The sequence below is a fragment of the Arachis hypogaea genome, chromosome 2, assembly GCF_003086295.3.
Source record: "Arachis hypogaea cultivar Tifrunner chromosome 2, arahy.Tifrunner.gnm2.J5K5, whole genome shotgun sequence".
Taxonomy (NCBI): domain Eukaryota; kingdom Viridiplantae; phylum Streptophyta; class Magnoliopsida; order Fabales; family Fabaceae; genus Arachis; species Arachis hypogaea.
The window spans coordinates 49,066,926-49,139,014 of record NC_092037.1 but is presented as its reverse complement, the minus strand read 5'-3'; the positions used below and the strand labels follow the sequence as shown (position 1 = coordinate 49,139,014).

The following is a 72,089-nucleotide window of genomic DNA, read 5'->3' as shown; positions in this document are numbered from 1 at the left end:
GGCTCAAGTCAATTCATCCACTTGACTTTCCTTTATTTAGTAAGGGTTAACTAAGTGGTAGTAATGAACAATTCTCATCACAATTGAGAAGGATAACTAGGATAGGACTTCTAATTTTCATACCTTGCCAAGAGCCTTTTATAGTTGTTAGTTTATTTTCATTGCATTTACTTTTCATGCTTCATATCAAAACCCCAAAATAACTCACAACCAATAACAAGACACTCTATTGTAATTCCTAGGGAGAACGACCCGAGGTTTGAATACTTCGGTTTATAAAATTAGGGGTTTGTTACTTGTGACAAACAATCTTTTGTATGAAAGGATTATTGTTGGTTTAGAAACTATACTTGCAACGAGATTTCATTTGTGAAATTCTATACCATCAAAAATCTAATCATCAAAATGGCGCCGTTGCCGGGGAATTGCAATGGTGTTATGTTATTGGTTATTGTATATATGTGAATATTGTGAATAGCTTGCTTTTTAGATTGCTTGTTAGTTTTTGCTAGTCTTAGTATTTTGTTTCATTATTTCTTATTAGTTTTTGTTTCTTATTTTCTCTTGCTACCATGAATTCTCATTTTGGCTATGAGTGTGATTACAACTATGTTGTAGGTGATGAGAACTTCAATGAAGAGATGCATCAAGGATGGGACAACCAAAGGTGGGAGGAGCCATATGCATATGATCAATCTTCATGGCAACAACCTCCACCAATGCACTATGAAGAAGAGCCATTCTATGATGTATACCAATCCAATGGCTATGGTGAATCTCCTTGTGACTTTCAAGAACCACCACCATATGCCTATGAATCATCTCCTCAACATGATCATCAACTATACTCACAAGCCTCTTTTCACCAAATACCTCCATATGACTCTAATCCTTATCCACTACACCAACCACCTTTTAAACCATATGAGCCATACATGGAACCACAATTCCAAGATTACTACTCCCAAGAACCACCTCAATACACACCACCACCTTACCAAGAAGAACCACCTTCCTATAATGAACCCTTTCTCCAAGACAATGAACCCTCTTATCCACTCCAATCCTCGATGGATGAAATCCTTAGCCTTATACTTCAAGGGCAAGGAAAAATGCAAAGGGAGACACTAGAATTTATGGCTACCTTGACCAAGGTAGTAAGCATTTTAGCCTCCCAATGCATGAGCACTCAAAGAACTCCCATGGTCACATGTGGAGAATCGATTAAAGAGAATAGCATGAAGGAGAAATTGGAAACTCCGATGAAAAAGGAGGAATGCCACTTTGTGTTAGAACAATTGGAGGAACCTATGATTATTGAACAAGAGGAAGAAGTGGTTGAAGACTTAGGAGATGCAGAACCTCCATGGGAACCTATAGTCAAAGAAAATCCCTCCAAGAAGAGTAAATTTGATGTTGAGGAGAAATGTGCACAACCTCCGAGGCATATTCTATATGAAGACTTGGAAAGAATGAAGCAAGAATTGAGTTCCCTTGGTGATGAAGATCATGCATCCAATCTTCTTGGTGAAGAATCCTTTGAATTTGAAGAACCTTCTCCCAATGAATTTAAAAGTGATGTGGAGGTAGATTTCTCTCAACCTCCCATTTATGACTTGAGTGATGGAGAAGAGTTAGATGAAGTTGATGAACAAATGATTGAGAATGAAGAAGTTTGTGAAAAGGTGGAAGCAATCAAGGACGAAAACAAGGGAGTGGAGCTTACTAGCACATTGGAAATACCTCTCCCCAAGCCACCACCATCCACTCTCTCATTCAAGTGGGTAAATTCCTTATACTCAAGCTTTATTATCCCCCTTGAATATGGTTTGCTTGAAACGGATGGTCAACTTAGATATATTTGTGGCTTTAAGAGTAAAAAGGAGATGGTTAGTGGTTGGAAGCACCATCCTAGGTTCATTATGGTCACATGTCCAAAGCTTGATAGCAAAGGTTGGTGTATAACTAGAGTACATGGGTCTAGAAGGATGTTTGGTCACTTTGTTGAGAATTCACCTTGCTCACCACCCACATGGATTAATGATAATCAACTTGGAGATGGGTGTGAAGACAAAATATGGGATCCGGGAACACATGAGGATCAACATTGGGAGCCCATGGTTTGTGAAGAACTCCATCAAAGCTTGGAGATATTAATCTTGAATGATGGAGCTTATTGGAAGTCCAAGCATTGGTGGAAGTTCCAAGATGAGTACAAGCACAAGCCACCTTGAGAGAAGCTCCCCATAAGTCCAACTTAAGGACAATAAACAAAAGTACTAGGTGGGAGACAACTCACCATGGTAACTTCTTTTCATTTTCTCTTTTTGTAAATATTGGTAAAATTAGTTTAATTTCGTGTTTTTTTTAGTTAGTTGAGTATATTTGGTAGTTTAGTATGTTAAATAAGGTTTAAGGTGTTTTGGTAGCTGTTTGGAGGTTTAGAATGCTTGGATTGGTGCAAAAACATAGCAAAAATTTTTGAAAAACAAAGCACCATCCACGCGTACGCGCACCGTGCGCGTACGCGTGCATCAAGCGTTTTGGACCATCCACGCGAGCGCGCCATGCACGCATACGCGTGGATTGAGAAGTTCCACCTTCCATACCTTGACCCGAGAGTTAGGCCTGCACTATGCGGAAATTGGGCCTGAGGCACAAACCTATTTGCGTGCACGCGCACATGACGCGTACGCGCCACTCTCGAAATAAGCCATCGACGCGCGCGCGCCATGCGTGCGTACGCGTGGATGTCCTTTCTTCCATCCATTTCTCTTCTTCGCCTCTTTCCATTTCTTTCCTTCCCCTTTCTTCTTCCCTTATTCTACCCCTCATCCAACACTTCCAAACACCATGGATAACCATTTATTTTAGTTAGTTAATTAGTTAGTTAGTTAGTTTGTTAGATAGCTTTAATTTAGTTTTCATTTTATTTTCTCTCTTTTCATCATAAGTGTTGGCTTATTAATCTTGTTTACTACACATTGTTGCCTCTTATTGCCTAAATGCTAATTTAGCATTAATGTTTTTAGATAATCTTTGTTGGATCCTATGATTGAGGTTATATTTTGCTACTTGGTCTTGAGTTTTTCATGCTTATCTTTTGAAAAATACCAAGTGATGAGAATTGCCTTCGAGCTTGTAACTCTTCTTGAATTACATGATTTGGCCACCATGTGATTTGAGCCCTATTTTGTGATTAGGCAACCTCTTGATGATGGATGATGATGTGCATTTATCTTAATGCATGGTATTTCATGATCATATGCATCCATATGTGTTTGACTTGAATGCTTTCATGCTTCTTTAATGCTTGTTTTACCTTACAAGTTTACTTAAAGCATCTCAAGCATACTAGAATGAGTAAAGTACATGCTTCTTTGGTGACATAGCTTTTTATGCTAATGTGTGTTCTAAACCGCGCAATTTAGAATTCACACACCTAATATTTCTTAATGTCACACTAATTCACTCACTCAATTCTAGTGATTTACCTCATTCCAACAAGTATGCTTCCTTGCTTTTGTATTACCCTACCTTATGGTGTTATATTTTTGTTTTTTCATGATGAATGCACCACGAGCAATAACGGAAGCAAGACTAAGAACACGTAGCAATCCGGAGATTCGCCGTACCCCCTTGCTCATCTTTGAGTGCACCGAGGACGGTGCAAACTTTTAAGTGTGGGGAGGTCGTCCGACCGTTCGACGATTTTAGGTGACAAGTTTCTAATCCCAACACTTTTGCATTTCATTCTAGGATTTTAGGATTTTTACTTGCATTCTCTTAATTTTTGCATATGTATACACAATAAGCTTAGTCAAAATAATGAAATTTTTCAAGGATTTCTATCTAGAGGGCACCAATTGATTTGAGTGAAAACTTTTCATTAAACTTGCTTGAATTATATATCTTGTGGATCATGTTTTTGAGCTAAGAACACAAGCAAGTGAGATTTGAGCCTAATGGTGTGGTTACATCTTATAACCACTTATTTTTCCTTCTTGTGTGCATTATTCTCTTTCTATGATTGTAATCTTTGAATTGTTTGATTCTATATGTCCATTATTTTGTGTATTCATGCATTTATATGATTGAGGCCATCATTTCATTTAGATCACTTACCCAAAAAGCCTTACCTTTTATCTTCCATTGTTAGCCAAATTTGAGCCTACGATTAACCCACTTGTTCTTAATTTTAGCACATTACAAGCCTAAAACGGAAAACAATAAATGGCCTTATTTGGATATTTGATTTGCTTAGGCTAGAGTGTGTGAGTATCATTCAAGTGTGGGAATCTTGGGACATTGGGTGAATAAAAGGGTAATTTTGTATTGTTATTAAAAATATTGGGAATTGGGTACATACTCATGTATTGATCAAATGTAAAACCTTATGCATTGAGATTCTTGTATATAAAAAAAATGAGAAAAACAAAAGAAAAAGAAAAAAATATAATATGGAAAAATATAGAAAAAGAAAGAAAAAAAAGAAAGGAAAAAAAAAAGAAAGGAATAAAAAGGGGACAAAATGCCCCAAATCAAAGTATAGTCCAATAAAATCAATGCATAAGTGTTGTGAAATTAAAAAAAGAATACATGAGTATGTGAAAGAGTGAAAAATGGGTAGTTAGGTTGGAATTTAATTGTATAGCATGTCATAGGTTAGGTGGGAAGTTTAAGTTTATCAAAGATTCAAATTTCAAGCTCACTTGACCAAATATGCATCCTACCTTGACCCTAGCCCCATTACAACCAAAGAAAAGACCTCATGATATATGTATGCATGCATGAAATATATGTCGATTGTTAGAAGAAAAACAAATCTTAGAAAGCATGATTAGGAGAGAATTGAGTGAATCAACCCTAAACACTTGAGTGAATAGAGTGCAAATACATCCGGTGAGGGTTTGATGCTCAATTACATGTTTCCACCAATGATCATCTCCTTTCATGCAAGTTTGTAAAAATATTTAATAGCTCAATTCAATTATAGTTTGGCATGGTTGTTAATACCTTTTGCCCTTGTGCTTATATATGCTTCTTGGGAATTAATTTATTTTGACCAAGCAATTGCATTCATGTAGATAGTTGCATATAGGTAGATTGCATTTAGTTAGTTTTCATTAAATAAATGTTGATCCCTTTGCTTTCTCTTGGTTTAAGCATGAGGACATGCTTGGTTTAAGTGTGGGGAGGTTGACAAACCCCAATTTGACGGTTTATCTTGTATTGATTTTAGGGGATTTTATAACCTTTTACCCACATTTATTTAATGAAATAGCATGGTTTTGTATATTCTCCTTTAATTGTGCTTAAGAGTGAAAACATGCTTTTTAGGCCTTAAAATAGCTAAATCTAATTCACCTTGACTCCATTAGATGCCTTGATATGTTTGTTAAGTGATTTAAGGTTTAGGAGGCAAAGATTGGATCAAGGGAATGAAGAAAGAAGCATGAAAAGTTGGAGAACTCATGAAGAAATGAAAGAACCGGAAAGCTGTCAAGCCAACCTCTTCGCACTTAAACGACCATAACTTGAGCTACAGAGGTCCAAATGATGTGGTTCCAGTTGGGTTAGAAAGCTAACATCCGGGGCTTCGAAATGATATAAATTTTGCCATATGTTGCTTCGCGTTCAGGGGCGCGCACGCCGATTCTGTTCGTGGCCCACTTTAATGAAATCATCCCCAGCGGTTTTAGGAGCCTTGTGGGCCCAATCCAACTCATTTCTGATGCAATTTAAGTCAAGGATTGAAGAGGGATGAGAAATCTAGTTACCATTAGTTTAGTTTAGTAGTTAGAATTAGTTTCTAGAGAGAGAAGCTCTTACTTCTCTCTAGAATTAGGAATAGGATTAGGATTAGTTCTTAGATCTAGGTTTTAATCTTTTCTTTCTTCTACTTCTACCTTTCACTTCTTTGTTGTTACATTCATCTTCTTCCATTCCTTTGTTGTAATTTCCTTTATGTTGTTCGTATGCTTTGTTGTAGATCTACTATTGTTCTTTCCATTTTCTTTCAATTCAATAAGAGGTAATTCATAATAATTGTTCTTCTTTGCTTTTCTATTGTTGATCTCTTGCCTTTGTAGTTAGATCTCTCTTTAATTCTTGCAATTTATGTTGTTTACCTTTATTGCCTTTTCTGTGTTTGTTGAAATGCCTCTTCTAGATATAGTGTAGATTTTATTCCTCTTGGCCTAGGTAGAGTAATTAGTGACACTTGAGTTATCTAATTCCTTTGTTGATTGATAATTGGAGAGATCGCTAATTGGTTTGGAGTGCACTAAAGCTAGTCCTTCCTTGGGAGTTGGCTAGAACTTGTGGCTCAAGTCAATTCATCCACTTGAATTTCCTTTATTTAGTAAGGGTTAACTAAGTGGTAGTAATGAACAATTCTCATCACAATTGAGAAGGATAACTAGGATAGGACTTCTAATTTTCATACCTTGCCAAGAGCCTTTTATAGTTGTTACTTTATTTTCATTGCCATTTACTTTTCATGCTTCATATCAAAACCCCAAAATAACTCACAACCAATAACAAGACACTCTATTGTAATTCCTAGGGAGAACGACCCGAGGTTTGAATACTTCAGTTTATAAAATTAGGGGTTTGTTACTTGTGACAAACAATCTTTTGTATGAAAGGATTATTGTTGGTTTAGAAACTATACTTGCAACGAGATTTCATTTGTGAAATTCTATACCATCAAAAATCTAATCATCACTTTCCAGCAATATATAATAGTCCATACTTTATTCGAGTTTAGACGACACATTCTAGAGTAAAACGCCAGTTCCATGCTACATTTTGGAGTAAAACGCTAGAAACACGTCACAAACCAGAGTTAAACGCCAAACAGATGTTACAACTTGGCGTTTAACTCCAAGAGAAGCCTCTGCACGTGTAAAGCTCAAGCTCAGCCCAAGCACACACCAAAGTGGGCCCCGGAAGCGGATTTCTGCACTAAGACTTATTTCTGTAAACCCTAGTAACTAGTCTAGTATAAATAGGAGTTTTTACTATTGTATTTTCATCTTTTGATCATCTTTTGATCTCTTGATCACGTTTTGGGAGGCTGGACTCTCGGCCATGCCTGGACCTTTATCACTTATGTATTTTCAATGGTAGAGTTTCTACACACCATAGATTAAGGGGTGTGGAGCTCTGCTGTTCCTCGAGTATTAATGCAATTACTACTGTTTCCTATTCAATTCTTGCTTATTCTTATTCTAAGATATTCACTTCACTTCAACATGATGAATGTGATGATCCGTGACACTCATCATCATTCTCACCTATGAACACGTGCCTGACAACCACTCCCGTTCCACCTTAGATCGAGCGTGTATCTCTTGGATTCCTTAATCAGAATCTTCGTGGTATAAGCTAGAATCCAATGGCAACATTCTTGAGAATCCGGAAAGTCTAAATCTTGTCTGTGGTATTCCGAGTAGGATTCGGGGATTGAATGACTGTGACGAGCTTCAAACTCGCGAGTGTTGGGCGTAGTGACAGACGCAAAAGAATCACTGGATTCTATTCCGACATGATCAAGAACTGACAGATGATTAGCTGTGTTGTAACAGAGCATTTGGACCATTTTCACTGAGAGGATGGGAAGTAGCCATTGACAACGGTGATGCCCTACATACAGCTTGCCATGGAAAGGAGTAAGAAGGATTGGATGAAAGCAGTAGGAAAGTAGAGATTCAGAAGGAATACAGTATCTTCATAAGCTCATCTGAAATTCCCACCAATGAATTACATAAGTATCTCTATCTTTATTTATGCTTTATTTATCTTTATATTCAAAAACCATTCTAACCATTTGAATCTGCCTGACTGAGATTTACAGGATTACCATAGCTTGCTTCATACTAATAATCTCCGTGGGATCGACCTTTACTCACGTAAGGTACTACTTGGGCGACCCAATGCACTTGCTGGTTAGTTGTGCGAAGTTGTGACAAAGTGTGATTCACGTTTGAGAGCACCAAGTCTATTAGCGCCATTGTTGATGATCACAATTTCGTGCACCAGTTGCCCCAAGAATCTTTTAAAATCTTAGAAGGCTTGCTTTCATTTTGCTGTCCATTCAAACCTCTTTCCTTTCCTTAGTGTTGCATAGAAGAGGAGAGATCTTATGGCCGATCCAGCTATAAATCTAGACAGGGCGGCCAATCTTCCGTTGAGCTATTGAACCTCTTTGACGCAGGTCGGACTTTTCATGTTTAGTATGGCCCGGCATTTATCAGGGTTCGCCTCAGTTTCTCTTTGTGTGAGCATGAAGCCTAAGAATTGCCAGCCTCTACTGCAAAGGTGCACTTTACAGGATTAAGTCGCATACCATGCTTTCTTATGGTGTCTCACACTTCGGTGAGGTCGGACAGTAATGATTCCTCACTTTGTGTTTTTAACAACATATCGTCTACATACACTGCCATTAGTTTTCCAACATGATCTGCGAAGACATTGTTCATCAATCTTTGGTAGGTAGCTCATGTGTTTTTGAGTCTGAACGGCATAATGATATAATAGTAATTTGCTTTTGAGGTTAGGAATGAGGTCTTCTCTTGATCGGGTGGGTACATCAGGATTTGGTTGTATTCTGAATAAGCATCCATGAAGGAGAGGTACTTTTATCCGAAGGAGGCATCTACTAGAGTGTCTATAATGGGTAATGGATGGGGATCCTTTGGGCAAGCTTTATTGAGATTGGTGTAGTCAGTGCATATCTGCCACTTCCCATTTGACTTTTTTACTAGGACAACGTTGGCTAGCCATAGTGGGTATTTGACTTCTCGTATGAATCTTACCTCTAATAAGGCTTGTACCTGTTCTTCCACAGCTTGGGATCTTTTCGGTCTGAGCTTCCTATCCTGGGTACACCGCCAGTTTGTGGCACATTAATTTGGGGTCTATGCCCGGCATGTCTGCAGCCTTCCATGCGAAGAGGTTGGCATTATCCTTTAAGAATTGTATCAGAGGCTCCTTTACATCTTTTTTTAGGATTGCTCCAATATTTGTTATTTTGTCCAGGGTATCTCCGATCTGGACTTCTTCGATCTTTCCTTCAGGTTGTGGATGGAGTTCCTCGCGACCTCGAACTCCCTCGAGTTCGATAGTGTTGATTTCTTCTCCTTTGCCTCTAAGGTTCAGACTTTCATTATAACAGCGTCGCGCAATTTTCTAGTCTCCTTTTTTGTGGCGATCCCTTCTGGAGTTGGAAAATTCATGCATAAATGCAGAGTTGATACTACTGCGGCGAGCTGGTTTAGTGTTATCCGACCTCTTAGGGCATTGTAACTGAGCTTACGTCGACTATGATGTAGTCTATGTTGAAGGTCCTTGACCGGGTTCCCTTTCCAAACGTCGTGTGTAGTGAGATGTATCCAAGTGGATGGATTGGAGTGTCTCCAAGTCCGAACAGGCTATTCGGATATGCTCTGAGCTCTTTATCTTGTAGGCCGAGCTTGTCGAAGATGGATTTAAACAAGATATCTACGGAGCTTCCTTGGTCTATCAGCATTTTGTGGAGATTTACGTCGGCCAATATGATAGTAATGAGCATGGGATCATCGTGTCCCGGGAGAATACCTGTCGCGTCTTCTTGTGTACCGGTAATGGTGGGGAGGTCGGATGACTTTTCTCCTTCCCCAACATGATATACTCCTTTAAGGTGCCTTTTACGAGATGATCTAGAGATCCCTTCTCCTACGAATCCTCCATCTATCTGTCTCTTTGGGGTACGAGGTGGTTGTTCAGCTCTTCCGACCTCTTCGTCCCTTCTTCTTTTTCTAGGTTCCTCCATTTTGCTTGCTAAATACCGATCTAGTCACCTTTCTCTTACCAATTTCTCTATGACATTTTTCAAGTTGAAGCACTCGTTGGTAGGGTGTCTGTAGATTCGGTGGTATTCGCAGTATTCTATCCGACTTTCGCCTCATTTTTTGCTTTTGATTGGGTGAGGCGGTGGGATCTTATCAATATGGCATACTTCTCGGTAAACGTCTACAAGAGACACCTGAATACGGGTGTAGTTGTGGTATTTTCTAGGATTCTCTCCGGGTTGATCTTCTTTCTTTTTGGACTCTTTATCCTTGTCCCGAGAGAAGTAGGAGAATCCGGGTTTTGAGGTTCCTCCTAATCGAGAATTCTCCTCTATGTTGATATACTTTTCTGCCCGTTCTTGTACCTCATTTAGAGATGCTGGGTGCTTTTTTGATATAGAGTGACTAAAAGGTCCTTCTCCTAGGCCATTGATGAGACCCATGATAGTTGCTTCTATTGGCAGACTTTGTATGTCCAGACACGCTTTGTTGAATCTTCCCATGTAATTGCAAAGACTCTCCCAATCTCCTTACTTGATCCCTAATAGGCTTGGGGCGTGTTTGGCTTTGTCCTTCTGGATGGAGAATCTGGCAAGAAACTTTTTGGCTAAGTCGTCAAAACTTGTGATGGATCTAGGAGGCAAATTGTCGAACCACTTAATTACTGTCTTTCTTAGGGTAGTCGAGAAGGCTTTGCATCGAATAGCATCTGAGGCGTCAGTGAGATACATTCTGCTTCTGAAATTACTGAGGTGATGTCCTGGATCTGATGTGCCATTGTACGGTGGCATGTCGGGAGCTTTGAAGCTTTTTGGTGCTTTAGCTTTCATGATCTCTTTGGTGAATTCATGACTGGATCGAATGGTTTTGGTTTTGAGGTCAGCTTCGAGCTTTAGGAGTTTGTCCTCTAGCTTTCGACGTCGTCTTGTTTCTCTCTGGAGGTCTCTTTCAGCTCCCCGTTGATGTTTGACCTCTTTTTCGAGCTGTTTGAGGTGATCCTGCTGAGCTTGTAGAGCCTCTAGAATTTGTGTTTGGGGGTTGCTTATCTCCCCCATTTTGAGGTGTGTCTTTGGAGGTGACGTCCGTGATTTTATGCGGCGTCCTGTTTTCTAGATCAGAATCGTGGTCGTTGTCATGGTTGTCCGCCATGGTGATTGGATGACTTCAGGGATCCCCGGCAATGGCGCCAATGTTCTGAGGGTTACCTGAAACTGTAGGTCGATCACGGACGAGATATGTGGTGGTGGTCGGCGCTATCGTGGCCGACTTGTTGGATCTGGTGGTGCTGCTGATCCTTCGTCACCAGATGGTAATGGTACCTGCAAGAGACTCTTATGCTTAAGTTAGCACGTGCTTTAGGTAGGTTTTTAGTAGAATCAGAGTTTGAGTTATACCTGGGTGCTCCAGCGTATTTATAATAGTATAGAGTGACCTTTCTGGAGATAGGATAGTTATATTATCTTATCTTTGAGTGAAGTCATCTTATCTTTAAGGGGAACCGCCTTTATCTTTCTAGGCTTTGGCTGCCTTTAGATTTGGGCTGTGTTCCTTTGTTAGGGCCTGCTTTGGGCTTTTCTGGCGATTCAGCCGATCTCTTTCGAAAAGAGGTCGGTAGCGACCTAGCCTGAAGAGGTCAGTCACTTGTCTTCAATCAGCCCGGGTCACATAGCTCGACCCTGGGTATGAACAGATAGGTATAAACCATTAAAATTTTTGGAAAGCCCTGGATGTTTGTTTTCAATGCTGTTAAAAGTGCATCATTTGGAGCTCTGTAGCTCCAGAGATGCTCATTTGAATGCACGGAGGTCAGAATCTGACAACATCTGCAGTCCTTTCTCTGTCTCTAAATCAAGCTTTTTCAAAACTCGCTAGAATCACCCAAAAATTACCTAAAATCATAGGAAAACCACAAAAACTCAAAGCAGCATCCAAAAAGTGATTTTTGCACTAAAAGCAACTAAAACATAATAAAACTTAATCAAATGTACTATAAATACTAAGGAAACAATGCCAAAAAGCGTATAAAATATCCGTTCATCCTCTCTCTCTAAAACTACATCTAATCCTAAAAATTATGAATTATCAGCCGTCTCTCAAAAATGGATGCATTCGCTCACTTTATAGCCTCTAATCTATGTTTTCTGGGCTGAAAACTGGGTCAAAAACCTGGTTCGTACAGGTCGTGGCAAAGTGATGCAGAGGCGTCGTCCACGCGTTTGCATGGATTGAAATTCGCAGATGCGACGCGTGCGCGTCATTCACGCGTCCGTATCGCCTAACTACGGGGCAGCTATGGCAAATTATATATCGTTGCGAAGCCCCAAATGTTAGCTTTCTAATGCAACTCAAACCGCATCATTTGGACCTATGTTGCTCAAGTTATGGTTGATTTAGTACCAAGAGGTCAGGCTGGACAGCTTTAGCAATTCCTTCAGTTTCTTGTATTCCTTCCAGTTTTGCATGCTTCCTTTCCATCCTCTAAGCCATTTCTGCCCTGTAATCTCTGAAATCACTTAACGCACATATCACGGCATCGAATGGTAATAAGAGAGGATTAATATTAGCAAATATAAGGCCAAAGAACCATGTTTTCAATCATAGCACAAAATCATGAAGGAAAACATAAAACATGTAATTTATATGAATAAGTGGGCACGGACTTGATAAAAACCACTCAATTGAGCACAAGATAAACCATAAAATAGTGGTTTATCAATCTTCCCACACTTAAACATTAGCATGTCCTCATGCTAAGCTCAAGAGAAGCTATAAAGGAGTGAATGGTAGAAAGTATGAAATGCAACCTATCTATACAATGCAACTACATGCAGAATGTTTCTACCTACTTGGTTAAAAGTAAACAAATCTTTTAAGAACAAATATGAACTGTATTTCACTAATTCAAATCATAAAAATGAGGTACAAATAGAATTGCAGAAGAAAATAGCTCATGAAAGCCGGGAACAAAGAATTGAGCATCAAACCCTCACCGAAAGTGTATACACTCTAATCGCTCAAGTGTTTGAGGTTCGATTTTCTCAATTTTCTACTAACCTTGCTTTCTAAGGCTTGCTCTTCATCCAATAATCAACAAATATTTAATGCACAAATACACATATCAAGAGGTCTTTTAAGGGTTGTAATGGGGTTAGGGTCAAGGTAGGATTGTATTTGGTCAAGTGGACTAAAATCTGAATCCTTAATTAACTTAAACTTTCCACCTAACTTTAGACAATCCATGTAATCATAATACCACATCTAACTATCCATTTACTTATGTTTACTACATATTCATGTATCCGATTTTGAGTACAGTACATATGCATTGCTTTCACCATTTACTTTGGGGCATTTTGTCCCCTTTTACTTATTTGCTCTTTTTTTCAATACATATGATTAAATTATTGAATGCATGAATATGTCCTAAACATTTCTTTCACATTTTCATAAAGATATATAACACCAAATTCTTAAACCAAATGTTTCCAAGTCTACTTTCCCCACACTTAATTCATGAGCACTCTCACTAGTATAAGCTAACCAAGGATTCAAATTAAGGACATTATTATTTTCCGCTTAGAGTTAGTGATGAGCTAAAGTAAAGAACAAAAGGGTAAAATAGGCTCAATATTGATTTGCAAAAGATAATGAAAGGGTAAGGCCATATGGGTATGTAAGCTCAGTGAAACAAAGGCCTCAATCATAAAAGTGCATGCATACATCAAACAATGAAAATATAGAATTAAGCAAGACAAAGATCACAATTTTAGAGAGAACAACACACACCAAAAATAAATTATTGGTTGATAAAATGCAACCAATTCAAATAGCTCAAAATCTCACAGGTTTTGTGTGTTCGAGCTCTAAACCATGTTCCAGTATAATATTTCTTCAAACAAGTTCAATAAAAATTTTAATTCAAATTAATGAAATGCTATAAAAAGTTTCTTGAAAAAGAAATTATTACTTTAACCAAGTGGTAAAATATGCATAAAAATCAAACAAACATGCAAATGCAACAACTCATTTAACAAAGAAAATTTAAACATTGGTGTTGAGAAAGAAATAACTAACCCATGGAGATCGGTATCGACCTCCCCACACTTAAAGATTGCACCGTCCTCGGTGCATGCTAAGATGTACAAGTGGACAGGTGGCCCCGCAGCTAGTGCTCTTTTTGTTCCTTTCCTTGCCGGTGGTTTGGGAGTAGCTTTCTCTTTATCCTTCTTGGTGGCCATCCTGAAAAGGTAAAAGGAAGGTAACATGTAAAGCTAAGGGTTTGAGCAAGAGAGCAAACATTATGGGTGGTAATCAATGCACTACAAGGAGGGATGTTGTTAACACATGGTCTAGACTACATGTGAAAAGTTCATCAGAGGTAACATATCAAGTGCATGTGATGGCAATTGAATGCAAGATGTGTATTGGTATGCTGGCAAAGGCATGAGTAGCATAGATCAATCATTCAATGTCCAAATTAGATTACCAAGTCATTCAAACTGACAATCTATTTGTATTGACAATTAAATTAAATAAATAAAATATAAAAGGGATTTTGTGAAAAACAGGCATTAAAGTAGTAAAATAGAATAATTTAAATAATGCACAACGCCATACGAGCTTTTTCACAAACATTTGGCATGCATGTTGAATATGTTATGGAAAGTAGTGAATTTGAACATGCAAGCAACCTTTTAAGGAAGTAATATTAATTGTCAAACAATATAAAAATCCACAAGTAGAATATAGAAATAAATAATGACCCAAATAAATTTCCAACACCAATTAAAGTAATAAAAAGAAGGAAAAAAATATGCATAATGAAAGTAATAAGAGAACATGAATAAAAGAAAAGGAATAATAAGGAAGACGTAAAGAGGGAAGAAGAAAAGAACCTTGATAATGGATGTAAAAAGAAAAGAAAAAGGAAAAAGTAAAAAATGAGAAAGAATAGAGAAGGAAGAAGAGAGAAGAAAGAAATAATAATAAGGGAAAACAAAAATAAGGATTTGGGGAAGAAAAGATAAGATATTTTGGCTGATGGGGATAATCTGTGTACCGCATGCGACGCGGACGCGTGGGTCACGCGGTCGCGTGGTGTGCGATTTTTGTCAAGTAACGCGGACACGTGGGTCACGTGATTGCGTGACTTAATTTAAGCGAAAGGTGTGAGGGCAGCCATGCGTTCGCGCAACTTTCTGTTTCAAACCCATTTTGAAAAAAATTTGGAGTGACGCAATCGCGTGGTTGACGTGATCGCGTGAATGGCCTTTCTTTTAAAAATGACTGATAAACCACTATTTTATGGTTTATATTGTATTTAATTGAGTAGTTTTATCAAACTTTTCACCCACTTATTCATAAGATTTGCATGATTTTACAATTCCTTCCTAGTTTAGTTCTATGATTGAAAACATGCTTCTTTGGTCTTAATTTAGCTAATCTTAATCCTCTCTTATTACCATTCGATGCCTTGATCTGTGTGTTAAGTGTTTCAGGCTTCATAAGGCAGGAATGGCTTAGAGAATAAAGAGGAAGCGTGCGAAAATGGAAGGAACACAAGGAATTGAGGAGATGACCAGCGAGAAGTCACGCGGTCGCATGGTTCACGCGACCGCGTGAAATGGAAGAAATCAAAGTGACGCGATCGCATGCCTGACGCGACCGCGCAGATTAGATGCTGCACGAACGACGCGAATGCGTGGACGACGCGCACGCGTGATACGAAAAATGCTGAGTGACGCGATCGCGTGGACGACGCAGACGCGTGACGTACGCAATCTGCAGAATTACAAAAGTCGCTGGCAGAGATTCTGGGCCGCATTTCAACCCAGTTTACGGCCCAGAAACACAGATTAAAGTCAGGGAACATGCAGAGACTCAACATGCTCTCATAATTCATAATTTTATTTTTAGATGTAGTTTTTAGAGAGAGAGGTTCTCTCCTCTCTCTTAGGATTATAATTTCATCTTCTTCAATCACAGGTTCAATATTCCTTTTATATATTTTCCCAATTTAGTTTATGAACTCTTTATGTTTGGATTGATTTTCTTAATTAATGTTATTTGAGGTATTTCAGTTTATGATTGTTTTATTTATATGAATGCTTTTAATTTAATTTAGATATTTTTCCTTTTGGCTTTGGTTAAATAATTGGTGACTCTTGAGTTATCAAACTCATTGTTGATTGAAAATTGGAATTCTTCAAGAATTAATTCGAGATCCAATAGCTCCAACTTTTTCCAAGGAAAGACTGGGACTTGAGGATTCGAATTAATTCATCCACTTAACTTACTTTCATACTTAGAGGTTAACAAAGTGGGAGAAAAATCCAATTCTCATCATAATTGACAAGGATAACTAGGATAGGACTTCCAGTTCTTCATACCTTGCCAAGAGATTTTTATTATTGTTAATTTATTTTACTTGTCATTTAAATATATCTGTGCCCATTGCCCAAACTCCAAAACCCCAATTTACAAACTCATAACCAATAATAAGAACATACCTCCCTGCAATTCCTTGAGAAGACGACCCGAGATTTAAATACTCGGTTATCAATTTTAAAAAGGGGTTTGTTACTTGTGACAACCAAATGTTTGTAAGAAAGGTTGATTGCTTGGTTTAGTAACTATACTTACAACGAGAGTTTACTATAACTTCTAAACCATCAATCTTCAGTTCTTCAAAAATGGCGCCGTTGCCGGGGAATTGCAAACGTGTGCCTTATTATTGGTTATTGTAAATATTTTTCAAAAAAAATTCTCAGATTTTAAAAAAAATTATCTTATCTTATCCTTTTTAAAAAAAATCATATCTTTTTCAAAATATTTTCTTTTTTTATTAATTTTTATTTTTATTTTCTCTCACTACTATGAACTCTCACCCCTTTGGCTATGAGTCTGGTTACAATTATGTTGCTGGAAGAGGAAATTACAATGAGAACAGGCATCAAGGTTGGAACAATCAAAGATGGGAGGAGCCACAAGGATTTGATCAACCCTCATGGCAATAACCACCTCCAATGGATTATCAACAACCATTCTGTGATGCATATCAAGGCAATGGCTATGGTGAGCATTCTTTTGACTACCAACAAGACCCACCATATGCCTATGAACCCCCAATATAATTTTGAACAACCATACTCACAAACTCCTTTCCACCAAACACCTCCATATGACCCTAATCCATATCCACCATACCAGCCACCTTATGAGCCAAATGAACCATACATAGAACCACCACCTCCATATACACCATCTCCTTACCATTATCAAAATGAACCCTCCTATCCACCTCAAACCTCCATGGAGAAAGCATTTACTGATCTAAACTCTATTATACAAGCTCTCGCCGCCCGAATCGGACCACCAAATACCTTCAACAATCAACCCTCAAACTCTAGTGCACTTTCTTTTCAACCACATAATGATCCACCCATCCCATCACCACTATCCATGGAAGAGCACCCACATCCATCAATCCAAGAGCAAGATGATCCCAATGATGCTATTGATATGGAACAAGAGAGAGAGGATCATCTTCACGAATCCATATTTTATAAGGAGCTAGAGGAGGCACTAAAGATGAAGGTAGGAGAGACCCTTGAAGATGAAGGAGTAATTGAAGGGAATTGTCACGAAAAGGTAATCATCAAGGAGGAATAAGAGTCAAGGGATCATTTCCCGAAAACAGTAGATCAATTTCATGCAACCCTTTATCAATTGGAGCAAGCAATATATCAATTAGCTTCCCGACGTTCGAACACTCAAGGAACCCCCATGACTTCATGTGGACAATCTAATGAAGAACGTAGCATGAAGGAGACATTAGAAACTCCAGTGGACAGTAAGGAGCATGAATTTGTACTGGAACAAGTGGAGGAAGCTGGAATTATTGAAGAGGAAGAAGTGGTTGAAGACTTAGGAGATGCAGAACCTCCATGGAAAATTCAAGTCATAAAGCCTCCTTCCAAGGTATTTGAAATTGATGTTGAGAAGGGAGTACAACCTCCAAGGCATGTCATAATAGAAGACTTGGAAGAGGTTAATCAAGAGATGGAGATTCAAGAAGAAGAGGCACAACCTTCCATGCCCTTGGTGCGCAATAAAGAAGAGATTAAATTGGAAAAACGCTACCAAGAGGAAGAGGTTGAAATTGAAGAAGCTTGCAAAGAGGTGGAAAATGTCAAAGAAGAGCACAAGGGAGTGGAGCTTGCAATTTCATTAAAAATACCTCCCCCTAAGTTGCCATCATCCTTCACAACATTTAAGTGGGTAAAATTCATATCCCTTAGCTTTCTAATTCCACTTGAATATGGGCTACTGGAGACAGATGGTCAACTTAGAGCTCTTGGTGACATTAAGAGTAAGCGGAAGATGGCCAGTGGTAAGAATTGTCCTGCAAGGTTCATTATGGTTGGAAGCTTTAAGTTTAAACGCAAAGGTTGGTGTAAAGCTCAACTGAATAGGTCTAGGAAGCTGTTTGGTAGCTGCAATGAGAATTCAAATTACTTATCAATGACGCGGACGCGTGGGGCACGCATTCGCGTGGTAGGGCTTCTGCTTCTAGCATGGTTCCAGCCCCACTCCATCATAACTTACTGCCATACACCTCTTTACATCGATTTTGCAGGGCCACACGTTCGCGTGGATGACGCGGCTGTGTGGGAAGGCTATTTCGCAAACGACGCGAACGCGTCAGCGACGCGGTTGCATGATCATATTTGTGCCTAAGGCATGCCTCCAGCCACGCTTTCGCGTGACTCTTTGTCCAATTCTCTTTTCTTCAAAACGCACTGGTGATGCGGACGCGTCAGCGACGCTGCCGCGTTGCGTGCGTGCTATTTTTTTAATGCAGTGTGCAATATGCAGAATGCAAAATGCAAATGCTGATATGGAGGTTATAAATAATTTCAGGTTCAATAAAATAGAATAAAATAAAACTTAAAAACAAATAAAATGGAAGAAAATAAAATTAAAAAGGAACGATCTTACCATGGTGGGTTGTCTCCCACCTAGCACTTTCAGTTAAAGTCCTTAAGTTGGACATTTGGGGAGTACTTTGTTATGGTGGCTTGTGCTTGAACTCATTTAGGAATCTCCACCAATGTTTGTGATTCCAATAAGCTCTATCAATACCAAGTAAGTCTCTCAAGCCTTGATGGAGTTCTTCACAAGTTTTGAGCTCCCAAATTTGATCCTTATATATGCCTGGATCCCAAATCTTGTTTCTGCACCCGTCTTCAAGTTGATAATCATGGTTCTATCCGGGTGGCAAGCACTTTGAATTCTCTATGGAGTACCAAACTCTTCTTTTAGATCTAACCAAATTATCACCAGTTGAGCCCTTAAATCTATTTCTTGGAGTATCAACCTGGATGAGCCTTGATTTGCAATTCCAACCACTAAGCAATCTCCTCTTAAGCTTTATGCCACAAAGATTCCTGAGTTGGCCGTCTATTTCAAGAATACCATACTCAAGTGGGATAGGAAGACGAACAGAGATAAGTTTTACCCACTCAAGTGAAGGAGTAAATGGCAACTTAGGTGAAGAAGTCTCCAATGTTCTTAACAAAGCGTACTCAACTCCCATCCATCCTTTTCTAAGGATTTCCACTTCCACATTATTCTCAGACTCAATCAGAGAAGAGTCTTCATATTCAAGGAGTTCATTTGTGGATGTAGATTTATCACTAGGAGGACTTGATGCATGATTCTCATTACCAAGGGAACTTACTTCTTGATCTATCCCATCCAAGTCTTCATAAGGAATATGCCATGGAGGTTGTGCACTAGCCTTCTTGACATTAATTTCAATCTTATTGGAGGGGTACTCTACAATCCTAGATTTCCATGGAGGTTCAGCATCTCCTAAATCTTCAACCACTTCTTCCTCTACAACTATTATGGCTTCCTCCACTTGTTCCAATACAAAGCCATACTTCTCATTGTCCATCGGAAGTTCTAGTGTCTCATTCATGCTATGCTCTTCTTTAGATTCTCCACATGTAGCCATGGGAGTACTTTAAATGCTCAAATGTTGGGAAGCTAATCGATTTACTACCTCGGTAAAGGCAGTCGCGAATTCCAGTACTCCCCGTTTCATCTCTCTTTGCCCTTGAAGAAGAACACCAATAGTATCATGCATTGAAGGTTAAGGTGGATGTGAGGGCTCATTATTTGGGAGGAAAGGTTCATGATAAGAGGGTGGTTCATCACTCTCCATCTTTTCCACTTGTTGTACAGTACACTTTAATTCCTTATTCTCAAGTTGAGATTCTTTAGACATGAAAGCTTCGGGTGCCATTCGGTTTACCGCTCAGTCCAACTGATGCAGGGTTGCTTGAAATCGATCCATTGTTTCCTTGAGACGATCCCTTAATTTTTGTTCTACTTGGATATCATAAGTAGGATCATAAGGCTCTTGGATTGATGGATATAGATGTGGTGTACATGGAGGTGGTGGTCCTTGGGAGTAATTGGGGTGGAATTGGGGTGGATCTATATATGGCTCATAGGGTGGTTGATATGGTGGATAAAGGTTAGAATCATGTGATGGTGTTTAGTAGTAGGGGGCTTGTGAGTCTGGTGGTCCAGAGTTGTGTTGATGAAGCGCTTCATAGTCATATGGTAGGCCTTGTTGGTAATTACAAGGGGGTCCACCATATCCATCATCTTGGTACGCTCCTTAGAATGGCTCTTGACTATAGTAATTTGGTGGAGGTTGGTTGTCATGAAAGGGTCCACCATAACTATTATCTTGGCATGCATTGTAGGATGGTCTTTGTATGTGGTACTATGGAAGGTGTTGATGCCGAAAGGGTTGATCAGATCCTCGTGGCTCCTTCCATCTCTGATTGGTTTGACCTTGATGCATGTTCCTGTTATAGCTTCCATTCCTTTCAACAGCATTAGAACCAAACTCAAAGTGATAGGGGTGAGAACTCATAGTAGCTAGTAAAAATTAAAAACAAAAACAAAATAAACAAGCAAAGGAAAATAAAATAAAATAAAATAAAATAAGAGAAAAGGTTTGAAAAGGATTTGATTTTTAAAGATTAGAAAAGATAAGATAAGTTAGGTAAGAGAAGATAAGTTTTTAAATTAAGAGGTTTTAAAATTTAAATTTTTGAATTTGAAAATTAAATTTTGAATTTTAAATTTTGAAATTTGAATTTGAAATAAGATAAGATAAGATTTTGAAAAAGATATGATTTTTTAAGAAAGATTTGAATTTTGAAATTTAAAACTAAGATAAGATAAGATAAAAATTTTAAAATAAAAATCTGCATTTTTTTTTCAAAAAAATCAATTTAAAAGCAAATATTTACAATAACCAATAATAAGGCACACGTTTGCAATTTTCCGACAACGGAATCATTTTGACGTGAGGATTTCTGCTAGTAAACAAATTTTATAAAATTAATCGCATTGGTAGTATAGTTCCTAAACAAACAGAGAATCCTTTCGTACAAAAGTTTTGGTTGTCACAAGTAACAAAACCCAATAAAATTTATAACCGAAGTATTTAAACCTTGGGTCGTCTTCTCAAGGAATTTCAGGGAGGTATGATTTATTATTGGTTATATAGAACAGTATATTTTTGGATTTTTTGAAATAGGGAACAAGTAATTTAAATAACAAGAAAAATAAATTAATAATTAATAAAATCTCTTTGCAAGGTATGAGAAATTGAAGTCCTATCCTAGTTATCCTTATCAGGTGTGACGAGAATTGGATTCTGCTCCCACTTTAATTAACCTCTAACTATGAAGGTAAGTTAAGCGGATGAATCAATTTGATTCCTCATGTCCTAATCAATTCCTAAGGAAAGACTAGAGTTATTGGAATTCAAATCAATCAGCAAAGAATTCCAATTTTCAATCAACAGCTGAGTTTGATAACTCAAGTGTTACCAATCACTTAACTAAAGTCAAAAGTGAGAAAATCTACTTGAATAAAAATGCCTTCAGATGGGAAGCAGCACTAACATAAATAAAAGAGAGAAATCTTAAATCTGAAATACCTCGAATTTTATTAAATAGAATATTCAAATCTAGCATGAAAAAATTCATAAATTAAATTGGGAAGATAAATAAAAGGAACATTGAACCTGTAATTGAAGAGATCATAGCTTAAACATAATAGAAATCCTAAATCATAATCCTAAGAGAGAGGAGAGATCCTCACTCTCTAAAACTACATCTAATTCTAAAAATTATGAATTATCAGCCGTCTCTCATGAATGGATGCATTCCCTCACTTTATAGCCTCAAATCTATGTTTTCTTGGCCAAAAATTGGGTCGAAAATAGCCCAGAAATTGCCCCCAGCAATTTCAAGTTCGTACAGGTCGCAGCAAAGTGACGCGAAGGCGTCGTCCACGCGTTTGCGTGGATTGAAATTCGCAGATGCGACACTTGCGCGTCATTCACGCATCTGTGTCGCCTAACTTCGAGGCAGATATGCCAAATTATATATTTTTGCAAAGCCCCGAATGTTAGCTTTCCAACGCAACTAAAACCGCGTCATTTGGACCTTTGTAGCTCAAGTTATGGTTGATTTAGTACTAAGAGGTCAGGCTGGACAGCTTTAGCAGTTCCTTCAGTTTCTTGTATTCCTTCCAGTTTTGCATGCTTCCTTTCCATCCTCTAAGTCATTCCTGCCCTGTAATCTCTAAAATCACTTAACGCACATATCACGGCATCGAATGGTAATAAGAGAGGATTAATATTAGCAAATATAAGGCCAAAGAAGCATGTTTTCAATCATAGCACAAAATTAGGAAGGAAAACGTAAAACATGCAATTTATATGAATAAGTGGGCAAGGACTTGATAAAAACCACTCAATTGAGCACAAGATAAACTATAAAATAGTGGTTTATCAAGGAGCTCAGACGTTCCATTGGATCTTCAAGAGGAATAACTAGCTGCCATCACTAAGGTGGACCTGTTCTTTGATTTCCTTGTTCTTATCTTTCTGTTTTTCGATTTTTATGCTTTATGTGTTATCCATGTTTGTGTCTTCATTAAATGATCATTAGTGTCTAGTGTCTTTGCCTTAAAGCTATGAATAATTCCATGAATCCTTCACCTCTCTTGAAAGAAAAATGTGCCTAATTACAAAAGAACAAGAAGTACTTGGATTTCAAATCTTATCTTGAAATTAGTTTAATTATTTTGATATGGTGGCAATACTTTTTGTTTACTGAATGAATGCTTGAACAGTGCATTTTTTTATAATGAAGTTTATGAATGTTAAAATTGTTGGCTCTTGAAAGAATGATGAACAAAGAGAAATGTTATTGATAATCTGAAAAATCATGAAATTGATTCTTGAAGCAAGAAAAAGCAGTGAAAAAAAATGGCAAAACAGAAAAAGAAAGAAAAAGAAAAAGCAAGAAGAAAAAGCCAATAGCCCTTTAAACCAAAAGGCAAAGGTAAAAAGGATCCAAGGCTTTGAGCATTAATGGATAGGAGGGCCTAAAGGAGTAAAATCCTGGCCTAAGCGGCTAAAACAAGCTGTCCCTAACCATGTGTTTGTGGCATGAATGTCCAAGTGAAGAACTTGAGACTGAGTGGTTAAAGTCGTGGTCCAAAGCCGAAAGAGTGTGCTTAAGAACTCTGGAAACCTCTAACTGGGGACTTTAGGAAAGCTGAGTCACAATCTTAAAAGGTTCACCCAATTATGTGTTTGTGGCATTTATGTATCCGGTGGTAATACTGGAAAACAAGATGCTTAGAGTCACGGCCAAGACTCATAAAGTAGCTGTGTTCAAGAATTAACGTACTGAACTAGGAAAATCATTAACACTATCTAAAATTCTAAGTTCTTATAAATGCCAATCATTCTGAATTTCAAAGGATAAAGTGAGATGCCAAAACTGTTCAGAAGCAAAAAGGTACTAGCCCCGCTCATCTAATTGGGACTAAGTTTCATGGATATTATGAGATTCATTGTATATTCTCTTTTTTTTATTCTATTTTGTTTTCAGTTGCTTGGGGACAAGCAAAAATTTAAGTTTGGTGTTGTGATGAGCGGATAATTTATACGCTTTTTGGCATTATTTTTAGGTAGTTTTTAGTATGATTTAGTTAGTTTTTAGTATGTAATTATTAGTTTTTATGCAAAAATCACATTTCTGGACTTTACTATGAGTTTGTGTGTTTTTCTATGATTACAGGTATTTTTTGGCTAAAATTGAGGGACCTGAGCAAAAATCTGATTTAGAGGCTAAAAAAGGACTGAAGATGCTGTTGGATTCTGACCTCCTTGCACTCGAAGTGGATTTTTTGGAGCTACACATACCCAATTAGCGCGCTCTCAATTGCGTTGGAACGTAGATATCTTGGGCTTTCCAGCAATGTTTAATAGTTCATACTTTGCCCAAGATTTGATGGCCCAAACTGGCCTTCCAAGTCAGCATAAAAATTCTGGCGTAAAACGCCCAAACTGGCACCAAACCTAGCGTTTAACTCCAAGAGAAGCCTATGCACATGAAAGCTTCAATGCTCAGCCCAAGCACACACCAAGTGGGCCCCGAAAGTGGATTTCTACATCATTTACTTATTTCTATAAACCCTAAGTTACTAGTTCTCTATAAATAGGACCTTTTACTATTGTATTTTGAATCTTTTGATCATCTTTGATCTTGGGATAAGGTCTTTGAACCCTTTTTCGATTGTTTCCTGTTATTGGGAGGTATGGCCATTTGGCCATGCCTAGATCCTTGTTCTTATGTATTTTAAATGGTGAAGTTTCTACACATCATAGATTAAGGTGTGGAGCTCTGCTGTTCCTTATTAATTAATGCAAAGTACTATTGTTCTTCTATTCAACTCAAGCTTATTCTTATTCAAAGATATTCACTCGCACTTCAACCTGATGAATATGATGATCCGTTAAACTCATCATCATTTTCCCTTATGAACGCGTGCCTGACAATCACTTCCGTTCTACATGCAATAGCTTGAGTGTGTATCTCTTGGCCTCCTGGTTCACGATGCATGGTTGCCTCTCCTGACAACAGAGCCTTCCATTTCATGCGATCAGAGTCTTCGTGGTATAAGCTAGAATCAATTGGCAGCATTCTTGAGATCCGGAAAGTCTAAACCTTGTCTGTGGTATTCTGAGTAGGATCTGGGATGGGATGATTATGACGAGCTTCAAACTCACGACTGTGGGGCGCAGTGACAGTGCGCAAAAGGATTCATGGATCTTATTCTGACACGATCGAGAACCGACAGCTGATTAGCCATGCGAGAAACCGTAGGACCACTTTCACTGAGAGGATGGATAGTAGCCATTGACAACGGTGATCCACCTACATACAGCTTGCCATGGAAAGGAGTATGAATGATTGGATGAAGGCAATAGGAAAGCAGAGGTTCAGAGGGAACAAAGCATTTTCATACGCTTATTTGAAATTCCCACCAATGAATTATATATGTATTTCTATCCTATTTTATGTTCTATTTTGTTCTTTTAATTATCAAAATCCCATAACCATTTGAATCCGCCTGACTGAGATTTACAAGATGACCATAGCTTGCTTCAAACCGACAATCTCTGTGGGATCGACTCTTACTCACGTAAGGTATTACTTGGACGACCCAGTGCACTTGCTGGTCAGCTGCACGAAGTTTTGTATCATGAATTCGTGTACCAGCTGGTATGCGAAATTGTGATCAATACTTTTCACAACTCAAATAATCCCCAGTGATGAAATCAAAAACTTGGTGTTCAATACCATGGCATAAACACAACTTCGCACAACTAACCAGCAAGTGTACTGGGTCGTCCAAGTAATAAACCTTACGCGAGTAAGGGTCGATCCCACAGAGATTGTTGGTATGAAGCAAGCTATGGTCACCTTGTAAATCTCAGTCAGGCAAACTCAAATGGATATGGGTGATATACGAATTAAACATAAAGATAAAGATAGAGATACTTATGTAATTCATTGGTAGGAATTTCAGATAAGCATATGAAGATGCTGTCCCTTCCGTCTCTCTGTTTTCCTACTGCCTTCATCCAATCCTTCTTACTCCTTTCCATGGCAAGCTTAAGCAAGGGTTTCACCGTTGTCAGTGGCTACCTCCCATCCTCTCAGTGGAAATGTTCAACGCACCCTGTCACGGCACGGCTATCCATCTGTCGGTTCTCGATCAGGCCAGAATAGAATCTAGTGATTCTTTTGTGTCTGTCACTAACGCCCCGCCTTCAGGAGTTTGAAGCACGTCACAGTCATTCAATCATTGAATCCTACTCAGAATACCACAGACAAGGTTAGACCTTCTGGATTCTCTTGAATGCTGCCATCAGTTCTAGCCTATACCACGAAGACTCTGATCTCACGGAATGGCTGGCTCGTTTGTCAGGCGAGCACTCGGTTGTCAGGCGATCAACCATGCATCGTGTATCAGGAATCCAAGAGATATTCACCCAATCGAAGGTAGAACGGAGGTGGTTGTCAGTCACACGTTCATAGGTGAGAATGATGATGAGTGTCACGGATCATCACATTCATCAAGTTGAAGAACAAGTGATATCTTAGAACAAGAACAAGCGGAATTGAATAGAAGAACAATAGTAATTGCATTAATACTCGAGGTACAGCAGAGCTCCACACCTTAATCTATGGTGTGTAGAAACTCCACTGTTGAAAATACATAAGAACGAGGTCTAGGCATGGCCGAATGGCCAGCCTCCTAATGATCTAAGAACTAGATGTCCAAAGGATCAAAAGAAATCCCAAAGATCCAAAGATCCAAAGATGAAAATACAATAGTAAAAGGTTCTACTTATAGAGAACTAGTAGCCTATGGTGTATAGAGATGAGTAAATGACAGAAAAATTCACTTCCGGGCCCACTTGGTGTGTGCTTGGGCTGAGCAATGAAGCATTTTCATGTAGAGACTCTTCTTGGAGTTAAACGCCAGCTTTTATGCCAGTTTGGGCGTTTAACTCCCATTTTAGTGCCAGTTCCGGCGTTTAACGCTGGAATTTCTGAGGGTGATTTTGTACGCCAGTTTGGGCCATCAAATCTTGGGCAACGTATGGACTATCATATATTGCTGAAAAGCCCAGGATGTCTACTTTTCAACGCCATTGAGAGCGTGCCAATTGGGCTTCTTTAGCTCCAGAAAATCCACTTCGAGTGCAGGGAGGTCAGAATCCAACAGCATCTGCAGTCCTTTTCAGTCTCTGAATCAGATTTTTGCTCAGGTCCCTCAATTTCAGCCAGAAAATACCTGAAATCACAGAAAAACACACAAACTCATAGTAAAGTCCAGAAAAGTGAATTTTAACTAAAAACTAATAAAAGTATACTAAAAACTAACTAGATCATACTAAAAACATACTAAAAATAATGCCAAAAAGCGTATAAATTATCCGCTCATCACAACACCAAACTTAAATTGTTGCTTGCCCTCAAGCAACTGAAAATCAAATAAGATAAAAAGAAGAGAATATGAAATGAATTCCAAAAACATCTATGAAGATCAGTATTAATTAGATGAGCGGGGCTCTTAGCTTTTTGCTTCTGAATAGTTTTGGCATCTCACTCTATCCTTTGAAATTCAGAATGATTGGCTTCTTTAGGAACTCAGAGTCCAGATAGTGTCATTGATTCTCCTAGTTAAGTATGATGATTCTTGAACATAGCTACTTATTGAGTCTTGGCCGTGGCCCAAAGCACTCTGTCTTCCAGTATTACCACCGAATACATACATGCCACAGACACATAATTGGGTGAACCTTTTCAGATTGTGACTTAGCTTTGCTAGAGTCCCCAATTAGAGGTGTCCAGGGTTCTTAAGCACACTCTTTTTGCCTTGGATCACAACTTTATTTCTTTCTTTTCTCTCTTTTTTTTCGTTTTTCTCCTTCTCTCTTTTTTTTCGTTTTTCTCCTTCTCTCTTTTTTTTTCGAATTCTTTTTTTTTTTTTGCTTCAAGAATCATTTTTATGATTTTTCAGATCCTCAGTAACATGTCTCCTTTTTCATCATTCTTTCAAGAGCCAACATTCATGAACCACAAATTCAAAAGACATATGCACTGTTTAAGCATACATTCAGAAAACAAAAGTATTGCCACCACATCAAAATAATTAAACTGTTATAAAATTCAAAATTCATGCAATTCTTTTCTTTTTCAATTAAGCACATTTTTCATTCAAGAAAGGTGATGGATTCATAGGACATTCATAACTTTAAGGCATAGACATTAAGACACTAATGATCACAAGACACAAACATAGATAAACATAAGCACTAAAATTCGAAAAACAGGAAAATAAAGAACAAGGAAATTAAAGAACGGGTCCACCTTAGTGATGGCGGCTTGTTCTTCCTCTTGAAGATCCTATGGAGTGCTTGAGCTCCTCAATGTCTCTTCCTTGTCTTTGTTGCTCCTCTCTCATGATTCTTTGATCTTCTCTAATTTCATGGAGGATGACAGAGTGTTCTTGGTGCTCCACCCTTAGTTGTCCCATGTTGGAACTCAATTCCCCTAGGGAGGTGTTTAGTTGCTCCCAATAGTTTTGTGGAGGAAAGTGCATCCCTTGAGGCATCTCAGGGATTTGATGATGAGAGGGGTCTCTTGTGTGCTCCATCCTCTTCTTAGTGATGGGCTTGTCCTCATCAATAGGGATGTCTCCCTCTATGTCAACTCCAACCGAATAACAGAGGTGACAAATGAGATGAGGGAAGGCTAACCTTGCCAAGGTAGAGGACTTGTCCGCCACCTTATAAAGTTCTTGAGATATAACCTCATGAACTTCTATTTCTTCTCCAATCATGATGCTATGAATCATGATAGCCCGGTCTATAGTAACTTCAGACCGGTTGCTAGTGGGAATGATTGAGCGTTGGATGAACTCCAACCATCCTCTAGCCACGGGTTTGAGGTCATGCCTTCTCAATTGAACCGGCTTCCCTCTTGAATCTCTCTTCCATTGGGCGCCCTCTTCACATATGACTGTGAGGACTTGGTCCAACCTTTGATCAAAGTTGACCCTTCTAGTGTAAGGATGTTCATCTCCTTGCATCATAGGCAAGTTGAATGCTAACCTTACATTTTCCGGACTAAAATCCAAGTATTTCCCCCGAACCATAGTAAGATAATTCTTTGGATCTGGGTTCACACTTTGATCATGGTTCTTGGTGATCCATGCATTGGCATAGAACTCTTGAACCATTAAGATTCCGACTTGTTGAATGGGGTTGGTAAGAACTTCCCAACCTCTTCTTCGGATCTCATGTCGGATCTACGGATATTCACTCTTTTTGAGTGAAAAAGGGACCTCGGGGATCACCTTCTTCAAGGCCACAACTTCATAGAAGTGGTCTTGATGCACCCTTGAGATGAATCTCTCCATCTCCCATGACTCAGAGGTAGAAGCTTTTGCCTTCCCTTTCCTCTTTCTAGAGGTTTCTCCGGCCTTGGATGCCATAAATGGTTATGGAAAAACAAAAAGTAATGCTTTTACCACACCAAACTTAAAAGGTTTGCTCGTCCTCGAGCAAAAGAAGAAAGAAGAGAGTAGAAGAAGAAGAAAATAGAGGAGAAGGGAATGGCGTTGTGTTCGGCCAAAAGGGGGAGAAGTAGTGTTTAGGTTGTGTGAAGATGAAGGAGTGAAGATGGGTTTATATAGGAGAGGGGGAAGGGTGATGTTCGGTTATGTGAGGGTGGGTTTGGGTGGGAAAGTGGTTTGAATTTGAATGGTGAGGTAGGTGGGGTTTTATGAAAGATGGATGTGAGTGGTGAAGAGAAAGATGGGATTTGATAGGTGAAGGGTTTTTGGGGAAGAGGTGTTGAGGTGATTGGTGAATGGGTGAAGAAGAGAGAGGGAGTTGTAGGGTAGGTGGGGATCCTGTGGGGTCCACAGATCCGGAGGTGTCAAGGAAAAGTCATCCCTGCACCAAATGGCAAGCAAAATTACGTTTTGAGCCAATTCTGGCGTTAAACGCCGGGCTGATGCCCATTTCTGGTGTTTAACGCCAAGTTCTTGCCCTTTTCTGGCGTTTAACGCCAGTCTGGTGCCCCTTTCTGGCGTTAAACGCCCAGAATGGTGCCAGACTGGGCGTTAAACGCCCAACAGCTAGCCTTACTGGCGTTTAAACGCCAGCACGCTCTCCTCCAGGGTGTGCTATTTTTCTTTCTGTTTTTCATTCTGTTTTTGCTTTTTTCATTGATTTTGTGACTTCTCATGATCATCAACCTACAAACACAAAAAAATTATAAAATAACAAAGAAAAATATATAAAATATAACATTGGGTTGCCTCCCAACAAGCGCTTCTTTAATGTCAGTAGCTTGACAGAGGACTCTCATGGAGCCTCACAGATACTCAGAGCAATGTTGGAACCTCCCAACACCAAACTTAGAGTTTGAATGTGGGGGTTCAACACCAAACTTAGAAGTTGGTTGTGGCCTCCCAACACCAAACTTAGAGGTTGACTGTGGGGGCTCTGTTTGGCTCTGTTTTGAGAGAAGCTCTTCATGCTTCTTCTCCATGGTGACAGAGGGATATCCTTGAGCCTTAAACACCAAGGATTCTTCATTCACTTGAATGATCAATTCTCCTCTATCAACATCAATCACAGCCCTTGCTGTGGCTAGGAAGGGTCTGCCAAGGATGATGGATTCATCCATGCACTTCCCAGTCTCTAGGACTATGAAATCAGCAGGGATGTAATGGTCTTCAACTTTTACCAGAACATCCTCTACAAGTCCATAGGCTTGTTTTCTTGAGTTGTCTGCCATCTCTAGTGAGATTTTTGCAGCTTGTACCTCAAAGATCCCTAGCTTCTCCATTACAGAGAGAGGCATGAGGTTTACACTTGACCCTAGGTCACACAAGGCCTTCTTGAAGGTCATGGTGCCTATGGTACAAGGTATTGAAAACTTCCCAGGATCTTGTCTCTTTTGAGGTAATTTCTGCCTAGACAAGTCATCCAGTTCTTTGGTGAGCAAAGGGGGTTCATCCTCCCAAGTCTCATTTCCAAATAACTTGTCATTTAGCTTCATGATTGCTCCAAGGTATTTAGCAACTTGCTCTACAGTGACATACTCATCCTCTTCAGAGGAAGAATACTCATCAGAGCTCATGAATGGCAGAAGTAAATTCAATGGAATCTCTATGGTCTCATTTTGAGCCTCAGATTCCCATGGTTCCTCATTGGGGAACTCATTGGAGGCCAGTGGACGTCCATTGAGGCCTTCCTCAGTGGCGTTCACTGCCTCTCTTTCCTCTCCAAATTCGGCCATGTTGATGGCTTTGCACTCTCCTTTTGGATTTTCTTCTGTATTGCTTGGAAGAGTACTAGGAGGGAGTTCAGTAATTCTCTTGCTCAGCTGACCCACTTGTGCCTCCAAATTTCTAATGGAGGACCTTGTATCAATCATGAAACTTTGAGTGGTTTTGATCAGATCAGAGACCATGGTTGTTAAGTCAGAGGTGTTCTGCTTAGAACTCTCTGTCTGCTGCTGAGAAGATGATGGAAAAGGCTTGCTATTGCTAAACCTGTTTCTTCCACCATTATTGTTATTGAAACCTTGTTGAGGTCTCTGTTGATCCTTCCATGAGAAATTTGGATGATTTCTCCATGAAGGATTATAGGTGTTTCCATAGGGTTCTCCCATGTAATTCACCCCTTCCATTGAAGGGTTCTCAGGATCATAAGCTTCTTCTTCAGATGAAGCTTCCTTAGTACTGCCTGGTGCATTTTGCATTCCAGACAGACTTTGAGAAATCATATTGACTTGCTGAGTCAATATTTTGTTCTGAGCCAATATGGCGTTCAGAGTGTCAATCTCAAGAACTCCTTTCTTCTGATTAGTCCCATTGTTCACAGGATTCCTTTCAGAAGTGTACATGAATTGGTTATTTGCAACCATTTCAATGAGCTCTTGAGCTTCAGTAGGCGTCTTCTTCAGATGAAGAGATCCTCCAGCAGAGCTATCCAAAGACATCTTGGACAGTTCAGACAGACCATCATAGAAAATACCTATGATGCTCCATTCAGAAAGCATATCAGAGGGACACTTTCTGATTAATTGTTTGTATCTTTCCCAAGCTTCATAGAGGGATTCTCCTTCCTTCTGTCTGAAGGTTTGGACTTCCACTCTAAGCTTACTCAATTTTTGAGGTGGAAAGAACTTTGCCAAGAAGGCATTGACTAGCTTTTCCAAGAGTCCAAGCTTTCTTTAGGTTGTGAGTCCAACCATGTTCTAGCTCTGTCTCTTACAGCAAAAGGGAATAGCATAAGTCTATAGACCTCAGGGTCAACCCCATTAGTCTTGACAGTGTCACAGATTTGCAAGAACTCAGCTAAGAACTGATGAGGATCTTCCAATGGAAGTCCATGGAACTTGCAATTCTGTTGCATTAGAGAAACTAATTGAGGCTTAAGCTCAAAGTTGTTTGCTCCAATGGCAGGGATAGAGATGCTTCTCCCATAGAAGTCGGGAGTAGGTGCAGTAAAGTCACCCAGCACCTTCCTTGCATTGTTGGCATTGTTGTTGTTTTCGGCTGCCATGTATTCGTCTTCTTTGAAGATTTCTGTTAGGTCCTCTACAGAGAGTTGTGCTTTGGCTTCTCTTAGCTTTCGCTTCAAGGTCCTTTCAGGTTCAGGATCAGCCTCAACAAGAATGCTTTTGTCTCTGCTCCTGCTCATATGAAAGAGAAGAGAACAAGAAAATGTGGAATCCTCTGTGTCACAGTATAGAGATTCCTTTAGGTGTCAGAAGAAAAGAAAAATAGAAGGCAGAAAATAGAAAATTCGAACTTATCAAAGAAGATGGAGTTCGAATTTTGCATTAAGGAATAGTGTTAGTCCATAAATAGAAGGATGTGAGAAGAAGGGAAGTAATTTTTGAAAATTAGGTAAAAGATTTTGAAAACATTTTGAAAAACTTTAATTAATTTTCGAAAACCATGATTGAGAAAGAAGTAAAGTGATTTTTGAAAAAGATTTTGAAATTAGAAATTAAAAAGATTTGATTGAAAACTATTTTGAAAAAGATGTGATTGAGAAGATATGATTTGAAAAACATTTTTTTAAAAAAAAGATTTGACTAAAAAAAAATTAATAACTTGACTAACAAGAAAAAGATATGATTCAAACATTAAACCTTTCTCAACAGAAAAGGCAACATATTTGATATGTTGAATCAAATCATTAATTCATAGCAAGTATCTTTGAAAAAGGAAAGAAATTGATTTTGAAAACACATGATTGAAAAGAAATTGATTAGACCTTCCGGATTCTCTTGAATGCCGCCATCAGTTCTAGCCTATACCACGAAGACTCTGATCTCACAGAATGGCTGGCTCGTTTGTCAGGCGAGCACTCGGTTGTCAGGCGATCAACCATGCATCGTGTATCAGGAATCCAAGAGATATTCACCCAATCGAAGGTAGAACGGAGGTGGTTGTCAGTCACACGTTCATAGGTGAGAATGATGATGAGTGTCACGGATCATCACATTCATCAAGTTGAAGAACAAGTGATATCTTAGAACAAGAACAAGCGGAATTGAATAGAAGAACAATAGTAATTGCATTAATACTCGAGGTACAGCAGAGCTCCACACCTTAATCTATGGTGTGTAGAAACTCCACCGTTGAAAATACATAAGAACGAGGTCTAGGCATGGCCGAATAGCCAGCCTCCCAATGATCTAAGAACTAGATGTCCAAATATGATCAAAGGATCAAAAGAAATCCCAAAGATCCAAAGATCCAAAGATGAAAATACAATAGTAAAAGGTCCTACTTATAGAGAACCAGTAGCCTATGGTGTACAGAGATGCGTAAATGACATAAAAATCCACTTTCGGGCCCACTTGGTGTGTGTTGGGCTGAGCAATGAAGCATTTTCGTGTAGAGACTCTTCTTGGAGTTAAACGCCAGCTTTTATGCCAATTTGGGCGTTTAACTCCCATTTTGGTGCCAGTTCCGGCGTTTAACGCTGGAATTTCTGAGGGTGACTTTGTACGCCGGTTTGGGCCATCAAATCTTGGGCAAAGTATGGACTATCATATATTGATAGAAAGCCCAGGATGTCTACTTTCCAACGCCGTTGAGAGCGCGCCAATTGGGCTTCTGTAGCTCCAGAAAATCCACTTCGAGTGCAGGAAGGTCAGAATCCAACAGCATCTGCAGTCCTTTTCAGTCTCTGAATCAGATTTTTGCTCAGGTCCCTCAATTTCAGCCAGAAAATACCTGAAATCACAGAAAAACACACAAACTCATAGTAAAGTCCAGAAAAGTGAATTTTAACTAAAAACTAATAAAAATATACTAAAAACTAACTAGATCATACTAAAAACATACTAAAAACAATGCCAAAAAGCGTATAAATTATCCGCTCATCACCAGCATACAACCATATAGCAACTTTATCGGAACCTTCCCGCCTAGTAGTAGAACATACACCTTGGAAGTCCCTAAGGTGTCTAATAGGATCTTGGGCGGAGAGTCCATGAAACTTGGGTAGAAGATTGATCAAAGCGGTCTTGAGTTCAAAATTAGCATTTAACTCTGAATGACGCACTTGAAGCAGTTGAAGAACAAAATTCGGAGCACCGACTTCCTTAAGAGTAACTCTCCTTGGAGTGGCTATAGTTTTGCTTCCTAGATCAATAGAAGAGGTATTAGTGGTATCGATGGAAGAGTATATTGTTCCTTCTTCGAATGATGATTCCGATTCAACCTTGGATAAGGTTGGTGAATTGGTAGGAACTCTTTTACCACCTCCAAAAGCTAACCTTCTCTGAGCTTGCCTAATATGGAGTAAAGTCCTATCAACTTCGGGATCAAAATTGGCTAAGCTCGGATCCGGTAGTGAATGCATCATTTAATGAAAGAGGCATAGAGCTCATGACAAGAAAATGCACTAAACAAAGAATAGTCCTAACTAACAATCAAACTAGCAAACAATCAATGAAAATGCAAGTAATCACATATCAACATATTTACACTAACCAACAACATGGCACACATATGCAACTCCCCGGCAACGGCACCATTTTGTTGAACTATATTTTGTCGGTATAGAATTTTACTAAATATGTTCGTCGTAAGTATAGTCTAAACCAACAAGCTATAGCGCATCAAACAAAGAAAGTGTGTGTCCACAATCCAATTCAATAGCCGAGAGTATTAGTCCCGAGTTGTTCTCCCTAGGAGTTGCCCTAAGGTGCACATCATTGGCTATAAGTCTCTTGGTGTTTGAGGATGAGTATGAAGAATGTAAACAAGCTTGCATAAAAGCAATGAACAAATAGAAATGAAACTAAGGGACACAAGTAATTGTAATCAAGCAAGGGTGAATAACAATCAATCAATATAAAAGCCTTGGCTAGGGTTGGAATTGGAATTTCTATCATCATTATCTCTATCACTTGTGATATCAATTGGTTATTGCTCCACTTAGTCAACCTCCAACTATGAAGGAAAGTCAAGTGGAAATAATCAACTTGAGTCCACAGGTCCTAGTCAAATGTTAGTGAGAGACTAGAATTAGTGTCATTCAAGTCAATTAGCAATTTTCAAGTATCAATCAACAAAAGCTTTGACAATTCAAGTGTCTCTAATTATCCAACTCCTAAGCCAAGAGTGAAATTCTACTCCATAGCTAAAGTAAACATTTTCTCAAATAATTGGTGAGCAACAATGGAAGGAATCATGAAATTGAGTAAGGAAATTGAATTAAAGCTATCTATTGTAAACAATTAACAACAATCAATAATTAACATGAAATTCCTCATTTTATTAATGAAAATCAAAGTAACAAAGTCTAAGCTCCAAGATCCACAATGCTAGAACAATAAGAACATTAAATTAGAGTAGAAGAAGAAGATCTACAACTAGAACAATGTAGAATTGAGTCAAATTTAGATCTCACCAAAGAATCTAAGTACAATTGGAGATGAAAAAGCCAAAAAACCTAGAGAGAAGTTGGAGTTTCTCTCTCTAAAAGTGTAACTACCGAAAACTAACTCTCAAAATATCTCAATGTGTGAAAAGTGTCAATCTCCTTCAACCCTTGGTTCTTTTAATCTTTTCCTGCCAGAATTCTACTCAGAATTGGGTTGGGAACTCCTCTGAAATCGCTAGGCACGTTTCATTAAAGAGGTCACGTGCGCGCGTCACGCGTATGCGTAGGTCACGTGCGCGTCGAGCGTGCATGCGCGTCGATTGAGAATTCTGCTTAACTACGCGGAAGCGTCGACTTTTGCGCGCCAATCTCAAATCTGAGCTCCTACGCGTGCGCGAAGGTTGCACGTGCGCGCCGATGCCACTACTTCAAAACTCCATTTTTATGCTCCTTCCACTTATGCATGCTTCCTCTCCCTCTTCTAGACCATTCTTGCCCCTTGAAGGCTCTAAAATCACTTAACAAACAGATCACGACATCGAATGGTAATAAAGAGAGATCAAAATATAGCTTATTTAGAACCTAAAAAGCATGTTTTCAACCATTAAGCAAAACTAGGAAGGAAACATAAAACCATGCATTTGATGTGGATAAGTGTAAAGGAAGTTGATGAAATCCTCTAGATTACGCACAAAATATACCACGAAATAGTGGCGTATCAGCTGGCCACGGACGAGGCCTAGTATCTCGGCTGCTTATGGAAGTTCTTCTTCTTTAGGATGATGGATTTTCGAATGAACCCGCCATGGCTGGGTGTTTGCCGATGGCCCTTCCACATGAGGACTATGCGTCTGGTGTGGTGGAAGTAGTATAATGGCATTGCTCTCTATTTGGGGCTCAGATTCAGATTCAGATGTCGTACGGCCATCTTCATACTGGTGGTCCGCTATGGTTAAGGGATGAACGTGAGGTTCAGATACCTTTGTATGGCAGCGTCTAACTTGTTGATGCTGAGGTGGCGCTTGTCCAAGTTCCTCGTGAGGAGATGAGGGGTGGTACCTGCAAGAGACTTCGATCCTTAAGTTAGCAAGAATTTTAAGCGGGTTTTTAGTAATCTAGAATGTTCCTTATACCTGAGGGGTGTCAGTGTATTTATAGTAGATTTGATAACCACATTTGTTGGAGTAGTTCCATTTTTTTTAATGGATAAGCGTTCCTTTATTTTGGGAGTTTGTTGGGATTTATCTTTTTTAGCGAAGATAGAGATTGTAATCAAGATTTGAGGAGCAGTTACTTGCTTTGGAGCAGGTAGAACTATCCCTCTTTGTCGACATCTAACCTCTTTAAGAAGATCAGGTATGCTCGTAAAGGCCACCTTTATTGGTAGGTCTTTTGTTTGCTGAATCTGACTTTGTTTATTGGGTCAGGATATGAATATGTGACTTTAAGAGTATTTAATTTTTTGGTAATGAATTCTCTCAATTGTTAAAAAAAATTGAGAGAATAAAATATATTTTTTAATCTTTTATTACTTTATCTTTTATATTTATTTTTAATTCTATTTATAAAATTAATAATAAAATATTATATTTTATTTTTTCAATTGTTAAAAAAAATTGAAAGGATTTATTCATAAAAACGAAGGACACGTGAGTGTTAGTCGAGCTAGCCGGAACTTAGAATCTGATTGTAGCTTCTATATATGTATCGTAGTCCGTAGGTCCTTGTGGGAGTAAATAAATTCCCCCAAGGATCCTGGGGTCTGCGAACTCACATGGTTCCTTTGGCTGCCTAATATTAATAATTAATAATAATTAGTAATTACACCTAATTACACCTAACACTAGCTGATAGATACCATCATCGCAAGAAAGATCTCTCATTTTCTAAAACCGTCTAAAACGTTCCACTACCACATCCCTTCTACTTATTTCTTATTCCCCCCAAATTGGCAAGTAGCACGCAACAAACTCTTGATCCACTGTGCATTTCCCTGTTCTTCGCCCACCTTGAAGATGACGATGCAGTACAAGAATCTAGGGCGATCGGGGCTGAAGGTGAGCCAGCTGTCATACGGGGCATGGGTGAGCTTCGGGAACCAGCTAGACGTGAAGGAGGCAAAGTCCCTGCTGCAGTGCTGCCGCGACCACGGCGTTAACTTCTTCGACAACGCCGAGGTCTACGCCAACGGCCGCGCCGAGGAGATCATGGGGCAAGCCATCCGTGAGCTCGGCTGGAAGCGCTCAGACGTCGTCGTTTCAACCAAGATCTTCTGGGGCGGCCAGGGCCCCAACGACAAGGGCCTCTCTCGCAAGCACATCATCGAAGGCACCAAGGCCTCCCTCAAGCGCCTCGACATGGACTATGTTGACGTCATTTACTGCCATCGCCCTGACGTCTCTACGCCCATTGAAGAAACCGTTAGGGCCATGAATTTCTTGATCGACCACGGCATGGCCTTCTACTGGGGGACCAGCGAGTGGTCCGCCCAGCAGATCACTGAGGCCTGGGGCGTCGCCGATAGGCTCGATTTGGTCGGTCCTATTGTCGAGCAGCCCGAGTATAACCTCTTGTCTAGGCACAAGGTTAGCTTGATGATTTTGGATGCATTTTTTGTGTTGCTACAGTAGATCTTAACTGGAGGGACTTATAGCGGTTACTGGATTCACGTGGAATAGAATAGTGAAATAGAACATTGGGGGTATATTTGGTTAGCAAGGAGATGCTGATTGGTTATTGATATTGTTTGAAAGAAAATTTATAATTTTAGCTAGCCAGTGACTGTTCATAGTCTATTGCCGTAATTTTCTTTTTAATTTTTTATCAACAAGATTTAGTAATAACTTTGATTTGACTGTAACTATTTCTCTTTACAGGTTGAGTCTGAGTTCCTCCCGCTCTACAGCAACCATGGTTTGGGTCTGACTACTTGGAGTCCACTTGCATCTGGAGTGCTTACAGGGAAATACAAGAAAGGAGCTATTCCTCCTGATAGCCGCTTTGCTTTGGAAAATTACAAAGTAAGGCTTGATTTAAATTTCTAGAAAGTTATATGTGTTTGTGTCAATTTTTTTTCGGAAATTTGCCAAGCAGTGGATGTCTAAAAGAAAGATATTATGGACATGGTCTTCTAAGTCTGAAGGCTCAAGTTGGGTGTTCTGTTTTTTAGTGTTGCATTATATGCTTTCCGTATTGACTTTTATAGCATGGATTAACTTTGGGGATTTAGTTTCTTACAAGTTGTGGTAAAAGAAATTGAATTATTTATGACACTGCGATATGTTACATGGTGGATGGTGCAACGTTATCTGTATTTTCTGCTGCAACTGACATCTTAGGTGTTAAAAGTATCACAAATTTGAGGTCGTATTTTGATTGCCGAACAATGATGTATACTCGCCTATTTATTAGAGGTGTGTGTATGGATCAGCATTTTATAATGTAAATAATGGGACACATGTATCCAATGATATTGACTAATGAGAAGCATTGATTTTGCATACGCTCCTTAAAAGAGTTGTTTACAAGAATTGTAGTTGATATATTGTTGCTGTTTGTTTTTGGCTCAGAGTTAAGTTTAGCATTTAGATGCCTACTTTGTTAATATGTATTGAATGATTTTTCTATCACATTTGTTTGTGACCAAGCATGTAACTATTAACTCTTTTTCTCACGTCCTGTAGAATCTGGCAAATCGATCACTGGTCGATGATGTGCTCAAAAAGGTTGATGGGCTGAAGCCTATAGCAGATGAACTGGGTGTGCCATTATCACAACTTGCAATCGCATGGTGTGCAGCCAATCCTAATGTTTCATCAGTTATTACTGGTGCTACGAAGGAGTCTCAGGTTTGTTCTCGCCCATTCAAGACGTATTTAGAAGACCTTTTAGTTGGAATATCAATGAAACCTATCTGATACAAATCCTACTCTTTCATTTTACACATTTAAAATAAAAATGCTTTCCAAATTGACCATAATACCGGTACAACTGTTCTGAAAGCTAATTTCTCTATCCGGTGAATTCTGTTTGCTTAAAACAGAAAAGAATGGGACTGAGCAAAGGAAGGTATTAAAGTGTAAAAAATAGAGAATACAAGAAGGAATAGAAAAGGACATAAAACACACTTATGAAAGGCTCAAGGAACAAACGATAAAGGGCCTGTTTGAAACAGGTTCTGTTCTTTAGTTTTGGAAAATATTTCAAAAATTAGAATAATTCTGTTTGAAGTGTTGTTTTTAAGAATAATTTTAAAAAACTAGAAAATAAAAACCTGTTTGGGAAAATTGTGAAACCACAGGGCAGAGACTTAGGTGGTGGTAGATGCCACAAGAAACAAGCAGTAAAACAAGTACTCTGTTTTCTGACTTTTGAAACACTGCCAGAAGATAATTCCTCAACCAGGTCATTCTCTTTTAAAAATTGGAAATTGTCTCTGAAATCTGTTGTCAAATAATCCCAAAGTGTTTTTTTTAGTGTAGTTCATATTAGTTTATCATTCGAAAGAGGGAAAACAATCAGCAGACAGCAATTATTGAAAATTTTAAGCTTATTTTCAACCCCATACTAGGCACTAACCAATACGGAATCAGATCCAATATGGGTTAGCTTACTGGGATTTGGATTAATTCATGGGGCACCTTTATCCTCAAGGTCGGAGGTTGAAACCCTCGAAGGTTTTTTGGGGAGGGGCTGTACCGTTAACAACTCTAGGTCCCAGGGAGTTAGACTTCCTTTCCTAACCTTGAATTATCAAAATGAAGAAAAATATGGAAAGGGTACTAGTAGTTCAAATTTGAAGAACTAAAAGATACTTGTTAAAAGCTAAAGAACTTGATCCCGTATTCTCTATAACCCAAAAGGATTTAAAAGAAAATTTTGAAAAAGTCACAAAATTCTCTCTTTCATGAAGGGAAGAAAACCAAAGCCATCACACGCGCATACGCACACACGAAAAAGACGAAACAAATGGAAAGTTAAATTATTGAAACACAACTTAGCCTTAAAATACTTAAAAGGCTTACTTCCTGAATGGAACTTTTGCTTCCATAAAAATTAAAACTACCAATCTCAAGTCCCAACAATGTTAAAAACATGACTGCATTTATGGGTTCTGAACTGATGTTAAACCGAAAGGGGAACATCTCAAAACCAATGTTGAAAGTTTTTTGTGTATCCCCAGGCTTCATTTTTAAAATATCTTATATTAGGGAAACAGAGCCATGCGCATGTAAAGAGTTAAGCCCCATTTTGGTCATTGAAATTGGCGAGTTGTATTGATTTAGTCCTCCAGATCCCGATTGCACTAAATTAGTCCTCCAGATTCGAAAAAAATACACCAAGTTAGTCCTTAGCCTAATTTCCGTCACCCGAGCACTGACGCCGTTAGTGACGTGGCCAAATATTGCCACGCTAGACACACTAACGGTTAGATGACGTGGCTTAAAATTTGATTAGCTCCAATTTAGTCCTTCTCCCTTTTTAAAATCTAAATTCATCCTGTGACTTCATCATCTTTTTCTTCCTGTTTCTCTCTGGTTCTTCGTCTCTTACTCCCTTCCGAGTTCTAATAAGATCAAATCTGATTTAAATTAGTTATCATATCTTTAGGATTTTAAAATTTAAATCAAATCTGATCTAATCCAATAAGATCAAATTTGACTTAAATTAGTTATCTTATCTTTTAGTTAGTTTGTTAGGTGCCTATTTAAACACTTTTGGTGAGACAATTTACATAACTTTTGATGAATAAAATTTTCTTAGTGCTTTATGCACGTTTTTATTGTGTGATCAAGTGAGGTGAGTGATTTGCTTCGCTTGTTGCATGGAGAAAATTGAGTGATTCAATTTTCATCCCTCTGATCTAGGTCGTCAAGGACAGGTTCTTTGAAGGTCTAGTAGGGAGCCCCTTCCGGTGACCTAGGTTGCTAAAAACAGGTTTCTTAGAGGTCTTGTAGGAAAAAAAACCCCTTTATCTATCTTCTTGTCCTCTGTGGTGTGTTCATCTTCAGAAGAAGACAATCTCAGAATTTATTTTTTCTTGTCATGTTGCTGCACCTTCCTCACTTTTGAAGCAATTTTTTTGCAATAGGCTTTAGTAGTGATTTTGGGCTTTGAATTTACTTTGGGTTTGGACACAGAATTCGAGTTGGGCTTGGGCTTGGGCTTGGGCTTGGAGGCATTCTTCGGGTTGGTGTTGGCCTTGGAGGATGATGTAGTATTGGATTTCGGATTTGGGTTTGGCCTTTGAATTGGGTTTAGCTTTTGGGGTAATTGGAGGAGTCTTGCTAACAGGCTTTGCAGTAGTAGTTTGACTAGGATTAAAATTGGGTGTGGTAATGGGAATATTTTTTGGGGTGTGGGTTATTAGCACCAAGATCTGTTGGTTCTATGCTCTTGGGTGGTGATGTATTATGCGTTGGTTCATTGTTGTTGGTGAATGGAGTCTCATAAGCAGGGGCAGTGGGTATATTAGTTTGGTTTGGGATCATGTCTTGTGGGGGTTCATTGTCGGGTTCATCACTAACCACTCTGAGCTCATCATGGTCACCCTCAACATACACAACAATCTCATTCCCCTCAAGAATTTTTGGTGATGAAACTGTATGCTCAAAGTAAACATCAACCAGCCCATCATTCTTTTCACCCATGAAACACATCTCTCTCAATTCATCATCAGAATTCAGAGCTCTTAAACCACTGTCTAAACCCCTCCCGGGAACATGCCACCAACATTCTCCTATTCTATCATATCCTAGTTCTTTATAATAATTTCTCACCCAAAATACATCTAAAGTATCTTCATCAATGTAACCAACGCATGCCTTCTTATCAGGAGAATATATAGTCATCTCGTTTTCATCTTTCTGAAACTTTCCCCCATGGTGGAACATAATATCTAATTGCACATCCATCTGCATGATTCAAAAAAATTTATTTTAATCACCAGTTCCACACAATGATACCTTTAAGATAGTTTTCATCAACTACATTCATACATGGCAGAGAGATATATCAAAATAAAACACAGTTATCCACCATCGGAACAGAGCATGAAGACAAACCCCAAAAAAATAGTGCCACACAACATCGAAATAAAACCCTAGCACAAAATCCTCAAAAAACCTTAGGGAATAACAATATACAAAGTAATAAACTATGATCAACAACCATTAACGCATTTCCTAAAATTTGAAAAACAAAAATTTTAATCTCTTCACTAATCTTAGTGACGGAACAGAAGCTCCTTCTAGCGGCAAAGTAGCTCCTCAGACAACCGTACAGTGTTCGCTCGTGATCCAACAGTCTCCAGGAATCCTATTGCAGTTACCCGTTCCTATTTTGAGTCACTCATTGAAGAGAAACGTTTTTCCACTGCGTCACTCATGGAGGAGTTGAAGACGAAGAGTGGAGACAGAAGAGGGATATGCAAACGTTTTGGGTTCCATCACATACAAACGACGTCGCTCAAAGGGGGGATTTTTTAGCGCCAAATTAGAAATGACGCCGTTTCATAGTGTCCAGCGTGGCAATATTTGGCCACGTCATTAACGGCGTCAGTGCTCTGGTGACGGAAAATAGGCTAAGGACTAACGTGGTGCATTTTTCGAATCTGGAAGACTAATTTAGTGCAATCGGGATTTGGAGGACTAAATCAGTGCAACTCGCCAATCTTAGGGGCCAAAATGGGGCTTAACTCCTCTAACACGGCACAGGATTCGGTGGTCCAGGAACCTTTGGACCACTTAGTGGTCCAAGTAGAAAACATGTTTTTAGAGTTTTTTTATCAATTGCTACGTAGTCCTTGAACTAATTTTAATTACAAATTAACCCCATATATTTTATTTAATTATAAAAATAGTTTTTTATTTTATAAATTATTATTTTATCAATTATCTATTATATTTATTAACAATCAAATACAATAATAACAACCAATTATATCCTCCATTCATCCTAATAATTCCAATTGATTAAATAATTAACTTTGATCTCATTACGTTCGTCCATGGCTTCCAAATCGTGTTTCCTTGAAATTCAATCGATTGGTTTTTCAAAACAATCGATTGAATGATAACTCAATCGATTGGTTTACACTATATCACAAAACAATCGATTGAAAGTTGTAAGGTAGAATGGTAAAAAGCTTATACCAATCGATTGTTTATACTTTCCAATCGAATGAATGCCTCAAAACAATCGATTGTTGTTGTTACTCAATCGATTGAATTCACGAAAACAATATGGATTTGCCAAATACAATCGATTGGAAAGTGATGACATTGAAGTTTTAGCCAAATTCAATCGATTGGTAATGTAATCCAATCGATTGGAAGGTGATGAATTTGAATGTTTTGCCAATTTCAATCGATTGGTAATGGTACCCAATCGATTGAAATGAAACTGTACACTGAAAATTTATAAATTCACCTTTGCTTCGCATGCTGCAACTAATGCATGTTACATACAAGAAACTAAAAAGCACATAAAATAAAAACAGACAATTAATTACATGATTGTTCTATTTTAAATTTAATCTGTTTCTCCTCTGGTTTTGCGCCACTGAAATAAAATCAAGAAAATAATCCATGTTTAAATCAAACACAGGACCAAGATGAAATTATCAAATGGCATTGTGAGTTCCTAGTAAACTTCATTGTTTGCTTGAAATTATCAAATTCATAGCACTTGATTAAAGAGCTGAGAGAACTAATTGTCTAACAAATGTTAAAAATCTTGACATTTTGACATGGATAGATTTAATTTCCCTGTTTTGACATGTTAAAAGAAATAAAAAGCCAAGCAAATGTCTAATGTGAAAACTTTTGTCCCTTAATTTGATTAATTCTTTAATGGCATCGAGTTAGTCATTAACATGAAAGAAATAAGGTTAATTATTTTTGCCATGGCAAAGCTCAAAACATGGGAAAATATTGTTGTGACGTTATAATTCATTTAGGTGTAGCTAAATGATATTTGTTCTTTATCATGGGATAATTAATACCATAAAATTTTGGGATAGGTCGCTGGCACCAAATTATTTCTATGTTTTCTTTTTCATCTGTTGCATGAAGGGCGGTTATTGGAGGGTGGTGTGAAACCTGCACACATGAAAACCAAGAATGTATTTATTTTAACTAACAAATAAAAGGTTGAGTTCACATCATGGTTTTACATTTTTTTTTTCAGTAGTAACACTTGGATGGTGCATTAGAGCTGACGCTCAATTGGATAAGCAAGTTCACAACATTTTCTGATTTTGATTCACAGTAGCAACTAATTGCTGACCTTGTGAGGATACAAAATGATGGGACTGTTGAAGTTGATCTAGAAAGAAGTGCATCTGTTGCAACTAAAAGGTGAAAGAATGATCATTTTTCTTGTAATATGTCTTCATGTATGAAATTTTTCTTTCTTATTCATTCTGAACACCTTTGTTAATTCCACTGGGTATGAAATTCAATTCAATGACTCTGACTTGACCAATTCCTTTTACCCTTTTAATTTTAATTATATCCTTCCTTCTCTTCTTTTCTCTTTTGTTCTTCTCTGCCTTGTTATGTTGTACTCCAGTATATAACTATTCCTTGTTCCTATCAATCAATATGATCATTTCATATGATCTGTTATTGAATTAAAATTTTTTTTTGGTTCTAGTCATAGTCTACTCTTAAAATTAAAGATAGTGTTTGTTGCAACTTCTTAGAATATGTGACACGAATATCATGGATTCTTGGCCTTTTTTTTGTTAGTAGTTTGAACTGAAAACACATTCTGGCCCTAAATTGTAACCCTCTTAGTTTATCTTTGTCCATGAAAAATATAATTTCCTTTTCTTACTTTTTATAATAATATTCATGCTCTTTTTATTCATACTCTATTCCCTTTAATTATATTTCTTACTATGTTTTTACAGGTATGAAGAGAAAAAGGTCAATAAAGAAGTATCAAAGTCCTAAAAAATTTCTCAAAGATGTTGAAGATGATAAATTAGTGTCATCTCCTAATACAAGAGGAAATGATCATATCTCAATTTTCAATTTTACCAAATTCTTAAAGTGTGAATTTATACATGATTGTTATTTTTGATTTAAGTAATATAGTTTTCTCTTATTTCTTTTATGTTTTTACAGGTATGAAGAGAAGAAGGCTAATAAAGAACTATCAAAGTCCTAAAAAATCCCTCAAAGATGTTGAAAATGCTAGACTAGTGTCATCCCCTAATGCAAGAGGAAATGATCATATCTCAATTTTCAATTTTATCCAATTCTTAAAGTGTCATCCCCTAATATTGTTTTTTCTTATTTTTTTATATTATTGCAGGTATTAAAAGGAGAAGGCTTGTACAATTTGAAGAGGAAGAAGATGAACATATTGAACCGAATGTTTTATATGCTAGAGAAAATGTTCATCTCTCAAATGATGAAAATGGTAACTATTTCCTCTTTTAGCATACTATGATAAAAGTATTGTGAAGTTTTTAATTCCTTTAATTAGGTTTCTAATTTTTTTACTTTGAAGTTATGTTGGCACGAGAAAAAAGACATCTTCCAAGTCATTTTAGGTCAACATCTTCTAAAGGCACGAGTCAACAAGAGCATATAGCTCAAAGTTCATCCATTCAAATGATTCTAAGAGATTTGCCGTTTTTATTATTGTAACAATGTTTTTGCGTTTTCTTACACAAAAATCAGTTTAAAATTGAAATCTATAACCTCATACAAATGATCAAAATCAATTTAACATAACTATATATTTCATATTTTAGTAACAATTAGGGTAAAGTAACTCTATATATATGGATATGGAAAGAGTGGAGTGCATATGCAATTACTGCATAGTGACACTATTATTATATATAAAAAATATGAAATATTATGAATAGTAGCACTATTATTGTATATAAAAAAAATAGTGCACTATTTAATTTTATGAATTATTATTCCCCATGTCTTTGGATCAAGCACTAGCTTATAAATATATCATAGCTAACCAAGCACTCAAGCTGAAAATATTTAGAGATTAAATTTTACTTGAAAAAAATTAAACTTTTATGCTTTTATAATTTAATTCAATTTATTTTCCAGAATAATTATATATGTAAAAAGGTTTTAAAATATTTCTTATCCCGAAAAATTATTCTAAAAAGAATATTGATTAAACTATTCAAGAGGATTGAAATCTATAACCTCGTATAAAAATCAGTTTAACATAACTTGATGACTGAAAAGAAGTTCAGTTCCAATTGTTGGAGAAGATTAAAGCGAGGAACATCCACGAAAATAAGAGTACAATACATCAAACAAGTTAAAAGTCATCCCCTAATATTGTTTTTTCTTTTTTTTTTTATATTATTGCAGGTATTAAAAGGAGAAGGCTTGTACAATTTGAAAGGAAGAAGATGAACGTATTGAACCGAATGTTGTATATGCTAAAGAAAATGTTTATCTCTCAAATGATGAAAATGATAACTATATCCTCTTTTAGCATACTATGATAAAAATATTGTGAAGTTTCTAATTCCTTTAATTGGGTTTCTAATTCTTTTACTTTGAAGTTATCTTGGCACGAGAAAAAAGACATCTTCCAAGTCATTCTAGGTCAACATCTTCTAAAGGCACGAGTCAACAAGAACATATAGCTCAAAGTTCATCCATTCAAAATGAAGTTCATAGTCATAGCCTATCAGATGCTGATTTTCTTAATAATGAAGAGGTAAATGGAGTTGCTATTTCTAGAAAGAAGTGGAACACCACATGGTTTGTTATTGTTGTAGGTATGTTATTTTTTTTTATTAATTTACTAGTTCAAATAATCTGTTTTCAATTACTAGCTGTCTTAAATAATAGCTCTTTTTATTTTCTTTTTAGATGAACAAGGGGTTGAAAAGAGTATGCATCTTAAAGTAAAATATGCATTTTCCCTTCATCATAGTAGGAAACGAGTTCTTATAGAATGGAATGGAAGTGGTCAGCCAATTGGAGAATCCGGTGGACTCTTGGGAGGTGTTTTGGGGCTCATTGCAAGTAATTTTAATAATTTTTCTATAATGTACAAAACTTGGCATAAGGTTCCACTACAATACAAAGATGCTGTTTTTGAAAATACTATTAAGGTATGCTATTTTTTATTATATTTTTGTTTTAAAAAATATTTTTGAAAACACGGTTTACCTTAAGTTTTGTATACTAACAATATATTTATGTTTTTTTTTGAAGAAAATATTTGTTGTTAATGATGATGAACACAAAAGGTATATATTGTCAAATCTTGAAAATAAGTGGAAGAATAATAGATGCAAGCTATTCAATGAGCATTATAAATCGGAACTTGGTTGGGATGCAAATGTTAATTTGAATCCAATTGGAATTCCCAAAGACCATTGGGCTGCATTTTTGGAATATAGATTGAGTCCAAAAACTCAGGTAAACACATTTGTTATTTGTTAGTTTTTATTTGTGTTTAAGATCCATTAACTTTTATGCTTGTTAATGTGTAGAAATTGTGTGCAAAGAATGCTACAAATCGGCAACAATTAAAAATTCCTCACACTCTTGGCTCAAAAACACTTGCTAGGAAACGCCATGAACTTGTACATTTGTTTACTTTCTTAGTATTTTTGTTTTATTAACTTTTTGTTATTTATATTTTAATTTGACCAATCTTATAATAATGTTAGGAAGTTAAAACTGGACGACAATTTAGTAGAGGAGAAATGTTTTCTATCACTCACAAGAAAAAAGATGAAACATTTGTCAATGGGGAAGCACAACAAAAGAATGTAAGATAAAATTCTAATCTATATTTATTCCCACAATGATATGAACATAGTTAGATAGAGTGGGGGTGGCGGTGGGGTTTAATTACTTGCTGCATATGTCCTTAATCAAAGGAACTAATTAATATTGGTTTCACTTTTGTTAACTTTTCTAAACTTGGGTTTATCTTGGGGTCAGTAGTTATGTATAATGATTAATGGTATAGATGGAAGAGAGGGAGATTATTATTATCATTTATTTTGGATTCGGATTATTTTTGTGTGTATGTTGAGTTTATAGACTAGTTTGGTTGAATTTGATTGATATGTTCAACATTGTGGTTCGGAATTTAGTCCATGCAAAGAAAGAACATTATATAGCATTGTTGCTACTGAAATTTTTATGTATCCACTTTAGACAATTAAGGTTGAAACTAACCCTACCAAACATATCCAGAAATGGTGTGGGCTAGGAAGTGTTGCGCAAAATAGGAATTGAATTGCAGTGCTATAACTCACATATTGTCTTTTAGTGACAGTGGAAATTTTGACAACATGTCATTTCAGGTGCCTAGAGTCAAGTAATAGCTATAGTTGACAGGGATAACCACTACATTATTATTTTTATGCATTCAGAGATAAATAGTGCTTTTCTAGATATAAAGTATTGCAAGAATAGTAATATGAAGTAGTAATTAAATTAAAGTAAAGCGCTTTATCTTCAGGCTTGAATGCTTGATTTTGTTCTTTAAAATAGTAGTACTCCTGTTACTTAATAAACTCGTAGTACTTCTTTGAAAAATGATTGATAAATTCTATTGGACTAATATTGCATATGTAACATTATTATTTGTCTATGAATCACTTCAGGAAGACTTACAAAAGGAAATTAGTGAGGGTGCTTCTGAAAATGAAGCATATGTTAAAGTATTCGGCAAAGAGAATTCAAGCTGTTAGAGGTATGGGATTTGGTGTTCGTCCATCTCAAATGATTGGATCCTTATCCCGCTCAAGAGAGTCTATGCAATCTACTACAACTAGTGGACCATCAAGAACTGAATATCAAAACTTGAAGTTACAAGTACAATTGCTACAGGAACAGAATTTTCTTGTGAATCATCAAAAGGGTCAATTGCCACCCGGTTTTCCTATCGAGGTAAGATAAAGACATATGTTATACTTAATTTTATAGACTTGCGTACTTAATTTTCATCATCAACAACTTCTAAAATGATTGTAGTTTAATTTGAAATCATAGCCTCTTGTATAACAATTGTTGATTTGTTAAGTATCCTTCTAAAATATTTCCTAAAATATATATTTTTTATTTTCAATTGTAGGTTGCAGATTTTGAATCACCGACACATACAAGACCATATTCTTCTGCCAGTCATGAACCTCAACAACATAGGCCATCCAACGTTTAAAGAAGTTTTATGATTGAATTGTTAGGTTTACAAGTTTGGATTAAGTAGGAATTTTTTGAATTTATATATGGATTATTACTATGTAATTAAAACTTGTAGAATTCAACTTTTGAAATACATTGTTGCTATTTTTGTAAAACTTGGGGGATTGAATTTGGATTTGTTGAAAAATAGTCATTTATGGAGAATTTAACTTTTGATAATAGAAATTTTGATGTTGGAGAGATTATGACAGTTTAAAACAGTCACTAAATACAGGAAAAAAATGTCACAGGAATAAATAACTTAGTAACGGTTTTAAATCAAAAAAATGTCACTAAAAATATTGTGACGGTTTAAATAGTCACTAAATATGCCTAAAAATTGTCATAAGAACTAGTAACTTAGTGACGGTTCAAAACGTCGCAAAATAAAGTATAAAAAATACTTTTACAAGTGTTATAAATTAGTGACAATTTTATACTTTAAAAACCGTCACAAACAATTTAGCGACACTTCTTACCAACGGTGGTCCAAAACCGTCACTATGCCAGCTGGCGACGGTCAAATCTGTGACGCTTTTTTAAGCCATCGCAAAACCATTTAGTGATAGTTAAAACCATCACCAAGCATTAAAAAAAACCGTCGTCAAAATGCTGTTTTGTTGTAGTGTGGGAATGTAGAGTCTTTATTAGAAAGATATCAATGATTTGGGATATATTAATAAGAACGTTCAATTTTCAAACCCATTTTATAAAAGTAAATCAAAGCAAGAATATATATATAGCTATGAATTGTAAATGCAATCAACGGGGGAATGCATAGCAGAGCAAGAAAAAGTCAAAAGAAATAGGTGCAAATCTTTGATAATAAAGAGGGCCAAAAAGTAAATATTATGCAAGAAACATGTAGGAAATATTGAAGTTATTCACCTTTGCTACGTTAGTTTTCTAATCGAGTAAAACCTCACCCTAGCCCCTGACGATTTCGCAAAGCCCTTTTTCACCCCCTAAAAAAAGGTATAATGTCATTGCGACCTCTATCCATCACTTTTGTTAGATATCATAGCCTTTCCGTCAAAATTTCCATTAATAAGAGGTAAAGACTACATGTAAGGTTATGCTGCTACATGTTATAGGATAATCCATTTGGACAGATCGGCTCCTTATACCGTAAGCAAAACATTGGTGTTTTGATGAGGCCAAAACGTTGCAATCCACAACAGCAATATCATATAAGCAACCTCTTCCCATTCATCTCCCTTATTAACACTAACAATTACAGAAGAATCTTAAGAAAAATCCTATTTCACACCAGAAATTCTCCAGTGAGAGACACCATGATGAAAGACGAACAATGTGACGGTGTAGTGACGGTGAAGAGCTGACGTCATCATGACATAGCATGACGTCTTGTTCGAGGATTACGAGGTAGGCTCTTTGCTTGGTTTTCTAGCATTTTTTTATGTTTGGTTTTGTTGTGGTCCTGTGAGTGTGGTTCTGCTAGATGGTCCTACTTTGTAACACCTTGCATGCAACTCGAAGTTAGTGGAATTAATGGCTTGTCTAGTAGCTAAGGCGACAAATATTTTCTATTTTATGGTTGATTAAAGAAATTAAGTAATGAAAATCAATTAGCGATTTCTGATCAATGTTGAGTGAGGTAATTAAAAATTGGTTTTGAGTTGTTAAAGTTTAGTTTAATTTACTGTTAGCTTACTACAAATGTCTTATGAAATTGTGCCTGTGTTTTACCATGGAGGTTGGTTTAAAGGAAATGAGGATGGTGTTCTCAACTACATGAATGGCGAGGTTAACAGGTTTTCTAAGTTGGATAGAGACTTGGTCATTTACAAAGACTAAGTGGAAATACTTAAGGGTTTGGCAACAAAAGAGAAAGAAGTGAAGAACAACTGAGGCTACTGACAATCCATCAGGGCAGCGGCAACATGTCCAACAAGTTGAGTAGCAAGTACTATGTAGACCTAAGTTTATAGTGTTTGTGGGTTTAAGAGTACCCTATCAATATCTTTAGGGATCTAGTCTGCACAAAAAGTCAACTAGAGTTTAATTGTCTCTATTTTGTCTGTTTACAACATCAGGATGTGCCTCCCACTAGCAATGCTCCACGGCCCAATGGAGTTAATCCAAATGTGACAAACGGTGAACCAATAGAGAGTGAAGCAATTGATCATGTTGTAAGTGCTACTTGTGTATAATATTGCATTTGAAACATTATGAACATATTAAGTCTAAATTTTAAACTTAGCTGTGCATATAGGCTAAAGCTAAGAAGCAGAACAAGAAATAATCAAAAATAGAAATTACAAAGCCGCCAGAACAAAGAGAAGATGAGATTCCACATTATCAATCAACACCACTAGTTGAGGTATTGGGATTGTTTTTCTCAATGTCAGTGCTTCTGAGTTTAAGCTTGGGCCTTAATTATTACTTTTTGAGAGTTATAGTTAGCTTAAAGTTGGGCTTGTATTAGAGAAAGTTGGGCAAAAGAGCCCAAAATTCACTTCCAAGATCATCATTCCGCCGAGTGTAAAGCTTTGGCCGCTGGGCGCAGGGACAGGCCGCCGGGCATGGTCTTCCGCTAGGCGTGTTACTTTGTCCACCAGGCGTGGCTTCATGGGTTCCTTTGGGGCATGCTTCTGATTCCTTAGGTTACACTTTTGCTGTCTTGGTATTTTCTTTTTGGAAAAGCTTTCTTTCTTGTTTGGTTTTGAGCCGAAAACTCCTGTAAATACAAAAACACTAACATAACTCTAAATATTTGATTCTTTATTAAATTTTATTAGAAAACATAAGAAATTTGATTAAAACTTAAAAAAAAATAAAAAATACTTTAAAAATTGCTTAAGATGATATGTCATCACAACACTAAACTTAAAAATTTGCTTGTCCTCAAGTAAAAAAAAGATAAACGGAGTTTAATTTAATGAAAAAGAATTAAAATTTTTTTAAGATTGAAAACAAAAAGTGAAATTTATGATAATCCTTGTGGTTACATTTGACTTCTCTTATCCTTCATGAATCATGCATACTTAGGTTTTAGGAATTTTCAAAACTAAAATTCGAATTATATTATGAGAATTCTTTAAAATTTATATGACTTTTATGCAGTTTACTTCTTACTGGGATTATGAGAAAGATCTTTTACGGCTTTTGACTCCTAGTGCTTTGTCACAAGACAGCTCGTAACGGACTTTCAATCGATAATTCCAGGGCAGTTGGCCTAAGTTACCGGGTGACAAAGCACTCCTCGAATCTAATTATCCAGGCATCTCCTTGACTCAATCACACCACAAGCACATAACTAGGTTTTGTCCCAGACATCGATACACAGATCCTCTTTGGACTTCTTAATGTTTTGTTTTAAGACAACTCTTTAAGCAGGCTTTCAATTGATAATTTCGGTCTAGTTGGCCTAACTTATTAGGTGATAAAGCACTACTCAGATTTACCAGCCCAAGTCTATACTTAAAATAGAAATATCATAGGCACATAACTGGACCCTAATCATTGGTGCTCTGAGCCTTAGAACTTTTTATTTCTTTGATCTTTCCATGCTTCTTTTTTCAAACTGCTTCAAGGAATGGATAGTCAAATACTTATAATACTTTTTTTAAATTTCTATTTTTGAATATTTCTTCTTACGTTTTCACAAGATTCAAATATTTCAAATTTCTTCAAATGGTACCACATATACTTAAACATCTCCACTGTTTGTTTTTAAATTATTTATTCAATCTTCTAATAAAGATATTCTCGATTAAAATTAGTTACTAGAGGAACAAGTATTCAAATTTTAAGTTTTTAGAAAAGAGGAAGATAAAATAAGAAAATAAAAAATAGAATATGCAATGCATGTGAAGAAAAAAAATAAACAGAGAAGAAAACAAAATGAAAGAAACAAACTAAGAAAAACTAAAAGCATAACAAAAACAAAAGAGAAAGAATTAACTAATCAGCATTATAAAGAATTCACCTTATTCGAATATTATCCAAGTCTATTTAGTTATCACCACTACTTCTTGTGCCAGGTCTTTTATGATATATGGTGTTACTAACACTAAACTTAAAGATTTATACCAAACTTAGATATTTACATTAAACTTAAAAATTGACAGAATAACGAGTATAAATCATGGATAAAAGTATACATGCATGAAAAGAAAATGGATAAGATGAATGCAAGTATCAGTGGAAGAACAAATAAAAAAAACAAATTTTGATACAAAACAAAGAAAAAAAAAGAAAACATGGGTAGAAATCTTTAGTAAAAACTGATTTTTTTAATTAAAAAATGGATGTTCCCTTTTTTTTTTTACGTTTAAAAATTAAGAAAAGAAAATAAAAATTAAAAAAATAGTTTAAAATCATTTTAAAGAGGATCCATGTGATTATTTTGTTAAAAAAAATATTTTACTAAGTTTAAATTAATGAACATAAAATAGAATTTAAAAAAAATTGAAAAACATTTTGAAAAAGAACAAGAACACGAATGCGTATATAGAATACTTATTTAGAACAAAAAAGATAAGAACTTTTTTTTTCAATTAATTATAAGAAAAGACTTTAAAGAAAAGAAAAAGATACTCAGCGATTAAATTTCTTCTCACAATTCGATTACCTCTTTGTGAACAACTTCTTTTGTTGGATTAAGTCTTTTTTGTGTTTGCACTACGAGTTTAGAATTTTCTTCTTGTTAGATTTTGTGCACGCACATGTTGGACTTATTTCTTTCAGATTTTTTGAGAATATCTCCTCTATTGAATAAGTATTTTCTTCCTTGGTTTGTTGGGACAAATTAGTTAGCCATTTTATTGAGCACTTCTTGGCTTAATGGTTTAACCAAATCACTCACTGGTTTCTTCAGATATGCTGAGATTTCAGCCCTATACATGAATTGCCTCAAATTCTTTCGAAGGATTTTGTGTTTCCATTAGGAGCTTGGCAACATGCTCTATTTGCATCTCTAAGTTTCTAATGGAGATTTTTTTATTTTTGAGGTGTGTTCTTGCTTCTTGCGTGAAATTTGGATTTATTGAGCAGTCATTCCACAGCAAGTTCAAGAGATGAAGGTTCTTGAAGGATTTGATATTCAACATTAAAATTTATTTGCTTGTTTGACATGTTAAATATTCTTATCTTTGATTCTCCCAATCAGAAATTGGATAATCTCTCGATTCAGGGAAGGATGAGTAATTGGAGGAGTATCCAAGTGTTTATACTACGTTTGTTCCACTTGTTTCGTGAGGAAGAAAAGTTGTTGCATCATATATTCATTGTTTGCTAAAACTTTTTTCACAATATCTAACTCCATCATTTTTTGTACACACAAACAAAAAAGATCAAACATGCCATATGGAATAAAGAACATTAAAGAAGAAAAGAGGGTTTAAACAAAATAAAAAAATAAAATAAAAAAATGAACATAAAAAGGAAAAGAAAAATGTGAATAAGAGAAGAAAAATAAGAGAGATAAAAGAAAATAGAAAGAATGTCGAAGAAAAGAAAAGAAAAGAAAAAAAAGAAAGAATTAAAAATAAAAGAAAAGAAAGTAGACAAGATCTATGTTAGGATTTAGTCGGACGTTATGTTGTCAATTTCAATTAATTCCCAGCAACAGCACAAAAAATTTGACGAGCAAAAATTAAAACTCACGAATATTAGTAAGTATATCGAATCATTCAAATAATACCATGATAAACACACTTGTAATTCTTTAGGCCACATTTTTACTATCTTTGTGTTTTTTTTTTGGTAGAAAAGCTTCATTTCTAACTCCGCCTATGTTACACTAGCGGTACATAGCCGGTTACAAGCCCGAATAAAGGAGGAGGGTTGTGTTAGGTCTTCGACAACTAACATAAAAATATAGTCGAACACCATGACATGAATCAAAGACATTATTGCGCTAAAACTAGGTCATTGCTCAGAAGCAACGCGTTGTATGGCTCGAGTACGATGTCAAATGAGCAAGAACCACTGCATCGGTGCCCGAATGTAGTGTTCAATGAGCAAGGGTTCTCGCGTTTTCATGAACGGACGAGGATAAATAAGCTAGTTCACAAAGTAAAAGGTAAAGGTCGGAGCGACAGAAGGTTAAGATTTGGGACATGGAACATAGGCACTCTAACAGGAAAACTCATGGAGGTGATGGACACCATGATAAGAAGAAAGATTAACATTATGTGCCTACAAGAAACAAAATGCGTTAGTGCGAAGGCTAGGGAGTTAGATACTTCTGGTTTCAAACTTTGGTATACAAGAAAGGTGAAGAATAGGAATGGAGTTGGAATAATTGTGAATAAGCCGTGGAAGAAGGACGTAGTGGATGTTAAGAGGGTGGGAGATCGGATAATCTCTATCAAACTTGTGGTGGAGGGAAGTGCTTTCCATGTGATTAGCACCTATGCACTGCAAGTAGGTTCGAACAAACAACACAAGATAAGGTTTTGGGAGGATCTAGAGAGTTTGGTTCAAGACATACCTTTGGGAGATAAGATTTTCTTAGGAGGAGATTTAAATGGCCATGTTGGGAGAGAAGTGACTGGATATGGGAGTATTCACGGAGGCCATGGTTTCGGGGTGATCAATGCCGAGGGTAAAACTATTTTGAACTTTTCCTCAACCTTTGATCTTCTCATCGCAAATACATGTTTTAAAAAGAGAGACGAACATCTTATAACCTATAAGAGTGGCATGACAGGCTCTCAAATTGGCTTCTTCTTGTTGAGGAGAGTCGACCAAAAATTTTGCATTAATTGTAAAATTATCCCGGGAGAGAGTTTGACAACACAACATAGGGTGCTCGTCATGGTTTTTTGTGTTGAGAAAAAGTTGAGGAAAAAACCTCATACGAAGAACCCAAGGACGAGGTGGTGACAGATGAAAGGTGAAGAACAAAGAATCTTCCTAAGACGGGTAGGAGAAGAGGCAAAGTGGGATGGGAATGGAAGCGCGGAAGAGATGTGGAGGGAGATGGCAGAAGTTATTAGAAGAACAACAAAAGAAAGCTTTAGTGAATCTAAAGGAATAGGACCAAGAGACAAGGAGTCCTGGTGGTGGAATGCGAGTGTACAAGATAAGATAAAGATAAAAAGGGAGTGCTTTAAAGAGTGGTCTTTATGCTGCAACGCAGATAATTGGGAAAAATATAAGGCAGATAAGAAAGAGACAAAAGTGGTTGCAAGTGAAGCAAGAACAAGAGCATATGAAGGTTTCTACCAGTCTTTGGGCACAAAAGAAGGAGAAAAAGGTATATATAGAATTGTAAAGATCCGTGAAAGAAGAACGAGAGATTTGGATCAGGTTAAATGCATCAAGGATAAGGATGGAGAGGTGTTGGCTTAAGAGGAGAAGATTAATGAAAAGTGGAAGAGCTACTTCTACGAGTTATTTAATGAGGGACAGAAGACTCTTCCGAGCCTTGGTCGGTTATGCACAAGGGAAGAAGATCAAAACTTTGACTACTATCAAAGGATCCGAGACTTCGAGGTAAAAGAGGCTCTAAAGCAGATGAAAAATGGCAGGGTAGTAGGACTTGATAATATCCTGATTGAGGTTTGGAAGGGTTTTGGAGAAAAAGGCATGAACTGGTTAACCAAGCTTTTTAATAATATTTTAAGGTCAAAGAAGATGCCTGATGAGGGAAGAAAGAGCACCTTGGTACCTATCTACAAGAATAAGGGGGATATACAAAGTTGTAGAAACTATAGAGGGATCAAACTTATGAGTCATACCATGAAGTTATGGGAAAGGGTGATAGAACGGAGGTTGAGAAAAGAGACACAAGTAATAGAGAGCTAATTTGGATTTATGCCAGGCAGATCTAATACTGAAGTGATATACCTATTAAGAAGGATGATGGAGAGGTATCATAGTAATAAAAAGGATCTACATATGGTGTTTATTGATTTGAAAAAAGCATATGATAGAGTATCAAGGGAGATCTTATGGAAGGTTTTAGAAAAGAGGAGAGTAAGGATCGCATATATTTGTGCAATTAAAGACATGTATGATGGGGCCACAACTAGTGTGAAGACTCAAGGTGGTGTGACAGACGGATTATCTATTGGTATAGGATTACACTAGGGATCATCCTTAAGTCCATACCTTTTCACATTACTCTTGGAAGTACACATCCAAGAGCTTGTGCCATGGTTCATGCTTTTTGCCGATGATATCGTCCTTATGGGAGAGTCAAGGGAAGACCTAAATAAGAAGTTGGAGTTACAAAGAGAAGCTCTAGAAGTGTATGGTCTGCACATAAGCCATAGCAAGATGGAATATATGGAATGTAAGTTCAGTTTGAGAAGGGAAAACCCTAATATTGTAAAACCCGGTTACTTAACGGCTAAGTAACCCATAAATGAGAATTTATTCTAGAAAGCCTAAAATGTGATTTTTATGGCTTATTATGATAGAGGAGATTGAGACGAGAATTTCGGTACCAATTTTATAGAATTCGGACCAAGATTGGACCGAACAGGCCAAACCGGGCCAACCGGACCCAAAGTGGGTCCTTGGCCAAACATAACTAAACCAAAACCCTAGTTTTCAGCATTCTCTCTCCTCACTAAACACACTCACATGCTGAAATTGGAGGCACAAGAGGGAAGAACACTCTCTCAAGTTCTTTCTCTCAATTGATCTTCAAACCACCATAACTTTTGATCTAGAGCTCCGATTGCCGCACCGTTTGCGGCCATGCGTTCACTACGGAGAGCTCTACAAAACCCATACAATTAATTTTGAGTTAAGCCACGTTTTTTGCTTCGAAATTCCAGCCTTGTTTTCGAGTTTTATGAGCAAAAATGTTGAGATTTTGGGCTCTTTGATGTTATAGGACCCAACTCTCTTGAAGGAGAAGGTTAATCTTGTCTCCTTGGACCTTGGGTGTGGTAAGATTCTCAACCCTAGTGTATTTTGTGGTTCTATGATGTTTGGGTTTTGAGATGTTGTGTATGGGTATGATGGTTGTGGCTTAGGTTGTGTATATGTGGATGTTGAAGCTTGATTGGTGATATTAAAAAGCTTGAAAAGGGCTTTGGTGGTGAAAAATCTGTTCTTGGAGGTGTTGAGGCCTTGAGAGCTTGTGGATAAGTGATTTAGAAGTGCTCCGGTTGAGCTTGGGAAATCGGCTAAGGTATGGTTTCGGTTTCCCGTATCTAATATGTAATGTGGTAGGAAATACTTAGGCTAGAGACCCTAAGATAGGCATTGAATTGTTGGTGTTGTTGAATGGTTGAGATATATGATGTGGTCATATATGTGATGATGATTATTGATGCCTTAATAGTATGATGTATGAAAAATATGCATGTTGTGATATATGCTTGATGATTGGTTATGGTTGAATTGTGGGTTGAACCATGTTGATGGTGAATATGATATTGATTATGTATAACGATGGTTAATTGGAATTGGTATTGTTAAAAATTGACATGAGGAAGAGTATATGATATGTCAATGTGTTTGGGTTTGAGCCACTTGGGTGAAGTGGGCTAGAATGATGGGATACTGATTTTGTAAATTGTGGTAATTGTCTATGTGTGAGTTGAGGAGGCTTGGTGTTGAATTTGATATATTTTGATTTATTTCAAAGAAAAGGGATGAAATTGGCATGTATTGATTGATTTTGAAAAGAGTTGAAAATGGCTTGTTTTGAAAATGGCACGTTGTGGTTTTTATAAAAACCTTGATTTTTGGGCATACTTTGACAGGACATAACTTGGACTACGGATCTCTGTTTTGTGCCAAATCTGTTTAGAAATGAAATTGGATTCGGGATGTCTATGCCGTTCGAAAAACGAGTGAAAAACTATTTAAAACGAGGAAGTTATGTCCATCGGAAGATTGGGGGTTGAATCTGCGAATTCTGCAGTTTTTAACTTAGAAAATTTTTAGCAGAATGATTCCCCGCGCGTAGGCGCACTTGGCGCGTACGCGCCGTTCTTCCAGAAAGGGCCATCCACGCGTGCGCGTGGTGTGCGTGGGCGCGCCGATGGGCTGCACCCAATGCCCAGCTATTTTCCAGAGAGTTGTGCCAGAGTTGTGGCAGTTTTGTGCCTGGGGCACAAGAGTACCCACGCGTACGCGTGGTTGACGCGTGCGCACCGTTGACTAATTTTTGAATGTGCGCGTTCGCGTGAAGGGCGCCTACGCGCCGATGAGTTTTTGTGGCCATCCGCGCGTGCGCGTGGAGTGCACGTACGCGTGGCCCTGTTTTCATCCCAAAGTTGATTTTTGAGTTTTAAAAGCCAAATCTCATACTTCTAAGCCTCCAATCTCACCACTTATGTCTTAAATCATGTTGATATGCCTAGCTATTAGAAAAGGAGCTAGGGGATGTGGTAACTTGCGAGTAAAGCAAGGGAAAAATGAATGAGCAATGAGGATCAAAGATGATTATGTGAGAGGCAGAGGATGTTGGTGGAAGTGCTTGTTATGCCATGGGCCGAAAGGCCGTATTTGTTAATGAGATGGCTGGTTATGGATTTAACCGTGATGCCGATTGGCTGGTTATGGATTTAACCATGAGCCGGATGGCTAGATTATTGCCGTGTTACGGCGGAGCCATGATTATGGCTATGTATAAATGCATATAGGCTGTTGAATAAATTGTGAATGTTGCACTTCCACTGTTGGAGATGAGAGTTTCCCTGGGAGGAAGCAGTGGCTAGCCACCACGTGCTCCAGGTTGAGACTCGAAGCTCTTTTGACCCTATGTCATAAGTGTGGCCGGGCACTGTGAAAGACCCGGATGAGCTCGCCCCCGTAAATATTCACCAGTGAAGGTGATGGATATAGATCATGATTATGATCAAGCTTATGATGAGTATAACTCGAGTTGGGGATGCGTGACAGAGGGACAGTCCAATGGTTAGCTACTAGGACTTGTCGGGTTGGCTCTATAATCGACAGATGATATCATCAGCCACTAGGGACAGGCATTCATCATATGCATACTATATGAATTGTTTGAGATTGCCTATTTGACTGCATATTACTTGCTAATTGTCTAAATGCCTTACTTGTTCCTAATTGTATATTTCTTGCTTGATATAACTGTGTTTGCTACATTATACTCCTGCTGGTGGTTGGGAGGTGTGAAGGAATTGGAAAGGGAAGTATTAGTTAGACTGAAGAATCTGTAGTCATATGCCCTTTTATGGTTTAGCTTGTTTATAAGCTTTGAATTATCTGGAGGAAGTTCTAGGATTACCTTTGGCTTTCCTCTATTATTATGTATTATATATGTGGAGGCTGTTACTATGCTGGGGACCTCTGGTTCTCACCCATGCGGATTTTGTGGTTTTCAGATGCAGGACGTGAGGTTTCCCGCTGAGGCATGCTGGAGACTTCTAGATTTGCGAAGATCCATTGTTATCAGAACTATGTTTTGGGTTATATGTTTTGCTTAGATACTTTTATCTCCATTAAATAATACAAACTGTGATGACTCCTCTTATGGGAGATTTTGGAGAATAGGTTTTATGTGTTTGTGTCCCTTTGGGTTTCCTTTGGGGTTTTTCTTATTTTATCATATGTATATATTGCTATGCTCGGACCGGTTATCTTCGCAGCCGGATTTTGAGTCTTGATATTCCTATTTTTGATACTCCTTTGTATATATATATAATCTCGCGTTGGTTTATCCTTGTTCGTTACGTTATTGATCAGAGTGTTGCGCTTTCGAGTTGTGATTTTTTTTACCCCTTTTTCTATAAAGGCTCCTAGTTATAAACGATCATTCATACTACTATACATACTAAATTTTTTTTAGAGGTCGTAATACCTTGCCATCTCTGAATTATGACTTAAACATAAGACTCTGTATGGTAGGGTGTTACAAATATAGAGGTGAAGATTGGAGAAAATATCCTACGAAAAGTTAAAAGTTTTAAATATCTTGGGTGCATCATACAGGGTAACGGAGAGATTGAACAGGATGTAAATCATAGGATCCAAGCAGGTTGGTTAAAATGGTGGAGTGCATCTGGTTTTATATGCGACAAAAAAGTGCCTTTAAAACTTAAAGGTAAATTCTATCACACCGCTATAAGACCGGCTATGCTTTATGGTACGGAGTGTTGGGCGGCTAAAGGGGAGCACGACCATAAGCTGAGTGTGGCAGAGATAAAGATGTTGAGATGGATGAGTGGTTATACGCGATTGGATAAAATAAGGAATGAAGATATAAAGGAGAGAGTTAGAGTAGAACCCATTGTGGAAAAGATGGTTGAATCACGTCTCAGGTGGTTTGGACATGTGAGAAGAAGACTGATAGAACATCCAGTCAGGAGGGTGGATGAGATGGAAGATGGACAAGGGGCGAAAGACAGAGGAAGACCTAAGAAGACCATCCATGATGTGGTCAAATGAGATCTACATGTAAACGGTCTCTCTGTAGACATGATACATGACAGAGCACAATGGCATCATTTGATTCATGTAGCCAACCCCACTTAGTGGGACAAGGCTTTGTTGTTCTTGTTGTTTGTAGAAAAACTTCATTTCTTGCTTGTTTTTTAGCCTAAAATTTTGGTAAACACAAAAATACTAACACAACTCAAAATATTTGATTATTTATTAAATCCTATTACACTACAAGAAATGTCGTTAAAATCAACGGCCAAATCGACGGCTTAGCCGTCGATAATATTGAAATTCGACGACAAAATAGACGGCGTAGTTGGTCGCTATAAAGCTTGTCGATTTTTCAAACTGCTAATGAAATCGACGGCTTTCGTGGCCGTCGATAATAATTTAATAAAATTGACGTCTGTTCTGTCTGTAATATGGGTGTGAGAATTTTACATTCTTATAAAATCGACAACATTGCCGTCGATATTATTATTTAAAATCAGCGTCCTCTTTGTCGATAATTGATTCAATAAAATCGATAGCTTTTGTGTCGATATTTAACTCAATAAAAACAACAACATTTTTGTCTATAATTTGTTTAATAAAATCGACGTCAGCCCGTCGATATGTGCTTGAATAAAATCGACACCGTTGCCGTCGATTTAATTATTTAGATTTGTCTATTTTAACTTTTAAAAGCGACAACTTTGCCATCGATTTTAATAGTTATATGTTTTAATTTTTTTTCTATTTGAAAAATAGTAAATCGTTAATACAAATAAGCTTTTAAATATAAAAATAAATTTTAAACAAAATATTAGATAACAAGACAAATTTAAAAATAAAATTTATACTAAATATTAGATAATGAGTTTACAAACTTATCAAAATAATAAATAACCCTCTAACATAAAGACTCAAGACAAGATAAAAAACTAAACTTAAACTTATATTCGTTTAAATTGCAATCTACTAATAATACAAAATATTCAAAGTAAAGTATTAAATAACCTACTCGTACTCGTCTAAATAATCATCCGAGTCATCAAAATTGTCAGAATCATCCTCCCTTTGAGAACTCTATGGTTGTCCTGGTCGCTGCAGAATAGGTGGGAGTTTTCTACCTGGGGCTTTTCTGAGAGCTTGGAAAAGTAAAAGGAAGAGGTGGGGGAACACGTGATCCAGAACTACTAGGACCCATGGCCCTCACATACTCAGTCAAGCTGCTCAATTGATGACTAAACTGATCCATCTGTGAGTTACTAGTGTTGAGATCCTCACACAAGGATTCAACCATCTGTTGCCACTCTCTTTTCTCCCTTTGGTAGCGGTCTTCAAGCTCTCTATATTTAGTGGCATGTTGTTCAACTTCCCTATTGAGTATTATGATTCGTTCTCTAAGATCCAAAACATCAGCACTGGTGGTCGTGGTTGCCCCATCAACTCGAGGCCGCACCATGGAAGACTCCCTTACCTCACCCATGCCATATCCCTACCTCTTCGTTTTCCACCTACTGTCTCAATCCATATGCTTTCCTCAGAGACAGGCGGTGGATCAGTTACACCAGCCTCTATAGCAGCCTGCTGCTCTTGCTCAGCCTGAAACATACGCTCTTGAAATATATCCTACAATGAGGAGAAATGATTGATAAACTACTATAAGTATTAATAAGGCATAACAATTAGATAACAAAATAGTTACAATTATTAAAGGTAAGTTACCTTTGTCTTTCGGGAGTGTTCATCAACCCATTGAGTCCTATCCTATTTGTGAGTATGAGTGTGCTCAAAAACTCATCCATATGTGATGGTCTTCCAAGCGAATGATTCTACATAATGAGAGAAACAATATGACACACTGTCACTGATTGAGGAAAAAAATGCATATAGTACTGTTGAGATATGATTAGTTCTGTTGTGTCTATATTTTAGTAATAAGATTTTATAATAATAATAAAATAAAATTGCCGTCATACTTTAATTTAATTATATTTGGGCCACTACATGGCGATCGTGAGATTAAAGATGTGAAAGTTACACTCAGGATCAATCCCACTACAATACATTGCTTTTGTCTTTATCCCATCCCTGAACATGATCTAGGACATAAAGTCCTTCCAGTATGATTTGCAACAAGATCTAAAAAATATTTTCCTTTATTTCTTTATCACGTGTAGGATTTCTAATGATTTGATTGCTGCTAAAATTCATCTAGACTAATGGTGCACGAATTTGTGTGGCCAATATTAATGGACTATTTAACACAGCTTCGCACAACTAACCAGCAAGTGCACTGGGTCGTCCAAGTAATACCTTACGTGAGTAAGGGTCGATCCCACGGAGATTATTGGTTTGAAGCAATCTATGTTTATTTTATTAATCCTAGTCAGGATGCCAATAAGATTAATTAGATTTAATGATAAGAAGTCAAAGTATTTGGAATAAGGAAATTGTTACTTTATTAATGGAGAATATGTTGGAGTTTTGGAGATGCTTTGTCCTCTGAATCTCAACTTTCCCTTGAAATCCTTTTTCCACACGCAAGGTCCCTTCCATGACAAGCTCTATGTAGGGTGTCACCGTTGTCAATGGCTACTTCCCATCCTCTCAGTGAAAACGTTCCTATGCTCTGTCACAGCACGGCTAATCATCTGTCGGTTCTCAATCAGGTTGGAATAGAATCCATTGATTCTTTTGCATTTGTCACTAACGCCCAGCCTTCAGGAGTTTGAAGCTTGTCACAGTCATTCAATCCCAGAATCCTACTCGGAATACCACAGACAAGGTTTAGACTTTCCGGATCCTCATGAATGCCGCCATCAATCCGGCTTATACCACGAAGATTCTGATTAAGGAATCTAAGAGATATTCATTCAATCTGATGTAGAACGGAGGTGGTTGTCAGGCACACGTTCATGGATTGAGGAAGGTGATGAGTGTCACGGATCATCACCTTCTCCATAATTAAGCGCGAATAAACATCTTAGATAAGAACAAGCGTGTTTGAATGAAAAACAAAGGAATTGTATTAAATCATCAAGACGCCGCAGAGCTCCTCACCCCAACAATGGAGTTTAAAGACTCATGCCATCAAAAAGTATGTAATTCAGATCTGAAAATGTCATGAGGTACAAGATAAGTCTCTAAAGGTTGTTTAAATAGTAAACTAGTAACCTAGGTTTACAAAATGTGAGTAAACTAAGATAATTGGTGCAGAAATCTACTTCTGGGGCCCACTTGGTGTGTGCTGGGGCTGAGACTAAAGCTATCCACGAGTTGAGGCCTTTCTTGGAGTTGAACTCCAAGTTATAACGTGTTTTGGGCGTTCAACTCCGGATCATGACGTTTTTCTGGCGTTTAACTCCAGACAACAGCATGTACTTGGCGTTCAACGCCAAGTTACGTCGTCTATCTTCGCGCAAAGTATGGACTATTATATATTGCTGGAAAGCCCTGGATGTCTACTTTCCAACGCCGTTGAGAGCGCGCCAATTGGACTTCATTAGCTCCAGAAAATCCATTTCGAATGCAGGGAGGTCAGGATCCAACAGCATCAGCAGTCCTTTTTCAGCCTAACTCAGATTTTTGCTCAGCTCCCTCAATTTCAGCCAAAAAATACCTGAAATCACAGAAAAACACACAAACTCATAGTAAAGTCTAGAAATATGATTTTTGCCTAAAAACTAATAATATTCTACTAAAAACCAATTAAAACATGCTAAAATCTACATGAAATTACCCCCCAAAAAGCGTATAAAATATCCGCTCATCACAACACCAAACTTAAACTGTTGCTTGTCCTCAAAGAAACTAGATAAATAAAATAGGATGAAAAGAAATTAAGAAACAATAATATCTCAGAGTTTCAAGTGAAGATCAGATTCTAATTAGATGAGCGGGACTAGTAGCTTTTTGCTTCTGAACAGTTTTGGCATCTCACTTTATCCTTTGAAATTCAGAATGGTTGGCATCCATAGGAACTCAGAATTCAGATAGTATTATTGATTCTCCTAGTTTAGTATGTTGATTCTTGAACACAGCTACTTTATGAGTCTTGGCCGTGGCCCTAAGCACTTTGTTTTCCAGTATTACCACCGGATACATAAATGCCACAGACACATAATTGGGTGAACCTTTTCAGATTGTGACTCAGCTTTGCTAGAGTCCCCAGTTAGAGGTGTCCAGAGTTCTTAAGCACACTCTTTTGCTTTAGATCACGACTTTAACCACTCAGTCTCAAGCTTTTCACTTGGACCTGCATGCCACAAGCACATGGTTAGGGACAGCTTGATTTAGCCGCTTAGGCCTGGATTTATTTCCTTGGGCCCTCCTATCCATTGATGCTCAAAGCCTTGGATCCTTTTTACCCTTGCCTTTTGGTTTTAAGGGCTATTGGCTTTTTCTTTTTTTCTTTATCCAATGATTCCTTGTAAATTTTTTTTTCACAAGCTTGTTTTTCACTGCTTTTTCTTGCTTCAAGAATCAATTTCATGATTTTTCAGATCATCAATAACATTTCTCTTGTTCATCATTCTTTCAGGAGCCAACAATTTTAACATTCATAAAATTCAATATAAAAAATATGCACTGTTCAGGCATTCATTCAGAAGACAAAAAGTATTGCCACCACATATAAATAATTAGAATTTTCCTTGTTAAAAACTCGAAAAAAATATTGCCTCTTTATTCTAAGAATCTACTAATTTATTCATGTTTGAAAATGATGAGAAAAATAAATTATAGCTTAATTGGAGATAAAATCAAAATAGAGATACTAATTACTACTACTCCTATATAACTTCTAAGGTAAATTTCTATAAAAATACTATCACAGAGTTAAAGCTTAAAGTTAGAACTTAACAACCTGATTTTTGGGAAGTGGATGTTCCTCTAGTCTGTGGGGTGCTTGGTCCTTCAAGGAATAGCTTCTGACGCTTTAGTTCCTTCAGTTCACATCCTTGCTCTTCCTGTTCCCTTAGGTTCCATGATCTTGATGAGTTTTAGCTTAGTGATCATGGCAACTCACACCAAACTTAGAGGTTTGCTTGTCCTCAAGCAAAAGAAAGAAAAGGAGAGGAATAGAGGGAGAGGCAATTTCGAAATCCAGAAGATATGATGAGTTGAAAAAGATTTGAAAAAGATTTGGATTGAAAAAAGATTTGTGTTTATGAATTAAGATATATTTGATACTTTTGAAAAAGGGATTTTAGAAATTAGGATTTTTAGAAAACTAATTTGATTTGAGGGATGACAATTTGAAACATGTTTATGCAAGAAATCATGAATTGAAACATAAAAATTTTGAAAAATTATAAAGAAAAACGAATTTTACCTCCTCCCACCATCCTGGCGTTAAACGCCCAAATGATGCATGTTTTGGGCGTTTAACGCCCAAATGCTGCTTCTCCTGGGCGTTCAACGCCCAGCTGATGCTTCTTTTTGGCGTTGAACGCCAGGAAGTTCTTTGTCACTGGGCGTTTTTCTGAACGTCCAGGATGCTAACAATCTGGCGTTGAACGCCCAGAAGGTGCTCCTTTCTGGCGTTCAACGCCCAGAAGATGCTCCTTTCTGGCGTTTAACGCCCAGATGGCTACCCTTACTGGCGTTGAACGCCCAGTGGGTGCTTCTTTTGGGCGTTCAACGCCCAAAATGTTTCTTACTGGCTTTTTCACGCCAGTGAGCTTCCAAATTTTCCTGTAACTCTGTGAATTCAATCAATTGCTATTTTTACCCTTTGAAGATACTTGGACTCATACCTGTAAAAAAAAGAAATTTATTTAATTAGTAAATAAACTTTGTAAATGGCTGGGTTGCCTCCCAGCAAGCGCTTCTTTATTGTCTTTAGCTGGACTACCACTGAGCTCTAATCAAGTCTCAGTTTTGAGCATTCTTGCTCGAAGTTATTTTCAAGATAATGTTTAATTCTCTGTCCATTAACAATGAACTTTTTGTTAGAGTCATTATCCTGAAGCTCTACGTATCCATATGGTGATACACTTGTAATTACATATGGACCTCTCCACCGGGATTTTAATTTCCCAGGGAATAATTTGAGCCTAGAATTAAATAGCAGAACTTTCTGCCCCGGCTCAAAGACTCTGGATGACAATTTCTTATCATGCCATCTTTTCGCTTTCTCTTTGTATATTTTTGCATTCTCGAAAGCATTGAGTTTAAATTCCTCTACCTCATTTAACTGGAGCAATCATTTTTCTCCAGCTAACTTGGCATCAAGGTTTAGGAATCTGGTTACCCAGTAGGCCTTGTGTTCCAGTTCCACTGGCAAGTGACATGCCTTTCCATACACAAGCTGGTATGGAGAGGTCCCTATAGGGGTCTTGAATGCTGTTCTGTATGCCCACAGAGCATCATCCAAGCTCCTTGCCCAATCCCTTCTACGGTTAATTACAGTCCGTTCCAGGATTCTTTTGAGTTCTCTATTTGAGACTTCAGCTTGCCCATTAGTCTGTGGATGATATGGAGTGGCCACCCTGTGGTTAACTCCATAACGAACCAAAGCAGAGTAAAGCTGTTTATTGCAGAAATGAGTGCCCCCATCACTGATTAATACTCTAGGGGTACCAAATCTGCTGAAGATGTGTTTCTGGAAGAATTTTAACACTATTTTAGTGTCATTAGTGGGTGTTGCAATAGCCTCCACCCATTTGGATACATAATCCACTGCCACCAGAATATAAGTGTTTGAGTATGATGGTGGGAAAGGTCCCATGAAGTCAATGCCCCATACATCAAACAACTCAATCTCCAAGATCCCTTGTTGAGGCATGGCATAACTGTGAGTTAGATTGCCAGATCTTTGGCAACTGTCACAATTAAGCACAAACGCTCGGGAATCTTTATAGAGAGTAGGCCAGTAGAAGCCACTTTGGAGGACTCTTGTGGCTGTTCGCTCACTTCCAAAATGTCCTCCATACTGTGATCCATGGCAGTGCCATAAAATCTTTTGTGCTTCTTCCTTAGGCACACATCTACGGATTACTCCATCTGCACATCTCTTGAAGAGATATGGTTCATCCCAAAGATAGTACTTTGCATCTGTGATCAATTTCTTTGATTGCACCCTACTGTATTCTTTGGGTATGAATTTCACTGCCTTGTAGTTTGCAATGTCTGCAAACCATGGCACTTCCTGGATGGCAAAGAGTTGCTCATCCGGAAAAGTTTCAGAGATCTCAGTGAGAGGGAGGGACGCCCCTTTTACTGGTTCTATTCGGGACAGGTGATTTGCTACTTGATTCTCTGTCCCTTTTCTGTCTCTTATTTCTATATCAAACTCTTGCAGAAGCAACACCCATCTGATGAGTCTGGGTTTTGAATCCTGCTTTGTGAGTAGATATTTAAGAGCAGCATGATCAGTGTACACAATCACTTTTGATCCTACTAAATAGGATCTGAATTTGTCAATGGCGTAAACCACTGCACGTAGCTCTTTTTCTGTGGTTGTGTAATTCTTCTGTGCATCATTTAGAACACGGCTGGCATAGTAAATGACGTGCAGAAGCTTGTCATGCCTTTGTCCCAACACTGCACCAATGGCATGGTCACTGGCATCACACATCAATTCAAATGGTAATGTCCAGTCTGGTGCAGAGATGATTGGTGCTGTAACCAATTTAGCTTTCAGAGTCTCAAATGCCTGCAGACACTCTTTATCAAAGATAAATGGCGTATCAGCAGCTAGCAGGTTGCTCAGAGGTTTGGCGATTTTTGAAAAATCCTTTATAAACCTCCTATAGAATCCTGCATGCCCCAGAAAGCTTCTGATTGCCTTAACATTGGCAGGTGGTGGTAATTTTTCAATTACCTCTACTTTAGCTTGATCCACCTCTATTCTCTTGTTCGAGATTTTGTGCCCAAGGACAATTCCTTCAGTTACCATAAAGTGACATTTTTCCCAGTTTAGAACCAGGTTAGTCTCTTGGCATCTCTTTAGAACAAGTGCTAGATGGTCAAGACAGGAGTTGAATGAGTCTCCAAATACTGAAAAGTCATCCATGAAGACTTCCAGGAATTTTTCCACCATATCAGAGAAAATTGAGAGCATGCACCTCTGAAAAGTTGCAGGTGTATTGCACAGGCCAAATGGCATCCTTCTGTATGCAAATACTCCAGATGGGCAGGTGAATGTCGTTTTCTCTTGATCTTGGGGATCTACTGCAATTTGATTATAACCTGAATATCCATCCAGGAAGCAGTAGTATTCATGACCTACTAGTCTTTCTAGCATTTGGTCTATGAATGGTAAAGGAAAATGATCCTTTCTGGTGGCTGTATTGAGCCTTCTATAATCAATACACATACGCCACCCTGTAACTGTTCTTGTAGGAACCAGTTCATTTTTTTCATTGTGAACCACTGTCATGCCTCCCTTTTTAGGGACGACTTGGACAGGGCTTACCCAGGGGCTGTCAGAAATAGGATAAATAATCCCAGCCTCTAGTAATTTAGTGACCTCCTCTTGCACCACTTCCTTCATGGCTGGGTTTAGCCGCCTTTGTGGTTGGACCACAGGCTTGGCGTCACCCTCCAATAGGATCTTGTGCATGCATCTGGCTGGACTAATGCCCTTAAGATCACTGATGGACCATCCAAGAGCTGTCTTGTGTGTCCTTAGCACTTGAATTAGTGCTTCCTCTTCCTGTGGCTCTAAGGTAGAGCTTATAATTACAGGAAAGGTATCACCTTCTCCCAGAAATGCATATTTCAGGGATGGTGGTAATGGTTTGAGCTCGGGTTTAGGAGGTTTCTCCTCTTCCTGAGGGATTTTCAGAGGTTCTACTATTCTCTCTGATTCCTCCAGGTCAGGCTGAACATCTTTAAATATGTCCTCTAGCTCTGATTTGAGACTCTCAGCCATATTGACCTCTCTTACCAGAGAGTCAATAATATCAACACTCATGCAGTCATTTGGGGTGTCTGGATGTTGCATGGCTTTGACAACATTCAACTTAAACTCCTCCTCATTGACTTTCAAGGTTACCTCCCCTTTTTGGACATCAATGAGGGTTCGGCCAGTTGCTAGGAAAGGTCTTCCTAGAATGAGAGTTGCACTCTTGTGCTCCTCCATTTCCAGCACCACAAAGTCAGTAGGAAAGGCAAATGGCCCAACCTTGACAATCATGTCTTCAATCACGCCTGATGGGTGTTTAATGGAGCCATCAGCAAGTTGAAGACATATCCTGGTTGGTTTGATTTCTTCAGTCAAACCAAGCTTTCTGATAGTAGATGCAGGTATTAGGTTGATACTTGCCCCAAGATCACATAAAGCTTGCTTGGTACAAGTACCCTCTAATGTGCATGGTATCATAAAGCTCCCAGGATCTTTAAGCTTCTCAGGTAAGCTTTTCAGAATGACTGCACTGCATTCTTCAGTGAGGTAAACTTTTTCAGTTTCCCTCCAATCCTTCTTATGACTTAAGATCTCTTTCATGAACTTAGCATAAGAGGGTATTTGCTCAAGTGCTTCTGCAAACGGAATCTTTATTTCAAGAGTCCTGAGATAGTCTGCAAAGCGGGCAAATTGCTTATCCTGTTCCGCTTGGCGGAGTTTTTGAGGATAAGGCATTTTGGCTTTGTATTCCTCAACCTTAGTTGCTGCAGGTTTATTACCTACAGAAGTGGGTTGGGAAGCCTTTTTAGAACGGTTGTCATCAGCACTTGTATGTGACTGATCCCCCACTGGCATTTGAATGCCAGGGGTGGAAGCTGGAGTGGCGTTAGACGCCATCTCCCCATTTGTTACTGGCGTCTGAACGCCAGAACTATGCTCCCTTTGGGCGTTCAATGCCG

The 72,089-nt window shown here is 37.7% G+C and overlaps 2 protein-coding genes and 1 non-coding gene across 7 annotated transcripts; all 3 read left to right on the top strand.

Annotated features, from left to right (window-relative positions):
* Nucleotides 1-31,876: 31,876 nt before the first annotated feature.
* LOC112763348 (small nucleolar RNA R71) lies at nucleotides 31,877-31,984 on the top strand. Its single transcript, XR_003182861.1, has one exon. It is a non-coding gene; the product is annotated as a small nucleolar RNA R71 (small nucleolar RNA).
* Nucleotides 31,985-37,460: 5,476 nt separating this feature from the next.
* Nucleotides 37,461-45,091, top strand: LOC140172917 (probable voltage-gated potassium channel subunit beta). 4 transcript variants are annotated; one of them, XM_072217435.1, is made up of 5 exons: nucleotides 37,462-38,318; nucleotides 38,610-38,753; nucleotides 39,417-39,581; nucleotides 44,756-44,884; nucleotides 45,004-45,091. In XM_072217435.1, the coding sequence occupies exons 1-4, from the start codon at nucleotides 37,749-37,751 to the stop codon at nucleotides 44,879-44,881; spliced, it is 1,005 nt and encodes a 334-aa protein (XP_072073536.1). In that variant the 5' UTR covers nucleotides 37,462-37,748; the 3' UTR covers nucleotides 44,882-44,884; nucleotides 45,004-45,091. The 4 variants fall into 4 exon arrangements, with proteins under 4 accessions (XP_025649088.1, XP_072073536.1, XP_025649093.1 ...); XM_025793303.3 differs by lacking the exon at nucleotides 44,756-44,884 and having other exon boundaries at nucleotides 37,461-38,318; nucleotides 44,923-45,091; XM_025793308.3 differs by lacking the exon at nucleotides 44,756-44,884.
* A 960-nt stretch (nucleotides 45,092-46,051) lies between these two features.
* On the top strand, nucleotides 46,052-50,056 carry LOC112743869 (uncharacterized). 2 transcript variants are annotated; one of them, XM_025793323.3, is made up of 8 exons: nucleotides 46,052-46,164; nucleotides 47,094-47,509; nucleotides 47,604-47,848; nucleotides 47,952-48,158; nucleotides 48,233-48,325; nucleotides 48,413-48,514; nucleotides 49,361-49,646; nucleotides 49,831-50,056. In XM_025793323.3, the coding sequence occupies exons 3-7, from the start codon at nucleotides 47,627-47,629 to the stop codon at nucleotides 49,445-49,447; spliced, it is 711 nt and encodes a 236-aa protein (XP_025649108.1). In that variant the 5' UTR covers nucleotides 46,052-46,164; nucleotides 47,094-47,509; nucleotides 47,604-47,626; the 3' UTR covers nucleotides 49,448-49,646; nucleotides 49,831-50,056. The 2 variants fall into 2 exon arrangements, with proteins under 2 accessions (XP_025649108.1, XP_072073551.1); XM_072217450.1 differs by lacking the exon at nucleotides 48,413-48,514.
* Nucleotides 50,057-72,089: the final 22,033 nt, after the last annotated feature.

What these genes read in the sequence shown, in the direction of transcription:
- LOC140172917 (XM_072217435.1), top strand. Translation starts at nt 37,749, where the DNA reads ATGACGATGCAGTACAAGAATCTAGGGCGATCGGGGCTGAAGGTGAGC. An exon ending in ACCTCTTGTCTAGGCACAAG is followed by an intron (nt 38,319 to 38,609) that starts GTTAGCTTGATG and finishes TTCTCTTTACAG; the next exon opens with GTTGAGTCTGAGTTCCTCCC. An exon ending in GTGCTACGAAGGAGTCTCAG is followed by an intron (nt 39,582 to 44,755) that starts GTTTGTTCTCGC and finishes ATTTTGGGATAG; the next exon opens with GTCGCTGGCACCAAATTATT.
- LOC112743869 (XM_025793323.3), top strand. Translation starts at nt 47,627, where the DNA reads ATGCATCTTAAAGTAAAATATGCATTTTCCCTTCATCATAGTAGGAAA. An exon ending in TTTTTGAAAATACTATTAAG is followed by an intron (nt 47,849 to 47,951) that starts GTATGCTATTTT and finishes TTTTTTTTGAAG; the next exon opens with AAAATATTTGTTGTTAATGA. An exon ending in CTAGGAAACGCCATGAACTT is followed by an intron (nt 48,326 to 48,412) that starts GTACATTTGTTT and finishes TAATAATGTTAG; the next exon opens with GAAGTTAAAACTGGACGACA.